Source organism: Lactuca sativa, chromosome 2, assembly GCF_002870075.4.
Source record: "Lactuca sativa cultivar Salinas chromosome 2, Lsat_Salinas_v11, whole genome shotgun sequence".
Lineage (NCBI taxonomy): Eukaryota > Viridiplantae > Streptophyta > Magnoliopsida > Asterales > Asteraceae > Lactuca > Lactuca sativa.
Window position 1 is genome coordinate 186,479,067 of NC_056624.2, and position 72,089 is coordinate 186,551,155.

At 38.0% G+C, this 72,089-nt stretch overlaps 4 protein-coding genes across 8 annotated transcripts; 3 read left to right on the plus strand and 1 right to left on the minus strand.

Moving 5' to 3' along the window:
- The first annotated feature begins 20,176 nt into the window (after positions 1-20,176).
- LOC128132437 (uncharacterized) lies at positions 20,177-22,319 on the plus strand. Its single transcript, XM_052769009.1, has 2 exons — positions 20,177-21,758; positions 21,850-22,319. Exons 1-2 carry the CDS (start codon positions 20,177-20,179, stop codon positions 22,317-22,319), a joined length of 2,052 nt encoding a protein of 683 aa, XP_052624969.1.
- A 3,998-nt stretch (positions 22,320-26,317) lies between these two features.
- On the minus strand, positions 26,318-27,656 carry LOC111876400 (uncharacterized). The gene is made up of 2 exons (XM_023872917.3): positions 27,136-27,656; positions 26,318-26,817 (listed from the first exon to the last, which is right to left on the minus strand). Exons 1-2 carry the CDS (start codon positions 27,487-27,489, stop codon positions 26,656-26,658), a joined length of 516 nt encoding a protein of 171 aa, XP_023728685.1. The 5' UTR covers positions 27,490-27,656; the 3' UTR covers positions 26,318-26,655.
- A 2,723-nt stretch (positions 27,657-30,379) lies between these two features.
- LOC111876399 (uncharacterized) lies at positions 30,380-31,939 on the plus strand. Of its 2 annotated transcripts, none has more exons than XM_023872916.2 (5): positions 30,380-30,754; positions 30,873-30,970; positions 31,090-31,425; positions 31,538-31,577; positions 31,673-31,939. In XM_023872916.2, exons 1-5 carry the CDS (start codon positions 30,486-30,488, stop codon positions 31,749-31,751), a joined length of 822 nt encoding a protein of 273 aa, XP_023728684.1. In that variant the 5' UTR covers positions 30,380-30,485; the 3' UTR covers positions 31,752-31,939. The 2 variants fall into 2 exon arrangements, with proteins under 2 accessions (XP_023728684.1, XP_023728683.1); XM_023872915.3 differs by having other exon boundaries at positions 30,381-30,754; positions 31,523-31,577.
- A 15,973-nt stretch (positions 31,940-47,912) lies between these two features.
- LOC111876397 (E3 ubiquitin-protein ligase RGLG2) lies at positions 47,913-51,393 on the plus strand. 4 transcript variants are annotated; one of them, XM_023872913.3, is made up of 12 exons: positions 47,913-48,089; positions 48,596-49,027; positions 49,235-49,319; positions 49,399-49,539; positions 49,629-49,742; positions 49,839-49,936; positions 50,005-50,084; positions 50,173-50,278; positions 50,358-50,485; positions 50,564-50,759; positions 50,998-51,054; positions 51,146-51,393. In XM_023872913.3, the coding sequence occupies exons 2-12, from the start codon at positions 48,671-48,673 to the stop codon at positions 51,224-51,226; spliced, it is 1,443 nt and encodes a 480-aa protein (XP_023728681.1). In that variant the 5' UTR covers positions 47,913-48,089; positions 48,596-48,670; the 3' UTR covers positions 51,227-51,393. The 4 variants fall into 4 exon arrangements, with proteins under 4 accessions (XP_023728681.1, XP_023728679.1, XP_023728682.1 ...); XM_023872911.3 differs by having other exon boundaries at positions 48,610-49,027; XM_023872914.3 differs by having other exon boundaries at positions 48,613-49,027.
- The last annotated feature ends 20,696 nt before the right edge of the window (positions 51,394-72,089 follow it).

Here is a 72,089-nt window from a genome sequence, read left to right on the forward strand (position 1 = left end):
CATGGGCTGCTTAGGGCTTAAGCAGTCAGATTAGGGTTTCCTAGTTGAAAAACCCTAATAGCCTACATGTATATATAGTACCCTTAAGCCCCAAAAACGTGGCTAAGAGTTCCTCTAGGGTTTTGGACGTTCTTGGGCAGCCTCCTCTCTCCTTATTCTTCATCCTCTTGCTCTTGGTGTTTGTGAACCATTAGAGGAGTGACAATTGTGACTCTAAGCTTTCTAAAGTCATTACAAGGAGGATTTGAGATTGTTATTGCTACATAACAATCAAGGTAAGATCTAAACCCCATTCTTATGTTAATATGATTAATTGTATGCTAGAACTAGGGTTTAAAGCCTTGGATGAATTGCATGTACAATAGAGAAACCTAGATCCAAGCATTAGGGTTTGCATGAGCACATAGGATGTTCTTATGGCTAAAACCCATCAGTGGTATTAGAGCCTTGATTGGTTTCTATTGTCTTGATGCCTAGTACATTCATTCATGTTGCAAGATCGAGTTTTTGGCCATCTGCCTGACAAACTCGTCGAGTTCCAACGTGGACTCGTCGAGTAAGGTGAACTCGGCGAGTTTAGCTGTCAGACAGGCGGATTTTCAGGATTTTTACCTATTTTGACTTAGGATAATTGTCATAATTGTTCAAAATTAATAAAATTCGAATTTTATTGATTCCTTATGATTATCTTTGTCAAAATAAAAGATTTTGGTCATCTAATTAGATAATTGTTACCTTATTTGATAAATGTTAAATTATATGAATTATTTGATCATTATCTTGCAAGAATTTGAACTAGATCTAATTAGATAACCACCAATTAATTGTTAATTGCCTTATTTGAATTATGTGATCTAGAATATTCTTGACAAAGTTTGGAAAAGTTTCAAATTAATCCCTTTAGGTTTTATAGTTTAAATTAGAACTTAAAAGTTTTGGTTTTGAAATTTAAATAAGTTAAACCCTAATGTTTTGAAATGTTTCAATATTTTCCCTCAAGTTCTGAAATTTAAAAGTTGATTAAAAGTTTAATTTAGAAATGTTAAATTCTAAAACCCTAGTATTGTTTTGAAAAGTTCAATTCACACCCTTATGGTTTTATTAATTAATTAAGGTGTGTAATTAAAAGAGATTTAATAAACCCATAAGTTTTTGGATTACAATTTAATTAAATTAAAAGTATAAATATTAAATTTGACCACCTAGTATTTTAAAAGTGTAAAATACACCCTATACTATATATAACAAAAAAAGTCTAATATATATATGTAAGAGTAAAAGTTACTTTTACCGTTAGTAGGCCTCATTCACGAAGTTGGTCTATAAGGGGTGTTTAAGGAAATTGCCTATAAAATGACGATTGAATGGGTATCCACTCTTACCCACCGCACTCTTGACTAGTGGAGGGTCGTTAGCCGAACGGGTAGGACAGGACATAAACCTTCCATTATAAGTATAATGAAGTACAAAAGTAACTAAATGCTTTTATAAATTCCTAATCATAGTTACTTTAGGCAAAAGTGAATTGATGTAATTCCATGAAATTACACTTTGTGCCCTTGCGAAGACGTTAGTGAAGCGTGCGTGGTTAACCGACACACAAAATGGTTCTAAGCAAAGGTAACAAAGGGTGACTCAATGTTTGTCATAGTTTGGTGGAGCGTGTGTGGTTAACCGACACATTGAATAGATGACTATAACATGTGGGGGCACCTGTTGGAATAGTGTCTAAGCCCGTAACTATATTTGGTATGTACTTAACCCGGTTATGCATGGTCCTTTTGGGTTGCCTTCTCCAAAGCAACTTGACAAGGTAATTTAAGGAGAAAGAGAGAGTATTATAATTTATTAATATATTATAAGAATAATATATTAAAGGAGAAATCATATTTATTTAATTAGTATTGGTCATGAATTAATTAGAAATTAATTTCGTGGTCAAAAGAGATTAATTGAATAAAGGGGTATAAACTGTCAAATGTATGATAGTTGAGTTTTAGGTTAAGGAAACCTAATGGGCTTAAGGGGGAACGAAATTATGATGGGTATCCATCATATTTTCGTCCAAGGGCCTTATTCCAGAAGGTTCCATGGGCTTCTTGGTGGCTAAGCTGTCCATTAGGGTTTAGAGTGAAACCCTAGTAACCTGTAAGTATAAATATGACCCTTAGGGAATGAATTCGGCTATCACTTGATTCTAAGAGTACCCTAGGCCGATTTCTAGCCTCTCTCTCCCTCTTTCATATTGCCTTCTTGCTTGTGGGGTTTATGAACCATTAGAGGAGTTGCATTTGTAACTCTAGGCTCAAAAAAAGAAGATATACAAGATCTAAGCCAACTTTTGAAGAGGTAAACATCTATATCTGATTCTATATGTTAATTCTGTTGTTTATATGCTAGATTAGGGTTTGTAAGTCTTGGAATCAAAGCATGTTCAATAGTGAAACCTAGATCCAAGCATTAGGGTTTGCATGAGCACATAGGAATGTTTTTTATGCTTAAACTCCATCAGTGGTATCAGAGCTTTGATTGGTTTCAGTTCTATGTGATGCTTAACTGCTTTAATTGCTGAAAAACGATTTTTGGTCCCTGCCCGACTTAACTCGGCGAGTCAGTACCTGGACTCGGCGAGTCCAGGCCTGACTCGGCGAGTCACTTCGTCAGAATTAGGGTTTTTCGGGTTTTGGCTGCTGTTTTGACTTGGACTTGATGCTTAATTTGTTTTATGAAGTTAAAATCCGAATTTTATCTATATTAAGTGTTTATCATTGCCAAAAGAATATATAATTTCAAATCTTTTTAAATATTAGTTATTTATGTGATAAATATGGATTATTTAAAAATTATTTGGTAATTATCTAAGGACTAAAATTAAGATTAGGTCAAATATAGATAATTATGAACTTAATTGGCTAATTTGAATTATTTGTTATTTGATCCCTTATGTTTTGAAAAGTTCAAAACTTGCCTCAAGTTTTGAAATTTGAATTTTGTAATTAAAAGTTTAATTTTGAATAATTTAAATTTCAAACCCTTAGAATTTTACAAGTTTAAAATTCAACCCTATACTATTATATATTATTACAAGCTTAATTAATATATATATATATATATATATATATATATATATATATATATATGTATGTATAACTTTAAATGCTAGTCTTACCGTTAGTAGGCCTCATTCACGAAGCCGGTCTATAAGGTGGGTATAAGGTTGTTGCCTATAAAATGGCTCTTAATGGGTGTACACTCACACCTACCGCTTGCTTGACTGGTGGAGGGTCGTTAGCCGAACGGGTAGGATAGGGCAACCTTCTCCTCATTAAAAGTATAATGTTGAACATAAAGTAACTACATGTTTTACAAATTCCCATTCCTAGTTACTTTAGGGTAAAATGTGAAAATGATGCTAATCCATGGAATTACACTTCGTACCCTTGTCAAACGTTGATGGAGCGTGTGTGGTTAACCGGCACATCAATTTGGGGATGACATTGGTAGCAAAGGGTGACTCGATGTTTGTCATAGATCAATGGAGCGTGTGTGGTTTACCGGCACATTGATTAGGTGATAGAGACATTGAGTGCACCACGTTGATTCGCATGGTTATTCACAAATTTGTTTGTGATCCTCGGCATCCGAGTCGCAAATTTGAAATGCATATCGAGATTTAAACATGCCATTGAAAAGTTCAATGAATCTCAAAGATCTAGGAGTTTTCAATACATTTAAAACCTAAATTGCCTTTTTCGTTTTTCATGGTGAGAATTAGTGAATCGTCATTCACTTACCTTCAAATTATTTACTTTTAGAGTACGGCATCCTTTTCTAAGTTGTAAATAATGTTGTTGGGTCCTAGCCCTAATTTCTCATTTGGGTGGTTAATTAGGGATTCATTTCTAATCAAACTTTGTTCCCTTCTTTTTCAGATGTCTGCAAACAACAACAACAACAACAACAACACTTCTGGGTCATTCTCGTTGATGAACTTGTGTCAGAAAGTGACATTTGATGGTTCAAACTTCAACGAGTGGATGAGGTATATCCGCATGATCACACGCTACGAGGACAAAGAATACGTCCTCGATGAAAAGCTTGAGAAGATCATCCCAGATGTTGCTACTCCTGAGGAATTGGCCGCCTTTGAGGCCCATGAGCGTGATGCCACGAAAGTTCACTGCATCATGCTGGCCATCATGAACCTCGAACTCCAAAAGTCCTATGAGGACATGTATCCATATGAAATGCATCAGGATTTGTTTGACAGGTATCACCAGAGCGCGAGGCAAGAGCGCTATGAGATCATTACTAACATGATCACCGCTAAGATGGGGAGTGGAGAATCCCTAACCTCTCATTTGCAGAAAATGCAGAGGTATGTTGATCGTCTTCTCAAACTTAATGTTAAGTTTGATGAGGATTTGGCCATCGACATAATCCTCCACTCCTTGCCCTCCTGCTACAATCAGTTCAGGATGACCTACCATATGAACAAAGAAGAGGTCTCCTTGAGCAAGCTCCAAGGGCTCTTGAGGACTGCTGAGAGCAACCTCAAAGACAAATCCGTTGCACCGTCCCCTGCTGTGGCCGCTCCTGTGATGGAAATAGGTCAAGGAAAGGGAAAAAAGAGGAAGGCTCCATGTAAGAACCACCATAAGGGGAAACCCCGTGATGGTTCGTCCTCAAGTGGGACCAAAGCTGGCTCCGTTAAACCCTCTTCCGATCCTAAAGAAGCAGAGTGCTTCTATTGCCACCAAAAGGGCCACTGGAAGCGAAGCTGCCCTCAATATCTGCAGGACATAAGAGATGGGAAGATCAAGCCCACATTTGCATGTATGTATTCTATTAAATCTAATAACTCATCATTTGCTACTTCATGGGTTCTTGATACAGGATGTGGTTATCACATTTGTTCTGATTTGCAGGGCCTAAAAAGAAGTAGGGAGATGGAGCATGGGAAGATGAACCTGATTATGGGAAACAGAAGATCGTCGCCTGTGACCAAAGTCGGTGTTTATTCTTTAGTGTTGAGTAATGGGTTAGGAATAGATTTAGAGAATTGCTGTTATTCGCCAGATATGGCAAGAAACATTATTTCTTTTCACGGGCTGTTTAGACAAGGTTTCAGATATTCTTTTGATAATAGTAATGGTTCTATTAATGTTTATTTGAATGGTGTCTTTTATTTCAATGCATTACCTTGTAATGGGATTTATGAATCTGTGATGATTGTTGATAATTTTGGAAATAATGTTTTGAATATTGATTCGTCTACTAGCCTAGACAAAGCATGCTTGTGGCATTGTCGCCTTGGCCATGTCAACAAGAAACGCATAGCCCAACTCCAAAAGGATGGAGTGTTGGAGTCATTCGACCTTAGGGACGATGACACGTGTGAATCTTGTTTACTTGGGAAGATGACCAAGTCACCCTTTACTGGCACTTGTGAAAGGGGTGAGGGTTTATTGGATCTCATACACACCGATGTATGCGGGCCCTTTAGATCCACCACAAGGGATGCTTGCCGCTTCTACGTGACTTTTACAGATGATTATAGCAGATATGGATATATCTACTTAATCAAGCAAAAGTCGGAAACCTTTGAAAAGTTCAAAGAGTTTAAGAATGAAGTGGAGAATCAGATGGGCAGGAAAATCAAGATGCTTCGGTCAGACCGAGGAGGAGAGTACCTAAGTCTTGAGTTTCACGACTATCTAAAAGAATGCGGAATTGTTTCGCAATTGACGCCTCCGAGGATGCCACAATTGAATGGTGTGGCTGAGAGACGTAATCGGACCTTGTTGGACATGGTTCGTTCTATGATGAGCCGGACTTCGTTACCAATAGCTTTATGGGGGTATGCCTTAGAGACTGCCGCCCACATACTTAACTTAGTTCCCACCAAGAAGGTTTCCAAGACTCCTCACGAGATGTGGACAGGGAAGGCTCCCTCGTTGGCACATATCAAGGTCTGGGGTTGCGAGGCTTTTGTAAGACGAGAGACTCACGACAAACTAGAACCTCGTAGTGAAAAGTGTTATTTCATCGGTTATCCAAAAAAGTCTTTTGGCTACCTTTTCTATAGACCGAGTGACAATGTTGTCTTCGTTGCTAGAAGAAGAGTTTTCCGAGAAAGGGAATTGATAGGCCAAGAAGACAGTGGGAGGCAAATTGAACTTGAAGAGATTCAAGATCAAAGCGATGAAGGAACCTCTGACACTGGCATTCAACTTGAGGAGGAAACTCCTGTTGAACCTGTTGACGAGTCCCTACCTCTTCGACATTCCGCTAGGGCTAGTGTTCCACCCCAGTTTTATGGTTTTCATATTACTACTGAAGGGGATACATTTATTAGTGATAGTACACTAGTAAATTTGGATGAACCTAGCAGCTATAAGGAAGCCATGGCAGGCCCGGAGTCTGCAAAATGGAAAGAGGCTATGGACAGCGAGATTCAGTCCATGTACGACAACCAAGTTTGGAATTTGGTTGATAATGTACCGGGTCGTAAGACAGTCGGGTGCAAGTGGATCTTCAAGAAGAAGACGGACATGGATGGGAAAGTGCATACTTATAAAGCGCGATTGGTTGCGAAGGGCTTTACTCAAACTCCCGGAGTTGACTATGATGAGACCTTCTCACCAGTTGCGAAGATAAAGTCTATTAGGGTGATGCTTGCCATAGCTGCGTTTCATGATTATGAAATATGGCAGATGGACGTGAAAACCGCTTTCCTTAATGGAAAGTTGGCTGAGGATGTCTACATGAATCAGCCAGAGGGTTTTGTCGATGCGAAGCATCCAAATAGAGTATGCAAGCTTGAGAAATCCATTTATGGATTGAAACAAGCATCTCGCAGATGGAATCTTTGTTTTGACGAGAAGGTTAAAGAGTTTGGTTTTCTGCGAAGCGAAGATGAATCTTGTGTGTATGTCAAGGCCAGTGGGAGTATAGTAAGCTTCCTCGTATTGTATGTCGATGACATACTACTCATAGGAAACGATGTCCCAACCTTGCAGGAGGTTAAGTCCTGGCTTGGGAAATGTTTCGCCATGAAGGACCTCGGAGAGGCTGCTTATATTCTGGGAATAAGAATAGTAAGAAACAGGGAAAAGAGACTGATAGGACTCAGTCAGGATACATACTTGGAAAAGGTACTAAAGCGTTTTAGTATGGAAAATTCCAAGAAAGGGGAGTTGCCAATCCAAAGTAATACCAAGCTGAGTAAGACTCAGAGCCCGAGTACAGAGACAGAGATAGCTGATATGAGCCGAGTACCTTACGCTTCCGCAGTAGGCTCTATCATGTACGCTATGACCTGCACTCGCCCTGATGTGGCCTTCGCCTTGAGCATGGTCAGCAGATATCAAGGGAATCCTGGTAGAGCTCATTGCGTTGCAGTTAAGAATATTCTTAAGTACCTTTGGAGGACCAAGGAATGGTTTCTAGTCCTCAGTGGGAGTGATGACTTAAGGGTACGAGGGTACAGTGAGATAGTTTTCAGACAGATCGGGATAACTTCATATCGCAGTCGGGCTGGGTATTTACCCTAAATGGAGGAGCAGTGACTTGGAAAAGTTCCAAGCAAGAGACCGTAGCTGATTCAACGTGCGAATCAGAGTATATTGCGGCGAGCGAAGCGTCAAAGGAGGCTATATGGTTGAAGAACTTCATTGGAGACCTTGGAGTTGTACCATCCATAAAGGAGCCGATGGAAATTTTCTGTGATAATGAAGGAGCGGTTGCCTTGACCAAGGAACCGAGAGATCATGGCAGATCTTGACATGTTGATAGAAAATACCATTTCATTAGACATCGGGTAGAAGAGGGACTCCTCGTTGTGAAGAGGGTATCATCAGAAGAGAACCCAGCAGATCCCCTTACGAAGGGACTGAGTAGGTTTAAACACTTGCAGCATGCTAGGAGCATTGGGCTGAAGGATGATATAAGTTTGGATTAGATAGGAAACGTGTAATAGATAGTTTGTACTTGACATTTGATGAATAAATAAAATGTATTATTTATGAGTAAAGCTACTATCTTGTGTTGGTTATTTATCTATTGTTTCCATTTTGCATGTTTTGACTTCCTGAATGATATGATTATTCAAAAGGTCCACAGTCGGTCATATTTTGGAAGTAGATATGAATGAAGACTGTCATGAATTGTTTGTAGACTGTCTGAAAGGTTTTAGACATAGCTAAGGTTTGCTGCAAAGTTCATGAGTGCTTATGAATATGAATTGAGCATTGGATTAAACCCGAGGTTGCTGTATCACTTAGTGGTGTTTTATCTTAAGTGATCGCAAAACGATAACATCATATAGTCTTAAAACTTAGAGATATGGTTGTTGTTTGCTGGTTGGTTGTACATTGATAATGTGTAAACGCATCAATAACTTGATGTTATAAAACACATTATTGTGTATGATCCATTAGTAAATAATAGATGCATATGAGTCGAAGTTGATCTGTTCCTTTTATTCTCTGAGGATAAAAGTGATATATTGGCCACTTGATGATTTGGTTTGACTTATGTGTCGGGCCCGGTCAGAATGAGGTTGATGTGTTCCACTAAATTCTATGTCGAACAAATCGGAAATCAAGGAAATACTGCTGGACAATAAGCATTGTCAGCATGATATCCAGAACAGAGGATTATACGATCCCTTATCTAAAGGACAAGTTGATCAGAGTTGACAGCGAAGTATAAGAGCTACGATTGCTAATCGGATTCTGAATTCATATGTGAGATATAGTTACTAGACTTATCCAAGTGGGAGACTGTTGGAATAATGTCTAAGCCCGTAACTATATTTGGTATGTACTTGACCCGGTTATGCATGGTCCTTTTGGGTTGCCTTCTCCAAAGCAACTTGACAAGGTAATTTAAGGAGAAAGAGAGAGTATTATAATTTATTAATATATTATAAGAATAATATATTAAAGGAGAAATCATATTTATTTAATTAGTATTGGTCATGAATTAATTAGAAATTAATTTCGTGGTCAAAAGAGATTAATTGAATAAAGGGGTATAAACTGTCAAATGTATGATAGTTGAGTTTTAGGTTAAGGAAACCTAATGGGCTTAAGGGGGAACGAAATTATGATGGGTATCCATCATATTTTCGTCCAAGGGCCTTATTCCAGAAGGTTCCATGGGCTGCTTGGTGGCTAAGCTGTCCATTAGGGTTTAGAGTGAAACCCTAGTAACCTGTAAGTATAAATATGACCCTTAGGGCATGAATTCGGCTACCACTTGATTCTAAGAGTACCCTAGGCCGATTTCTAGCCTCTCTATCCCTCTTTCATATTGCCTTCTTGCTTGTGGGGTTTGTGAACCATTAGAGGAGTTGCATTTGTGACTTTAGGCTCAAAAAAAGAAGATATACAAGATCTAAGCCAGCTTTTGAAGAGGTAAACATCTAGATCTGATTCTATATGTTAATTCTATTGTTTATATGATAGATTAGGGTTTGTAAGTCTTGGAATCAAAGCATGTTCAATAGTGAAACCTAGATCCAAGCATTAGGGTTTGCATGAGCACATAGGAATGTTTCTTATGCTTAAACTCCATCAGCACCATGTAAGTTTGCATGGTTATTCAAAGTCGCTTTGTGATCCTCGGTATCCCAGTCACAGACTAGAGGGCATATCGAGATTTAAACATGCCATTGAAAATTTCAATGAATCTCAAAAGATCTAGTAATTTTCAATAGATTTAGAACTTAAATTTCTTTTTCGTTTTTCATGGTGGAAATTAGTGAATCGTCATTCACTTACCTTAAAATATTCTGCAACTAGATTACGGCATCCATTTTCTAGGTTGTAGAGTATTGTGTTGGGTCCTAGCCTTAATATCTCATTTGGGTGATTTATTAAGGACTCAATCAATCAACTAACTTGAGTTTAATTTTTTCTCCCGTTTTGTAGATGTTAAAGTATGACAACTATGGTCTTCACAAATCCCGTGGAACAAGCTTTTCACATGAAGATGATATTCCACGATTCGATCGAGGAACACGAGATCATGCTTCACTTCCTCCACCTCCTCCTATTATTCTCCCTAACCCACAAGTTCAAAAGATTGAAAAGTTCAAACTCACTCAAGCCCTTTTGGCAAGTAAACATAAAGAAGGAAAGTCGGTGTGTGCATACGTCCTAGGGATGAAGTCACACATTGATAGGTTAAGAATGTTGGGATCTGTTGTCTGTGAGGAGCTGGCTGTTGAATGGGTTCTTCAGTCACTTCTTGACTCATATAGTAAGTTCATAAGAGAGTACTGTATGATGAACCACGGCGTAACCCTCATTGATCTCACCTATATGTTTATTGCTGCTGAATCAGCAATGATTTGGCACACTTGAAAAAACAAGTTGATTGGTGGATCGGCCTTCCAGACCTCTATGGATATAGGCAATGGCAACGAAAGGCATGCCATGATCGAAAAGTTTGATCATAAGAGAAAGGCAAAGTCAGAAGTAGTTCCGTGTGCTGTTCCAAAAGAGTCAATTTGCTTTTATTGCCAAGAGAAGGGGCATTGGAGACGAAGCTGCCCTATTTACCTAAGAGATCTAAGAGATGGGAGAGTCAAAACGTATGGCTCTGCTTTAGGTAAAATCCATTAACTAACTCTTTTAAGTTCCTATTCTAGATTCTTAATACATGATGTGATAAGATTACATTTCGATGTCTTGTAGGATCGAAGAAAAGAGAGGAAGCTTGAGGGAAGAAGTGAGTGGAATCTAATCGTGAAGAAATGGATTTCGATCGCATTACTTGAAGATTAGAATCTTGAGCTACTACTTGGAGTTAGAATAAGATTGCTAAGAAATATGTATTAACATAGTTTTTCAATTGAATTGCATTGTAAGGACAATTTTTTTCCGCAGTAAAATAAATTTTGATTTTTATATTATTTATTTATCCTTGCAATGGCGTGTATGAAAAATTAATGTTTGAAAGTTTCTATTATTAGCAATAATAGATTTGATTCTTAATTATGTTATTTGTGGAAAGGTCAAGAATATACCAAATAGGGAAAGTTTCTCATCGCCCAAGTTTCAATTGGATAGAAACTTGAAATCATACAACAAGTATTGCATGATGAATGAGAAATTTCATATTTGGAAATTAGACTAATTCGTTGACAAAGTGTCAAGTGAAGGACTAGGAGATCAAGTACACAAGGTTGTGTGTTGATCAAGTCCACCACAAGAGTGACAAAGATATTCGTCATGATTTACTAAAGGTTTAGTGGATATGATTATACTTATAAGATTAAGTGTAATTCCGAGTTGATTTGAAAGAGTTTAAATCAATAGCAGAACGAATAAGAAGAATCAAGTAGGCAGAAAGATAAAAGTTTCTCTATTCTAAGAAGAAGGGAGAGTACCTTTATTATGTTTTATGATAAGTCTTAATGATTAAGAACCATATCTCAATTGATCCTCTAAGTGAGTCTTAGTGCAATTGTATGTATGAGAAAAGGAATCAAGAATTGAAGGAATGGTTAAATCAAGAAGTCAATCATACTTTGTTCCAAAACCAAGTCTTAGAGTTAAGATTGTGACAATGAGTGACAAGTCTTAAGAAGGTTTATAACATCCATCAAATGTGGAATTTGAAAAAAGGTTTTCTTATTACTGCACATTTGAAATTGGAAAGTTGTGATGTCTTAGGTAAGACAAAGACCAACTAGGACCAATTTTGTGAAATGTTTAGTCTTGATAAAAGCTACACTAACTCTTGAATATTTGTTTGTCGAGAAATGTTTATTGACAAGAGAATCTTATATGTCAAGGAGCCAGTGAGAGTCTTAATGGTCTTGAAAAGTTTCAAGAACTAATAAAGAATAAACCTTATCGATCATCACTAGCACACGACTTGAGGTTTACAACCTATCGTGTTGACACTATCTTGTTTCTGTGTCGTTCCAATTGAGTTAATTATGCATGTAAGTTCAATGAGTTCTCATTTGAATGCATTAAAGGCAAGCACCTTGATCAATGAAAAGTACATTGATAAGAAAGGGTGAGCTGCTTAACTACTTGGAAGACATGGTGGGCAGCTGTGTTACCATAAGGCAAGAGATCAAGATTGAGAAGGTTCGGTCCATATGAATTTGGATTTGTCACAACTTTGGTTTTGACGAATTCGCATGGATAGGAACACATACACCATTAAAATCTAAGTGTCATAAGATTTTCTCCTTCATGAAGATGACTGTGAGAAAATGCTTTCACTAAGAGAGATTTTAAGAAGATAGTGATTATGAAATTGTATTCTCAAATTCGATTATGGTTACGGTATCCCTTTCCATGATTCGAATTGTGAGATTTGGCAATTAGTCTAAATTGTTTAGACACACATATGAGCTATCTAAGGCAAAGGTGTATAAGTTTGAGAAACTTAGATAAAGGATTATCAAAGCATTAGGTATTAGAAATATGAACTTAAGAAATTCACTAAGCATTGTTTTCTGAAAGTTAAGCTATTTTCTAAATACATGTCAAAGCTAGTGGGAGCATAAGTGTTATGCTTATATGATAATAATCATCATGATAGTGGGAGCATAAATGGTGTGCTTGTATGATTATTAAGGCAAGTATTGCAAGTTAGCAATATTAATTATAGAAAACAAGATTTATACTTTGCAAAGTCGTAAGGGTTGAATAGTTGTTTTGCTATAATTAAGGGAGAGAATATTATACTTCATTTCAAATCTAAAGGCTTAGGTTGTGGAATGTTAATAAATTTAGTCAAGAGTACATAGTGCGTTCTTAAAATTTCGATTATGATTGTGGCATCCCTCTTCATAGTTCGAATTGTGAGAATGTGACACATAAAATATTATGGCAAAAGATTGATAAAGTATCGTATATTTATGTAAGACATTATGTATCGTATCCCATACGCTTCGGGTAAAGGATCAATTGCAGATGCTATAATATTTGACCATTCTAAAATTTTCCAAATGTCTAGCGCATTTAGAGGGAAAAAGGACAAGAATCGGTTTTAACTATGATAATTAAACAATTATCAAAGGACGATCGAAAGTTCGCAGAGGATTGGTCGCTTGTGAGTAGTTGGAAGTATGGTATTGGATGGACCATATTAACATTATTATGAATAGATAAGATTCTATTAAGAATGAGTTGTCATATGGCAAATATGGAAATGTTTCCATATTGGGAGTTGGATAATGAGAATCTATATCTAGATTAGAAACTTTTATGCAAGAAGGATGTTCAAAGGAATGTACTGTGAGTGAAAGACATCATATCTATAGAATTGTTTCTGATAGAGATTAGCCAAGTCTTGATGATTTTGAGCTATGACTTTACGAAAGAATCATTGCATAAAATGTTAGAATCTAGCATAAGTAATAAGAATTTGATATTCTTATACTTATGATAAGGATTGGGAGTTGTGAAATGAGTATGATTGGAAATGTGTTCATTTGATCTATTTCATAAAGTAAGGACCATAGGTAAACATTGTGTGCATGCTGAGAGCATGGGACAAGTGTAGTAATAATTCAAGTAAGAAGTTGATTACCCGAAACAACAAATAATGAGTAATCAATATGGTGATTAAATAAAATGTTTATTTATACCCAGAGTTTGTGGCCATATGGAATTAGTATTATTCTTGTGTTTCACTTTGCATGTTTTGACTTCCTGAATAATTAAATTGGTTCAGAACAATCAAATTATTCGAACGGACCACAGTCGTTCACATGTTGGAAGTAGGTATGAATGAAGACTATCGTGAATTGGTGTGTGTGGATTGTCTAAAGTGTATTAGACATAAGCAAATGTTTGCTGCAACGTTCATGAGTGCTTATGAATATGATATGAGCATTGGATTAAACCCACGCTCACTTGGATCACTTCATGGATTTTATCACGAGTGATGGGTGAGACGATAACATCTTATATTCTTGAAACCGAGATGTGCGAGTTGTATCTTGCGAGTCGGTTACACATTGATAATATGTAAACGCACCAGTAACTTGGTGTCATAAAACATATTGTTGTGTGTGATTCGGTGAGTGAGTGCAAGCAAGCATTGAATCAAAGTTTATCCGTTCCTTTTATCCAGAGTAGGGTGAAAGCGATATCTGTGGGCCCCTCGATGATTTAGTGGTGACACCTAAGCGCTTGGCCAAGCCGGGACTAATTTGATGTGTTCAATTGTAGTCTGTTTTCAGTCGTCATAAATCGGAAATCGAGAAACAACACATAGACAGAGAGAATGATTTAAATCCATGTCTCAGTCTATACGATATCTAGAATGGAGGAATATATGATCCCTTATCTAAAGGACGCGTATCTGATAAGATCAAAGTTGACAGCGACTTTTGAAAGCTACGATTGCAGATTAGGATCTGAAGTCATACGCAGAATAGTTATTAGACTTATCCAAGTAGGAGACTGTTGGATTAGTGTCTAAGTCCATAACTATTTTTGGTATGTACTTAACCCGATGGTGCATGGTCCTTTTGGGTTGCCTTCACCAAAGCAACTTGATAGTATGAATTATGGAGAGAAATGATTAATTATGATTTATTAAAATATTATGAGAATAATATATTAAAGTAGAAATCATATTGTTTAATTAATATTAGTCAAGAATTAATTGATAATTAGTTTTGTGGCTAAAATAGATTAATTAAACTTAAGGGAATGGAACTGTAATTATAAGATAATTGCATTTGGGCTATAGATCACCTTGGAATAATAGGTTGGACGAATTCTATGGGGAAACCCATTAGAAATCGTCCAAGGGATATTCTAAAAGGGTCCATGGGCTGCTTAGGGCTTAAGCAGTCAGATTAGGGTTTCCTAGTTGAAAAACCCTAATAGCCTACATGTATATATAGTACCCTTAAGCCCCAAAAACGTGGCTAAGAGTTCCTCTAGGGTTTTGGACGTTCTTGGGCAGCCTCCTCTCTCCTTATTCTTCATCCTCTTGCTCTTGGTGTTTGTGAACCATTAGAGGAGTGACAATTGTGACTCTAAGCTTTCTAAAGTCATTACAAGGAGGATTTGAGGTTGTTATTGCTACATAAAAATCAAGGTAAGATCTAAACCCCATTCTTATGTTAATATGATTAATTGTATGCTAGAACTACGGTTTAAAGTCTTGGATGAATTGCATGTACAATAGAGAAACCTAGATCGAAGCATTAGGGTTTGCATGAGCACATAGGATGTTCTTATGGCTAAAACCCATCATATAGTTGCGAGCGAAGCGTCAAAGGAGGCTATATGGTTGAATAACTTCATTGGAGACCTTGGAGTTGTGCCAACCATTAAGGAGCCGATGGATATTTTGTGCGATAATGAAGGAGTGGTTGCCTTGAACAAGGAACCAAAAGATCATGGGAGATCTAGACATATCGATATAAAATACCACTTTATCATACATCGAGTAGAAGAATGACACCTCGTCGTAAAGAGGGTATCATCTGAAGAGAATCCAACAGATCCCCTCACAAAGGGTCTGAGTAGGGTTAAGCACGTTCAAAATGCGATGAGCATTGTTCTGAAGGATGATATTAGTTTTAGTGATTAGATAGATATTTAGAAACTTGTAACAAATAAATGTAATTGACATTTGATGATTAAATAAATGGAGATTTGTTTATCAGTATTGTTTACTATCTTTTGTCAATTGTTTATCATTGTGTTTCACTTTTGCATGTTTTACTTCTCGAATAATTGGATTATTCAAATATCCACAGTCGATCATACTTTGGAAGTATGTAGTGAATTAAGACTGTCATGAATTGGGTTGTAGATTGTCTAAGTGTTTAGACATAGCAATGGTTCGCTGCAACATTCATGAATACTTTTGAAATGGGGATTTAAGTATTGGATTAAACCCAAGCTCAGTGAATTACTTCATGGACTTTCTCACGAGTAATTCTGAGACGATAATATCGTATAATCTTTAAACGAACATATATGAGTTGTTGTTTATGAGTTGGTTGTGCATTGATAATGTGTAAACGCATCAGTAACCTGATGTTATAAAACATATTGTCATGCATGATTTGATAAGTAAATAGTGCAAGCATATAAGTCAAAGTTTATCTGTTCCTTTTTCCCTAACAGGAAAAGCGATATCTTGGGCCCCTCGATGATTTGGTGTTGACTTATGTGTCGGGCCCGGTCAAGACTGAATTGATGTGTTCAATTAAGTTATTTGTCATTACAAATCAGAAACTAGGAAACAAATTGTTGGACGATGAGAATGATTCTGTTCCATGTCATTTGTCCACATGATATCTTGCAGAATGATCACTTATCTTAGGACACATTACTGACTGGGTCAGAGTTCGACAACGGCTTTTGAGAGCTACAATTTGCTAGTCAATTTTGAAGTTATACTTGCAATTATAGTTATTAGACTTATCCAAGTAGGAGACTGTTGGATTAGGTGTCTAACCCATAACTATAATTGGTATGTACTTGAATTGATAGTAGCACAGTCCTTTTGGGTTTATTTCATACTAGCAACCAGACAAGATGACTTTTAGAAAGAGAGATTGAATTTATTATTTGGAATAATAATTTGGCATAAATGATTTATGAATGTATTATGAAAATAATATAATAATTATAAATCATGTTGTTTAATTAATATTTAATCAGAAATTAATTTGGAATTAATTTTGGGATTAAAGGAATTAATTAAAAGTATAGGGGATGTTTTGTAATTAATTAATAGTTGTGGTTTGGGATCTTGGATCACCCTAAAGAGGGTTTGTAACACTGAAAATTTTCAAACAACATTTTTAATTTTAAAAATCATAATCACATATAATAATTCTCAAAATCTCAAGTGTCGATGTCATAACATATTTTCAAAATAGTTTTTATTCAAATCTAGGATCCTTGTTCATGACTCTTTTCTCTTGTGTGTACAATCAAGTCGCCGCCTTCTCGCGATCCTGATAAGAACCTGAAACACATAACACATAACACGGTAAGCACGAAGCTTAGTGAGTTCCCCAAAATACCACACACATATATTAACCATTCGAGGCTATAACTCTGTAGGACTCTCCGGTCCGATGTGTCTCAGTGGGACCCTCCAGTCCCGTAGCTTGTTGGACCCTCTAGTCCGATCTAGCTCGTTTGACCCTCTGGTCCGGTTTAGTTGAGCCTTCCGTCCTCATATATCGTTGGACCTTCCGGTCCGATCTAAATATCTCATAGCATAATATCACATAGACAAGATGCATAACTCAAGTAAGCACATAAGACCTTCCGGTCACACCTAAATACCACTATAGGTAACGTATAGTGAGAAGACTCACCGTGGATGATGTACAACCCTTGAAAATGTTGTTGCTACGCACCGGCCACTAACTCTGTGCCAAACCCACAATTACTCAATTAGATCTAAGTCCAAACTATCACTCATTGGGTCTAGAGGTTGATCAATAACCAACCCATCAATGTCCTAAACCTATTGGGCCCACCAAGGCCCAATAATAAATGGGCCCTCTCAAGGCCCAATTCTCAAACTAAATGGAAAGCCCAACCCAAGGGCCCAAAGCATAAATATATAATTCCCTGGTCCAAGACTTTATTACATCAAGCCCAAAATCCAGGCCCAACACGATCCTTAGCCCAAAAGCCCACAGTGGGTTACGCGGGGCGTACCCCCTTTGGTACACGCAACGTACACACTCATGCCTAAGAATGATCGGGGAACCAACCCAGTACGCGGGGCGTACTAGGATTTACGTTGGGCGTACGCCTAGTTTTGCTTTAGTCCTTTTTCTTGGTCTTAACCCGTTAAGATCTTAACTCATCTCTTGGATCTAGACTTATTAATAGCTTTTATTCCATAAATTCAGGGACTTTAAGCCTTTGCATGGTTGATGTGGTCTCAAACACACAAAACACTCATTCTCTTTTCTCATTAAGCCCTTATTTCATGCATGACTTGATTCTCACATCTAAGATCTCATTTTTATGGAACCACTCCATCAAAAACACTCAAAAGGACAAATAATGGGCTCTGGAGTTTAACAACTCATAAAGCTTCAAGCTTTGGGACCAAAAACCCTAAAATGGACCATACTATGCACAAATCAAAAAGGAACACGAAAGCTTTGAGCTGTATACCTTCAATTGATGCTCCATCCTCATAAAAGCTTAGATCCAAAGCCTGGACTCCAACTCCTTCCCCTTTTATGCTCCTTCTTCACTCCAAGGATGCACAAAGTCACCCCAAAGGCTCTCAGGCACTCACAAGCTCATATGGACGAAGACTTAGGATTTTTAGAGGGTCTGTTCTATGAGAAGGTGGCCAGGAATGAGGCCATCTTATTCTTTATATAGGGTCACTTAAAATGTTAGGGTTTTCATTCACAGCCTAGTACGCCCAGCATACTAGGTGGTCCTCGCGTCCATTCCACGCTCATAGATACGCTAAGCGTTCCCATACTTATGCCCAGCGTACCCGCTTTCCACCCATTTCTTAATAAGGACCAAATTTGCCATATCTTCCAAACTAGCATAGCTTCTTTGTTACAAGTTCGGTTCCAGCGATTCTTACTTCCACGGAAAGGTGACGAGAAGCTCTACGCTTCAATAAACTTGTCACAAACTTAAGGCTCTACGAACCAAAGCTTAGAACTCATATATGATTAAACAGGATGTTACACGGTTGGCCGAAAATTCTAGGGAGGCCCTAAGAATTTTCGTCCAAGGCCTTAAGGATCAGGAGTACATGGGCTGCTTAGGCCTTAAGCTGGAAATTAGGGTTTCCACCAGCAAACCCTAGCTTTGGCTCTAAGCAACCAACAACTGTATAAAGAGCCCCGACCCCTTGATATTTCGGTGATATGCTTCCAAAAACCCTAGAAGAGCCGAATTCTAGTGCTTCCTCCTCATCTATCCTCTCATCCTCTTGCTTGGTGTGTTTGTAAGCCATTAGAGGTGTTACACTTGTGACACTTGCTCTCAAGAGTTCAAGATCTTTAAGGAAACCATTGTTATTACTACATAACAATTAAGGTATTTATCTTAACCCTATTTTAGTTAATTTCAAAAATTATACATGCCTCCTAGGGTTTCTAGTTTTTGTGTTCAATGCTTGTATGTCTAATCGAGAAAACATAGATCCAACAATTAGGGTTGCATGCACACATAGGATTGTTTGCTATGCTCAAAACCCATCACATTGTATGTTTAATATGTATGGTATGAGGTATTTTGGGGAAGTCACTAAGCTTCATGCTTACGGTTTTTAGTTTATGTTTCATGTACTTCCATATCAAAGGGGAAGAACTCGGGATGATCGCATCACACACACCATGATTTTTGTCTTATTTGACTCGAATGTATTTGAGATGTTTGATTGATGTACTCTGATTTTCCGTTATAGCTTTATCAAGGTTTTAAAAATCGGTCGAGGCGTACGCCTCGAGGCGCGCCTCGAGGCGAGGCGGTCCAAAACCGATTATGAGGCTACGCTTCTTAGGGGGAGAATGAGGCGCACGCCTCAGTCGTTTGAGGCGGTGAAAAGCGGTCCGAGGCGGGGCGTTTTGAGGCGAGGCGTAAGAGGCGTTATAGGGGTTTTTTTTTTTTTTGACTTTTTGACCAAAGAAATCACGTGATATAACCTAATTTTCTCCAGCCGTCACTCCTTATTCTCTCGTTTCTTCTTTCTTTTCTGTGTTTCTCTTCTCGTTTCTTCTTTCTTTTCTCTTCTCGTTTCTTCTGTTGCTAGCCAAATCGAACATGGTCATCAACTTGTGAGTTAAAATCGAAGTTGCTCCCCACTTCTGCATCAAAATCCGAAGGTACTGAGTTGTAATTGAAGTTGGACTTCTTGAAGGTTGCTTGACTCTTGACTACTTCAAATCAAAGGTTAGAAAAAAAATTGGAAATTCTATCCACTTTACTGTGTTTTCATGAGTTTGTATCTTCTTTTCTTTTGGCAATTACACTCTCCTTTTGGTAATTGCAGAATATTTATTTAGTTTTGGACTTAAAATGGCTTCTAAAGGAGCACGAAATGATCCAGCTTGGGATCATAGTGAAGAGGTACAAGTACCTGGAGAGGGTGCCAAAAAAGGTTACAAATATCTCAAGTGTAACTATTGTAGCAAGGTCATCAAAGGGGGGGGGGGGTAAAACGAATGAAGGAACATCTTGCTGGATCACGAAAAGATGCTGCACCTTGTGTAAACGTGCCCGACATAGTAAAGGAAGAAATGAAACAATATCTAAAAGCATATCAAGATCAGAAATTCACTAAGCAACTTAATTTTGAGGAAAATGTGGGTTGTGGATCATACCATATGAGCAATAGCAATAACAATGTTATGGGTGCAAATTCTAGTCCTAGTGTTAGCACCAAGGGGGTTAGAGGCCCGATAGACCATTATATGGAGATTCCACTTGATGATGACCAAGGGACAGTAGCGGTTGAGAAGATGACACCAGCGAAGGCTAAAGAACACCGCAATAGAGTTTGCTTGGATATTGGGCGATGCTTTTATGAGAATGGGATGCCATTTAATATTGCATCGAGTCCGGCTTTTGTAAATATGGTGCGTTCAATTGGTGATTATGGTCGTGACTTAAAACCTCCTTCGGCACACGAGTTGGGCACTTGGATTTTAAAAGAAGAAGTCAAGACAACCACTACATTTGTTGATGACATAAAAGCTACATGGAAGCAAACAGGAGTTTCATTGTTATCAGATGGCTGGTCCGATATTAGAAACAGAAGCTTGATTAACTTTCTTGTGAACAATCAATATGGGACAGTCTTTTTGAAAACTGTTGATGCGTCAGATTGCATAAAAAATGCACAAAAGTTGTTCGAGCTACTTGATGGTGTTATTGAGGAAATCGGTGAAGATATTGTCATTCAAGTGATCACAGATAATGCAAGCGCGTACAAAGCTGCTGGTACTTTGTTGATGGAGAAGCGAAAACATTTATATTGGACTCCGTGTGCTGCTCATTGCATAGATTTGATGCTTGAGAAGATTGGAGGTTTGCCACAAAACAAAAATGCTTTACTTAAGGCGAAAAAAGTAAGCAATTTTATTCATAACCATCAATGGGTTTTGAGCTTAGCAAGAAAGTTTGCAAAGAAAGATCTTCTTCGCCCTGCTGCCACCCGATTTGCCACTGCATTTTTGACACTACAAAGCATGTACGAGTTGAAACAACCATTACAACAGATGTTTGTTTCAACTGAGTGGTCAAATTGTGCTTGGGCTAAGAAGTCGGATGGAATAGCTGTCAAGAAGATTGTCATGGATGAAGTTTATTTTTGGCCAAGTGTGGTTTATTCAATGAAAACCACAAAGCCTCTGGTTCATGTTTTGAGACTTGTTGATGGTGAAAAAGAACCAGCAATGGCTTATATTTATGGTGCTATGGATGAATGCAAGGAAAAGATTGCCAAAAATTTTGATGGGGATGTGGGTTCTTATAAGGAAATATGGGACATTATTGATGAAAAATGGGAGAATCAAATGCACCGTGACTTGCATGCAGCGGCTTATTTCTTGAACCCGCGCTATAGGTGGAGTCCCGATGTTTCCCGACATCCCGAGATAAAAATGGGTTTGTATAGGTGCATGGAAAGACTCTTGGATCAAGAAACTAATGAAAAGGTTGATTCACAGCTCGATGAGTTTAAGTACAAGAAAGGGTTGTTTGGATATAATGCGGCTTTAACATCATACCTTAAACGGCCTCCGGGTATAAACTAGAAGTATAATTATATATACATTTTTCAATTATTATTAAATATTATACTAATATGAATTTGGTTTTTTGTTTATTTATGTAGTTGAATGGTGGGATAACTTTGGAGAGAGTGTGCCCGAGCTCATGATGTTTGCAACAAAAATATTGGGTCTAACTTGTTCCGCTTCAGCTTGCGAAAGGAATTGGAGTACATTTAATCAAGTACACACAAAGAGAAGGAACCGGTTGACTACGAGTAAAATGAATAGCTTGGTGCACATTATGTACAACAAGAAGTTGAAGAGAAAGTTTGTCTCAAAGAAGAAGCTAGGAGAGGATGATGATCCTTTGATTGTTGAGGAATTGCCATCTGATGATGAATGGTTAGCCGACCCAAGTATTGAAGATGATGAGAATAGTGAAGAAGTTGGAATGGATGAAGTTGCAACAGAAGTTGGAACAAGTGCAAGTTCTAGTTCAAAAAGGAGGAAAGGTGTTCAACTAAATCTGGTTGATGAAGATGATGAGCTCGATGGTCAAACGGAAGATGATGATGACCTTGGTTTATGTTGATTTGGCTTGATTTAAAGACTATTATGCGTTTGTTTTTACTAATTTGGCATGATTTGAAGACTATTATGAATTTTAGTATCTTTTTATTTTTGGGATGATGACATTAAGTAAGAATTTTATGTTTGAAATTGGAATTTAGTATGTTTTTTATGATTAATATAATATATTATTATTATTATTTTATTCCGCCTTGAGGCTTACGCCTCGTTTCGCCTCGAGGCTTACGCCTCGTGAGGCGAGGGGTAAACGCCTTGAGGCCCGATTCCGTATTTTAAAACCTTGAGCTTTATAAACATGTTTGGTTGATGGCTTTATTATTAAGAAAACGGAATTTTTGGTTTTAAATTTTGGGACGTTACACTAAGGGTCCTTTATATAGTTGTGGTATTTCCCAGATAACACTTATTTGAATTAATTAAATATTAAGATTTAATCCAGATTCAAATCTTTTCCTTATCTATTATTTGGAAACATTTTGGAAGCCTTCTAGAAGCTCCAGAAACTGTGCACCCCTAACGGAGCTCCACGATATTCCTTTTTTTCAACTATTGAACAATTAACATTCAATCCATATACATTCAAATAAATTCCAATTAATCCAAAATTAATTCTAAATTAATTATAATTAATTTATTAACATGTAATGAATTAATAAACCATTTCCTTAATCTCCTAAAACTGTTTCTAGTTATTCTTGCTCTTGAGGGCAACCCAAAAAGAACTTTGTCATGATTCCCAAAATCTCAAAGGATCATCAGTTAGTTATGATATTGGATACATGTTTCCAACATCAACCCCCATACAACATTCGATTGGTTCCTAGGAAGCTAAAAGTTCTAATGTAGCACAAGATAAACGGTATGCGCGCATCAATGAATATACATTGATATGTATAATATGGATGGAAAAATATACTATTTCATGAAACATTTTCCTAATTACCATATCTTTCTCCCGACAACACCAATCGATCTTGTGTAATGTCACGACCTGCAAAACTATATCCTTTTAGAATAAAGAGAAAGATAGAAACAAAGATGGGAGATAGGTACATATATCATTTTTTTTCTTCAAATTATCTATTGTATTAGCTGCCAAACGGATTGTAACGTCCCAAAAATACCGAGTGAAATTTTCATTTTAAATAAGTCAAACCATTTATACATTATCCCAAAATACGATCAGAATAAAAGTATTCTCAAAACATCAGAATAAAATCATAAACAATCATTGCAGAATAAATCTTCATGGGATGCAGCTCGATCAAGTCGTGCTCTTCTTTTTAAAACTGGAAGTACTTGAAAATGTTTAAACCACAAAGTCGTAAGCACAAAACTTAGTGAGTTCTCCCCAAAATACTACATATCATACAAATTTGCCCCCCCCCCCTCCGCCTTGGGGTATATTTCAACCCAATACATATCAATGGGCCCCGCCCTAGGGTATATTTCAACCTAATAAATATCTATGGGCCCCGCCCTGTTGTATATTTCAACCCAATACATATCGATGAGCCCCGCCTTGAGGTATATTTCAACCCAATACATATCGATGGCCCCCGTCGTGGGGTATATTTCAACCTAAGCATACAATATTGGGCCCAACCCTGGGTATATTTCAACCCAATCAATCATGCAAGAGTCACAAAGACAACTAGCACTCTACATAACATAATCCAGTAGGCCGACATTGGTGCCTTCGACCCACAAGTACCATGAGAAGACTTACATAAACTACTCAACAGAAGACCAACAACCACCTCAACATCAGAACAGCCAACCCAAACTCCCTAAAACCAAACCGAGACCAATCCTTAGTCAAATACTCAATTCTACCCAAGTTTGACCAAAAGTCAAATTTGTCAAAAAGTCAATGGTCAGCTTAGTCAAAGTCAACGTCACGCCATAACTATTCCTGGTCACGTCTTGAGAATGCAACGACAAAACAATCACGATTCTGGACATCGTCACGTCGTGACACATCCTATGCCACGCCGTGACTTTTGGTTAGAGGGTCAAAATCTTCATTAAGTGCTTAATCTCTTCAGAACAAAGCCCATAACCTCAAATCTAGATCCTAAATAGCTTCATAATGGATAAAGTTTCCAACTTTATCCATTAGGATGGTCCAAACAACCAAGATCTAGTCTTTAAGTCTCAAAGGGACCAAGAATGCATCTTTTTCAGCTAAATCCATTAAGTCCAAGACTCTAACCTTCAGATATGAATCAACATGATGTTTAGGTGGATAAAGTTTCCAACTTTATCCATAATAATGTCTCAAGCTTTCAAGATCTAAACTTTAATACACTAAAATGGCCTAAATGACCAAAATAACTTGCATGCTTAAAGGGACGACAAAAGATCAGAACTTTCCTAGTCCATGAGGTCCAAGAAAACATTATAAACTGATCAAAAGGTGTTGAAGTCTAGATTTGAAACATACAATGTTCTTGGGACCTTGGAAAGTAATAAAGTTGCAAACTTTATTCCCAACTCTCACTTAAAACTCATTGAATGAACCAAAACACCAAATACACTTAGATCCAAAGATGAAATGCAATAAAAGTTGGGACTATATAACTTACAAAGATCTAAAAGGTAGATAAAAGTTGAGATATTTAATTTTCAAGCTTTAAGGATCAATCTTGCATGAAAACATTGCTCCAAAACCACCAAAAACTCCAAAAAAAAAGGATGAGAGAGGAGAGGGGAGGCTCAAATCTTGAAAATGAAGGCTAGGGTTCTACCAAGAGGATCTAGATATGATGGAGGCTAAGAAAATACCCTAAAACATGAATACTTATCTTTAAATACTTTGAAAACCCTAAAAATTTCGTGGACTTTGGGCTGCATAGTTATCATGTCGTGAGAATATATTCTCACCTCGTGAAAATTACTTCTCACCTCGTGAGAACGAGTTTTCACCCAATTTCACTACAACGTCAAACAATCATAACTTTTTTGTTTCAACTCTATTTTCAACGTTCTTTATATGCACGGAAATGTATTTATGAACCCCATAACTCTATCTAATTACTTTTGACTTAAAACACATCAAAATAAAATCCTTAATTCATAAAAAAAGTCTGAAACATCACTTTTCCTACTTTACCCTTTGACTCCAAGACACAAACCAAGACTTTAATCACTTATTCTACATTATCATCATCCAATAAGGTCTAAACCTCATTTCCTTGAAGCCCAAGGCTTTTACTTGATTTATTTATTATCCACAATCCCGGAATAAAAAACTTCTCGAAACAAAATGTTACACGGATTGCTATTGATTCAAGAAAAAGAAATCCAACTAATGTTGTAATTATTTGTATTTAATTAATTTCTTTACTTTTTAAGTGACTACGTTTTATAACAATGTCAATATAGAGGATACATAGCACCACAAAGCATAGATTGAGTTGGCTAACGTTTATTGGTTTGCCTTATGCCATATCAAGGTTTCTTGCGAGTTCACGTTCATACTTTTGTAGTATTTGTGGATTTTTTGGTTAAAGTTTGAAAATTGGTTTCATATTAATATATGTTACCTCAAAATATGATCACTTTAGTGAATAAGTCATTAATATCAAATCATCAAATACTTATTAGGCATAAATCCTAATATCAAACCTCATTTCTCTTATTTTCAAACTCGTACGATTGTCCTTGCGAGAGCCAAACAGTTGAGGTGCGTAATTCTATACATAAGATCTAATGTTCAAACCCAACACATCCAAAATATTATTAACGTTATTTGACTAACCTCCCACATGGACCGGGCCGCTGCTAGTGTTCGGTGATTAAAAAAACCATGTGGGCCCTGAGACGGGTTTACAGGGGCAGTTGTCAGTTGAGACACTGCTATTTACCATTTTTTTTAAACTCATAGGATCACATGCCTACTCGTAATAATACTCATTATAATGATACCCTCGTCTTTTTGAGAGTAGGGGAATAATAAACATTTCCAAATTACAGCCACTGTAAACCAAGAAAATAGACCTTCCAAAACCCTAAAACTTGATTCATTAGAAACAATATCTAAATCGACATTTGTACAATATCTCAAATACATTCAAACGCTTGTACAAGATCAACCAATAGTCCTAACCTAGCTTCTTACATCTAATCAGCCCAATATTTGCTCAAGGATGGTTGATATATTGGACATTTGCAGAATCTATCAATCACTGGTAAACAAAAATAAATTACAGAAATGATTCTTGGTTAAGAGAGGTTTACCCACTTTTTACACTATGATCAAGGGTTTCTTCTATGTAAATGAATCCGAAACCTTTCTTCTAGCTCAAAGTTAGACTACAGCTACCGAGGAAACCTCATTCTTCCAATAGTGATGTAACTAGCTCTCCTGGTGATGGATCCCAGATTGGCAAATCAAAAAACGGTTGTTTCAACCGTTGTTCTTCAGCATTGCAGAGGGCTTCAGCAACATCACATAGTCTTGAAACCTCACGGATAGTGGCTTCCTGAGCTTCAACCTACAAAATTATTAAATTCCCTCAAATTATATCCAAAACCCTCAAGAAATAGATTGAATCTCTAATTCAGTGCCCTAAGAATTAAGATATTCCCAAAAAGCGCTATAATCATGACGCTGGATGTTAAAGTGAGAACTTCTCAACTTAGAATTGAAATGAACTTTTGAATGTTGATGAAAATTTTGACAACTAGGGCTAGAAATAGAAGATTATTGGTGGAAATTGGGCAAATAATCCGTTGTAGTTTTGAGTTTTACAAGTAACGACATCAACAATCCAACATCCAAATACGGTAATTATTGAATGGTGGGCCAATACCTGAGCAAGGAGTGTGTCTGTAAGATCCTGGAAAGGAGAATCTGACGAATTTTCCAGCAAAACGGAGACCGTCTGATCTGACAGTACTGTGGACGATGGTTGATTTTGCATACGGTCTTGCAATGCTTTCAAGGTGTTCGACAAATGTTCCCAATGGTGGATCTCTTGCTGATACTTGGTTTTGAGCTTTAATAGCACCTTCTTCTTTCTTTCTGTGCGTGCTTTCGCTTCAGCTGCAGGATCCGGAGGCGGAACAGCCGATGCGCTGGTGGAATCAAGACGGGGGCGTTTGAGACGCTTGTAGACGAAACCATCGTCGTTGACAAGCTCCCAGTCTTCTTCGTTTATTTCCATGGAAGAGAGGGAAATTCAGAAATTTTAACCGGCAGAGGGTTTTATTTATGACTGCTGGAGCTTTGGATTTTGGAGACTGCGGCAATCTGTTGTTGTTTATTCTTAAATGCAAGAACACATTATCAAAGACGTCAAATGGCATAAACCTTCATTTTTGCATATTTTGGGTATTAGGCTTGTAAAAATAAATATTTTCCATGGTTTGCACGGAATTATTGTCGATACTTTTAGTGCGACTGTTATTTAGTGTACTTAGAATTAAACGAATTGACAATAAAGTTATAAGCTATAATTTAATACTAGATTATGACCCGCGTTAAGTGTGAGGAATATAAATTAAATACATGTTACATTAATACGTGACATTGTCTTAGGTGAAATTTTAATAAAAAATGTTAGTTAGATTCATTTTTAGACTTTTTGAATCAAACTTATTAAATAAAAAGATTTAATATTTATATTAAAGCGATTTAGTTTTTTAATACAGTAATTTTTAATATAAATGATCCACATGATCTTTGTTTTATCACAACATGATGCGACTTCTTAATTAAAACATGTTATGTAGTAGCTTTATGAATTGACTTTTTTCGGTGTACCAACCTCCATGGAGGCTCATATGACTATTTTCATATTGGCCTTGTAAAACCAAAAGCATTAATAAGTTGTTATATATACCAACAACATTAAATTCTGCAAAGAAATTCGATAAACATTACATTTTAAGTGCATTGTTATAACCATAAACATCAAATTCAGATATTTCAATTTGGTAAATTTATAAAGTATTTTTTCCATATAAGAATTAAAATATGATTTTTCAGGCTACACCCAATTACATATACATATCTTCTTATCAAAGAAATTATTACAAGAAAGAAAAAACATATTATGAACAAAAATATAATATTAGTTTCATATTTTGCCAATGGTTAACACTAACAAATAATAATGAATTTTCACAAATCTTGCATTTTGGTCATTGCATCCAATTAACAAATGAAATTCAGTTTAGATGATTGATTCAAGAAGTGCATCCATGACTTTTTGTAGCCAAATTTGGGGAAGTGTTAACACCTACCAAGATATGAAGGACAACTTCAATGTAATCGTATATATAGGTTGTTTTTCAATAAGAAAATCATTATCTTCCAAAAAAAAATGGGATCCTAAAATATTATCTTAAGGATTTTCGGTTATTTATCTGGAAAAAATGATATCATTTATATTGAATCAAAATTTCAAATTAATTGACTTGCTTAATTAATGAGTTTTAAATTCAAAACCATTATATATAAATTGATTTATTTTACGTGGGATATACCGGGAGATAAATTATAAATAATATTGACTTTTTTTTTTACTCTTAAATATTTTGCTAATTTAATATGATTAGATTAGATTTTATAGGTTAATGACCAAATTATTGATATGCTTCTTTAATATAGGACTCAATCCAAAATCGTAAGAAGAACAACTTTCAATATAATCGTATATATAGATTGAATTTCAACATTGACTAAATCTCTAATGTCCGTTTTTTTGGTTGCTTGTGTGTTTTGTGCATCCACAATATCGACTTCATCTTTTTTTTTTTTTTTTTTTTTTTTTTTTTTTTTTTTTTTTGATGCATCTTCAACATTGTCTCTATCTCTTTTGAACACAACCGTTTGATAATATCCCAAATAGTGATTATCAATTTATAGCGTTTTGTAATATATATAAAATAATCCAGACGATTTTTTATTTATTTTCTTTCAACTAATCCAAACATTTTTTTATTTTCTTTCAACGTTGTTTAGTACATAATAAACTACTAAACATTTTATTAAAAAATGAAATTTGTTTTAAAATCAAATTCAAAGACCTCTTAAATCCACATAGATTATGCACCTAATGTCCTCATTCACTTAAATTTACCCCGTTAAAAACTATGACTTTAACCAAAAACATAAAATATACTAATTTCAATTTTCAACCTACCCAAGAGTAATATGATTGTTTTTGATATAGACATATAATAAATAACCCTTTAAAAAAAGTCATATGAAATGTCTTCTTTAACCTTTTTCTTTTCTTTTACATTTTTCTTTATTAAAACTATTTAAAAAAAAGTCAAACCTACCTACCCACCCCTTTGTCCCGTCGAAACCCTACAAGTGCTAGATGATCGGAGTTCAGAATACAACGCCATCAGAACCTTGGATCTGCAAAACATTGTTGTTAACTTTAAGGTTTTCAGACTAGATAATGCCACCGTCGAAAACTAAAGTGGAAGAAGGAAAGAGAGTAAGAGACGTTTGAGTGGCAAGTGCTCCGACAACGGAGGTCTGGTGGCGGTGAAGGTCTGGTGAAGTCGAAGTTCTGGTGACGTGGCGTTGATCAGTGGTAGTGGTCTCTTATAGATGAATATTATAGGAAAGAGAGGGGTTTGGGTAGGGTAAGGGTAGGGCAACATTTTATTTATTTATTTTTAATTACTCCAATGAAAAATGGAAAAAGAATATAAAAAGGGTAAAAAAAAAGTCATTTCATATGAGTTATGGTCCAACCAATAGAAATTAAAACTATAAGAATATTTTAAATAGAGACTAAACTTGATACTCTTGAAAATTATAAGGACCATTTATGAATACTTTTTTTTTTCTTTATTTAAAACTTAATGAACGGTCCCTTAATTTGTAAAAGATGATTTTTCCTTCGTATGTTTGAACTTAACGGACCAAAAACGACAGTATTGACCATAAAGACTATCTATCAAAAAAATTTAAACAACCACCATTCTTAAATACAAAAATAATAATAATAATTTAGAAAAAAAATACCAAAATTGATATTCTAAGAAACTATGGGGACCGTTTATTAAGATATGTCTTTATAGATTTTTGAAAGGTGACACTGGTGTGCCCTAGAAGAGACTCTCTTCTACAATCAAGAACGGGTAGTCCACAGGAGGACACTGTAGGAATCGAGAAGTGAGGTTTGTGAATTGATTAATGGGGAAGAAGAACAGTGAAAGTAAACAACTGCCACACAAGGAAAAACCACAGGAAGAAGAGATCGAAGGTAAATTCCTGCTAGGCAAACCCAAATTCAAAAAGCTCGAAAACGGCAGGTACAAATGCGTGGAAACCGGCCACGAATTGCCGGCTGATGCCAGGGAATCCTACGCACTTACCAAGCACTGCCGTCTCGGACTCATCGATTCCGCCTTGGCGCGTAATAAGCCTCCTCTCAATATGTTCAACCAAGACCCTCTTTGCCGGTATCATTACTCCCCTTTTTTTGTTAAATAAAATTAGGGTTTACAGTTTTACTCAATGAACTTGATACAACCCTTTCTTTAATTTTTTCTGATTACGTCCTTTTTCGCTGTATGACAGTTCTAAGCTAATTTGCAAGCTAACAGGGCATACTGTGAATAAAATTGAGGAACATATATGGAAGCATATCAATGGGAAACGTTTCCTCAACATGTTAGGTTTGTGCTCTGCTTGGTTCTGAAATGACCTTTTGCAAATTTTTCATGGATTGTTTGATTTGATTGTATCCTGAGTGTGTGTGAAATTTCGAATATTAAGTATGATCAATGTTGAACAGAAAAAGAGGAAGCTGAAGCTGGTAAAGAAGCATCAAACGATATGGTGGAAGATGAAAACAAGGAGAAACCAGAAAAGGCTTCAGATAGCAAAGAAGATGGTCTGAAGAAGAAAAAGAAAAAGAAGAAGAAGAAGAAGAAGAAAATGGAGGAGGAAGATGTTAGTAAGATCATCTCTGAAGTGAGGGATCCAGAAGAAAAAGATAGTGAATCAGAGGAAATGGAGTTCTGGATGCCTCCAGTAGGAGACCGTTGGGACTTTGATGATGGAAAAGATCGATGGGCTTCTGGTTCAGAATCAGAAAATGATCCAGAAAGTGATGATGCAAACGAAGCAGGTATATTATATACATAATTCTTTGTTTTTCAAGATTTGGATTAAGATAATGTATCAGTATAACCAAATGTAACTTTGCCTAAATTGTGTTTGGGTAGTTGAACATGTTTCAGATGCTAAAGAGAGCAATGAGACACATGAGCTTTCTAATAGGTATTATGTTTGCTTCCTTTTGACTGTTTTGGTACCATTTGAAGTTTGGCCTTTCTTTCTTTCTGACATGAGAAGTGTGATTTCATTATGTTTAGGACAAAGAGAATGTCAATTGAAATTGGAGCAAGTGATATTGCTTCAAGTAAGAAGAAGAAAAAGATCCAATCCATATGATGATTTAGCCCCATGGTAATCGGTATGATATAATCTTGAAGTTGCAGTTTTGTGTTGTTTGTTTGTGTTTTTGAACTCTTAATTATTATTTTCCTTAATGAATTTGTTTGTAAGCATTTGGTCAATACGTTCCATTAGGAAATGCACGAGTTTTTGGCACTCTTTGGTGAATGAAGAAATTTTGCTAATGATGATTTTATGATTCTGCATTAGGTTTGAAGTTTGCATTTTCCATGTATAAGAAATAGATTCGAATCTTTGGAGCCCAATCTTAGGCTTTAGAACACATCCAAGAAATTTAGTATGTTTTGTGGTTATGCAGTCCAAATTCTAGATATAAAGTTAACCTCAAGATTAACAAAAAGGCCCAGCGTAGGTATTAAATAAAATGTTTTCATAAAATCAAGATTCTTTTAAACAATAGCATAATATTTTAACTTTATTTATTTATAACTGTCTTTATGACTAAATAATTGTTTTTATTTAGTTTGAAACGGAAAGGTAAAATGGTAATTTTTTTTTGTTAGGATGATCAATTTAAGTCCAAAATAGTAATAGCTTTTTTCTATGCATCGTTTGCCTGAGACAGACATCATTTATCTTTATATCACTTTAGCCATACAAAGATGAAAGTGTAATGTGTTAATTTATACATCCCTGCATATTTGTAGATTGTTTGTTAAAACTGATTATATAATAAGGAATGAGAATATATGGATATCATTGCAAAATAAAAAAATAAAATAAAATTTGGGTGATGATGTGGTGTTAGAGGTGCAGATATACCGGTTTAATATCGGTTTTAGTTTTTTTGATTTTTTTTTTTTTTTTTTGGTTTTGGTTATTGCTCGATTTGGTTTTTTTTTTTTTTTTTTTTTTTGGTTCTTTGTGGAAGTGAAATTGCGTTAAATGAGATTAGTTAGTAATTTTTAAAATGTGCTAAAAGAGATGGGCCATTTTTGTGTGATGATTAAATGGGATTGTTCATTTGTTTGTCAACTCATAAATAAGTTTGGACTAATATGTTGACCAATGTGTTTGTAACTGGGCCCGTAGTGATGTTGCCAAGACTAAAAATAGCCAACAAAAAGAATGTGTCTATTGCCCTCCCTCTACGTGGGTGAAAGTTTAAGTCTCGTCCGAAATATAATTGATTGACCATTTTGAGAATAAAGAGAAAGCAGTCAATATATTAGAGTATATGATGACACGAATTTTAGAATGGGGCCTTTGGAGAATTATACATCATTATGTATCCTTGTATTTTGTTTGAAGTGCAAAAAGATTCAATAAAATAAAAATAGCCGATGGGAAACTGGACAAATATAGAGTTTAGATTACAACACGAAAACAGGAAATATATAGACAACTCAAAGTTAGCACAAAGACAAGGAATAAAACAACACCAATTTCGTTTGAACCAAATACAACCCATGAAGAGAGTGATGAAAGAGTGACACTAGCTTTGCAAACACCAAGTAGCAACCCAAGACCCAAAAAAGGCAATCAAAAAACGCATGAAGTGAAAGACACCTGAATTCCAGAATTACCAGCCAACTTTGTTTCGAGGTAGAAAATAGCAATCAAATTTGAGCTTATGACTCCATGATAAAATACCACCCCATCATATAGCCTTATATGATGTATGGATAATGTCACGATTCTCGAGTGGATTTAGTGTGTTCATCCAAGATTACTTTGGTGATTATGTGTTGGTGAGCTTTCCAAGAGCTTGAGACAATTTAGTGTGACAACTATTTTGCAAGATCTCAAGAAACGATTAAGTTGATTTATTAATCGATATCTGGATGAATATATATTCTTTTTCTGAGCGTATGTCTGTTATGTTAGGAATAATATGCAAAGAACAAAATTAAATTGTACTAGTATTGAAGAGCATTATTAATGAATAAATAAATAATAATATTTATAATGCATGGATTTATTACTTACCAAATGGAATAAATAATTAATACAAGTTGTGTATTATTTATTGTTGAAAAATGGAATAAAAAATAAAATAGTTTGTTTATAAAAAGATTAATAAATATTTTATTAAATTTGAAAAGCCAATTAATTAATAATATAATTAATTATGGGTTTGAGTTTTTAGTTGGTTGGAGTGAACATGAGTTTGACTTTTAGTTTGTAAATGAAAAGAAATTTCAAAAAGTCCACTGTCCAAATATTGAAGGGGGTTATTTAGGTCATGATTAGTCTAGCAACTTTTGTTTCGGTTTTGTAGGGATATCCATGATAAGGATGGAGGGTGTATGGTGAAAACCCTTCTCATTTTTTCTCTACCACCTCATTTTTTTTTCCGTAACCAAAAGTGTGTGGAAAACCGAAAACTTCATTTATTTTTTTTTTTAAATAAAAATAATTGATTTTGCTGGTTTCTAATTTTCTTTAAATGAATAATAAACTTAAAATTAAAAATAAAAACCACTTTATTAATTAAAATAAAAATTACATAAAAAAAACTAAGATTTAAATAGCTAGAAAAACACATACAAACAATTAAAAATAACTGACTAATTACATTGTAAAAAAAAACATAACAATCTACGGAAAATATTTTTTCATAATCTTCTCATTCTTTTTCAAAACGAGCTCGAGAGCCGGTCCCAATATATGATCGGTGTTTTCCAACAAGAACATCATATCCTCAATTTCTTATTTCTCCGCGCGCTCCTTCTTTTTCTTTGTCGAATGCCAAACGTTCAGTGAAATTAAGATTATATCGATCAAATGTCTCCGACAATTTCCGCATCTCGTCCGCATCCATGTTGAAATCCGATGCACCCGAAGAAGTCCCCTTTCCCTTCTTTTTTGCTTTGTCCCTACTCATCGGTCAGACAATTTCTTCTAGCTTGAGTTCGTCTTCCTCATTTAAAATCTAGACCGACCCGACATCGGAGGAATTTGTGTAACCACTAGAGTCATTTTCGTTCACTTTGATTGTTGTACTCCAGATACAAACCATTGCTCGTATTTTTTCCACCTAGGACTTTTAATCAATATTTTCCAACAATCGTGCCGCTTGAATGGATTTCCCGTTTCCTCTAGATAAAAATGCAAAGTTTATCGAAGTATTTCTTCATCTCCTTGGGCGCTTCTCTGTTGGGTTTTTAGATTGTTGTACCGCTCGTTCATTTTTGAAATGGCAATCGCTATATCTCAAAACTTTGAATTCAATTGATGATTGGTATGGTACTCGTCACCTTTGTCCATCTCTGTCCGAAACCTCTCTAGAATGCAAATCCAAAATGATCTGTCGGTTGTGCATTTCCAATTGTTGAATCATCTGAAATGTCAATCCAAGCTTTTACCACAATTATCTCTTCTTGTGGATGTCATGATATCGGTCTATATCTTCCCGGTTGTGTAACACCCCCTGCACTTTTTTTTTTCCTTTGCGGCGTTGGGGGGGTGGTATGAGTTGAGTTTCCTGTATAATTTCTTCATCCAACTCATCGATGTTTTCGTATTGTGGTTGAGATCGAGAGGGTTGTGTGTTGGGATTGGGGTTGGGTTTGGGTTTGATATTGAAAGAGTGTGATTTGAGTTTGTGGTTGATTAGACCAATGTTGATTGAGCAAAACAACAAAGTTTGAGAACATGTTAGGAGTTACATTTGGAACTTGGATTGGGTAATATTGCCTAACATTTTGGTATCGGGATTGTAGTGGATATTAAATGGGAGCATCGAGTTGGGGACGATAAACCCCTTGTGATGAATCGATAATGAAAATGTTTCGAGTTAAGGTGCTTAAAATCGAAACATTGGTATTTTTCCTTCTATCAGAGATTGGAGTTTAATTGTCGGAATTCATTTTTTGAAGAAATAGAGAGAAATTGAAGGAAGAAGGTGTGAGTTTGAAGGTTAAAAGGTATGGGTATTTATAGATGTTGTAGATGTTAATAAATAAATAAATTTGGCATATAGTCGTTGAAACTATATATATATATATATATATATATATATATATATATATATATATATATATATATATATATTTCCTACCGTTAAAAAACGGTCTCACAAAAAAAATCGGATTCTTACCAATTGGAGGAAGAGAGAGACTGCGGCAGCCCCTCCCCCACCTCCTTCCCGCGTACCCTTTCCCCCACCGACGATATGGTGTTCCGGTGAGCGGGAAGAGTCCCGCCCTTTCTCCCCGCACCCCTCTCCGTCCAGCCTAACTGTTATCCAATACCGAATGAAATCGATAGATAATGTAATAGTTTTTGAAACCTTTGTGGTTATATACCTAATTTTGTTGAAAATATTGCTAATAATCGGTGATGTTATAAGGTCACATTTTAAAAGATAAAAAATCCAAAATAAATAATACATTTTTACGATAAATATATTTTTTATCAACTAAAACAATAAAAAATAATATTGTTGTTTATTATTTATAAAATCAAATCAAGTCGTATATTTAATAATAAATAAATTAGTTTATTTAATAATCAATTATGAAAGTAATAAGTTTACTTTATTAGTTGATTCGCATAGACTTAAAAAACCTTACCCAACAATATAAATATTTAAGGGATGTTTGTGGTCATTAAGTAAAGAAGAAACATAATGACAAACCCTAATCTCTCCTTCCTATCTTTTAACAACTCCCTCATCCCTACGTCTCTTGTGGTCGACAATTTGTTGAGAGTCCATTGGATAGCTGGATTTGCTCATATGGATACATATTGTGGTAATCAATCTCGATTGTCATCTGCTACATCGAAGGATTCCTATACTTTAAAATATATGATCTGAAAATACCTTGTGTTGTGTTAGTTAATTAATATGGAGAGAGTGATGTTATTCTTACCACATTCCATCCACAACCATGTAAACCCCATGTTGGATTTTAATACAAAAGCGTGTTTCTTTGTTAGTGGTGCCATATTTTTTTTAATAGTTTAATTTAAATAAATACTTCATTTTTAATAAAAAAAAAATAGCATATCATTACTTAAAATAAAAAAAAAAAAAAACATTTCATTGTCTTACTTAAAAAAACATAACATTACAATAAAAAAAATCAAAAACGCTTAGAAAAAAACTAGAAATAAACTTACAAACTTAAAAAAAAAAAAAAAAAAAAAAAAAAAAAAACACATCAAATAAAGAAAAAAAAAATACTATAATTAAAATAAAACATACTACATGAAGTCTTCATTCGAGAGCTCATCTTCTGAGTCATCCGGGGGATCCAAATTGAGGTTAATGTGTTGAATCCCGTAGACGTGTTCCAATTAGTCCATGCGAAAATTGTGAAATGTTTCAGTGTTATGTATCTCTGCTCTCGTATCCATGTACTCTTCACTACTAATTTTTATTGATTGTGTCTCGGGGATGGTTTTATGTTCGTCATATGCATACATCGGTCTTCCTTCATATTCAATTATCAAATTATGCAATATGATACATGCGCACATGACTTCTTCAAGTTTTCACTCGCTGGAAATAATTGTTGGTTTTTTAGTATGTACCAACGTTTCTTAAGAGCTCCAAAGGCCCGCTCGCCATCATTCCTAGCTCTTTCTTGAGCTCTCTTGAATTTATTGTGTCTAGAATCATGTGGACATGAAAATGATTTAACAAACACAACATACTTAGGATAGATCTCATCAACAAGATAATAACGATACTTATATGGCGTTCCATGCATTTGAAATGAAGAATATGGTGCATAACCATCATATATGTTGTTAAATATAGGTGAAGGATTAAGAACGTCGATGTCGTTAAGCAAACCAAGGGAAGCAAAAAAAGCATACCAAATCCACGTATCATGTGAAGCCACCGCTTCAAGTATGACCGTTGGTTGACCATGATCACATCGGGTAAATGACCATGGTATGTGTAACAACGCAAATTTTCAAACAAATTTTTCATTTTAAAAATATATTTATTTCCATTCATAACAAGGCATAAATAGTTTAAGTATTCTGTCAAATACAAATAATCAAAATCCCAAGATCATAAAAGCATTCTTCAATGTGTATCGATCACGTCGGCGCCTTCCCACGGTCCTCGCTAGTACCTGAAATACATGCACAACAACTGTAAGCATAAATGCTTAGTGAGTTCCCCAATATACGACTTACGCACATACGCCTTTCCAGGCCCCGACCTTCCGGTCCATGTGTCTCAGGGGACTTCCGTCCCTGCTGGGTAAACCTTCCGGTCCTACCCACGCCGACCTTCCGGTCCATCACACAACATATCGCCTTCCGGCCCATAACATATTGCCTTCCGGCCCATAACATACATAACACATATAACAATTAACTTACCACATATAGCATACATATCACATATCATATCCGACCTTCCGGTCACACAGTCAAACCCTTCCGGGTACAGTATAGTGAGAAGACTCACCTCGTAAAAGCTGAAAGCTAGCAAATCCCGAAATGACTCGTGCACAATCCGACGAGCTACAACCTCCCTATAACATCACATATCTCATTAACACTTATATCTTCTAAGTGTGACTATCCCTAAGAAGTCAGATTTAGGTCAACTCTGGTCAACGGTCAACGGTCAACTCGACCGGACTCGGCGAGTGCCATGGCGACTCGGCGAGTCTAGACGTCCTCCAACTCTCTGAGATTCCCTATCTACTCGTCGAGTATCCTCCTCGACCCGACGAGTTACTCCTGGAAGAATCGCGGGGCCACCCCGACTCCACTCGCCGAGTCTGAAGAACAACTCGGCGAGTCCCAGTAAATCTTCAAGCTACTCGCCGAGTCTGAAGAACAACTCGGCGAGTCCATGCCATGCAGGCGAGCAACTGCTTCCTAAATTACGTATGGTCCCGAGATATACAATCATGGGACTTTCTGGACTTCTAAACATCTTATTACTGGGGTATAAACGTTTGGGTAATAACATAATAACCCATCTAATCACTAAGTGGGTTTCATAAACCCTAGATTCGTATACACATCAAAATAACAGAAATGGTCAGAGTATTACCTGAAAACACACTCTCTGTGTCCCCCAAACCTCAGGACTCGATCCTCTTTGATATTCCTTTGGCCAAATTCTTCTTCTTCTTGCCTAACAAGTTCCTCCAAGTTCCAATAGCTTTCTCTCCTGCTCTAGACGTCCACAACGATTAGGGTTCTTCTCAATCGACCAAAAGACGGACAATGACGGCCTAAGAGGCGTTATATACGATCCAAAACCGAACGGTTAGGGTTTCTGCTGAACAGCGTCGACTCGCCGAGTCCATATCTGGACTCGTCGAGTCCAGTCGCGAACCCGCGACCAAGTCTGCGATCCTACTCGGCGAGTCTAGGCTCCAACTCGCCGAGTCCCCTCTTAAATCACCCCCAAAAACATAATTTAATAATACCTGAGATTCCGGGCTGTTACAACTCTCCCCCGCTAAGATTAGACTTCGCCCTCGAAGTCTCATTCTGAAAATAGTTCCGGATGTTGCTCCCGCATCTCACGTTCCGGCTCCCAAGTCATTTCCGATCCCTTACGGTGTTGCCATTGAACCAACACCAGAGGTACCTCCTTGTTCCTCAGAACCTTGATCTTCCAATCCCTGATAGCCACTGGTCTCTCCGCATAATTCAGGCTCGCATCCACCTGAATATCCTCTAATGGAACCACCGCCGACTCATCGGCTATGCACTTCCTCAATTGCGACACATGAAAGGTGTCGTGGATCTGTCCCAACTCCGCTGGTAACTCCAACCGATAGGCTACCCGGCCTATCCTTGCACTCACACGAAATGGCCCAATATACCGGGGACCCAACTTGCCCCTCTTCCTGAATCGAATCACTCCTTTCCAAGGAGAGACCTTTAGGAGAACGAAGTCGCCGACCTGAAATTCAAGCTCGGATCGGCGCCTGTCTGCATAACTCTTCTGCCGGCTCTGGGCGGTCAATAACCTTTGTCTCACTTGCTGAATCTGCTCTGTCGTCTGGAGCACGATCTCCGTGCTGCCCATCACTCTCTGTCCCACCGCTCCCCAGCAAATGGGGGTCCGACACCTCCTACCATACAACAGCTCAAAAGGTGGCATACCAATGCTCGAATGATGGCTGTTGTTGTAGGAAAACTCTGCTAAGGGTAAATATGCATCCCAGCTACCCCCGAAGTCTAACATACACGCTCGAAGCATGTCCTCCAGTGTTTGAATCGTCCGCTCGCTCTGACCGTCTGTCTGGGGATGGTATGCGGTACTAAAATGCAATTTGGTACCCAGCTCCTCATGGAATTTCTTCCAGAACCTGGAAGTGAAACGCACATCACGGTCTGAAACAATCGAGATCGGCACCCCATGCCGAGATACCACCTCTCTCACATATATCTCCGCCAACTTCTCCGCTGAAGAACTCTCACTGATGGCAAGGAAGTGTGCACTCTTCGTCAACCTATCCACAATCACCCAAATTGCATCAACTCCCCTAGCAGTCCTCGACAATTTGGTGATAAAATCCATAGCGATTTGTTCCCACTTCCACTCGGGGATCTCCAATGGCTGTAACTTGCCATGCGGTCTCTGGTGCTCGGCCTTAAACCTACGACAGGTCAAGCACCTCTCAACGAACCATGCGACGTCCCTCTTCATACAGGGCCACCAATACTCTTTCCTCAAGTCCAAATACATCTTCGTAGCACCGGGATGGATCGAGAATTTCGATCTATGAGCCTCTCCCATCAAAGTAATACGTGTACCGCCCACGAACGGTACCCAAATCCGGCCCTGAAATGTCATAAGCCCTCGACCATCCTGAACGAACTCTGAAATTAGCCCCATAACCCGCTCTTTCTTCTGCATTTCTGGTCGCACCGCTTCGGCCTGTGCCCCACGAATAGCATCCAATACAGGAGTCATCACAGTCAGTCTCAAGCATACATCTCGCAATGGAGTGCTCTCCGCCTTGCGGCTCAACGCGTCGGCCACCACATTAGCCTTACCTGGGTGGTACAGGATCTCACAATCATAATCCTTGACCACATCCAGCCACCTCCTCTGACGCATATTTAGATTGGGCTGATCCATCAAATACTTCAAGCTCTTATGGTCCGTATATATCGTACATCGAACCCCATACAGGTAGTGACGCCAAATCTTGAGAGCGAACACTACTGCTCCCAACTCTAAATCATGCGTAGGGTGTCTCGCCTCATGAGGCTTCAGCTGCCTCGACGCATAAGCTATCACATGACCCCTCTGCATCAACACTACACCCAGTCCCGAAATCGATGCGTCGCAATATACCACAAAATCTTCCATCCCTTCTGGGAGAGCTAATACCGGGGCTTCGCATAACCTCTGGCGAAGTGTCTCAAAGGAGGTCTGCTGCTCGGGCCCCCATGAGAATGCAACACCCTTCCGGGTCAATCTGGTGAGTGGCACTGCGATCTTGGAGAAATCCTTGATGAATCTCCGATAATACCCTGCCAACCCAAGGAAGCTCCTGATCTCAGAAGGTGACTTCGGCACCTCCCAACTCATCACCGCCTCAACCTTGGCCGGATCGACCAATATCCCTTTCTGATTGACAACATGTCCTAGAAATTGGACCTCTCGCAGCCAGAAGTCACATTTGGAGAACTTTGCATAAAGCTTCTCCGACCACAATACCTCGAGGACCTCCCTCAAATGCTCCTCATGCTGCTTTCTAGATCTAGAATACACCAGAATGTCGTCGATAAATACAATCACTGACCGATCCAACATCGGTCTGCATACTCTATTCATGAGATCCATGAACACAGTCGGGGCATTGGTGAGCCCGAAAGGCATCACCACAAACTCATAATGCCCATATCGCGTCCTAAACGCTGTCTTCTGGACATCCCCCTCCCGTACTCTCACCTGATGGTACCCTGACCTCAGATCGATCTTGGAAAACCAAGACGCTCCCTGCAATTGATCGAATAAATCATCGATCCTCGGTAACGGGTAACGGTTCTTGACCGTCAACTTGTTCAACTCCCGGTAATCAATACACATCCGGTGTGAACCATCCTTCTTCTTGACGAACAGAATAGGTGCTCCCCACGGCGAGCTGCTCGGCCGAATGAATCCCTTCCCCAGCAACTCCTGGAGCTGCGAGGACAACTCTTGCATCTCTGGAGGTGCAAGACGATAAGGCACCTTAGCAATAGGCGCGGCCCCCGGAACCAGATCGATACCAAACTCTACTTGCCTCACAGGAGGTACTCCCGGCAGCTCCTCGGGAAAAACATCTGGAAACTCACGCACCACAGGGACCTCCTCAACTGATTTCGGTCTCTCGGAAACCTCCCGCGTATCCATCACATACGCCACAAAACCCTTACAGCCCTGCTGTAGACACTGCCTCGCCCTAGCGGCCGAACAAAAAGCTGATCCCGAACGGGTACCCTCACCGTACACCGAAAGAACTCCCCCACTATGGTCTCGTATAGTCACCAACTGACGCTCACAGTCGATGACAGCGCCAAATCGGCTCAACCAGTCCATGCCCACGATGACACAGACATCACCCATCGCAATAGGAATCAGGTCAATCGGGAATTCAACCCCGAAAATCTCTAGTACACATCCCCGAAGAACTTCCGTGGCACAAATCACTTTCTCGTCAGCTATAGAAACTCTCAAAGGTCGACTCAACGACTCACGACTAACGCTGATATGCTGACTAAAGGCTAAGGACACAAAGGACCTACTCGCACCCGAGTCAAATAACACTAAGGCAGGCACAGAGTTCACAAGGAAAGTACCTATGCATATAATAACATAAGCATAACGTCTCGACATTTAAAATAAATACATGAATTACAACATACCTGCCACGACATCGGGCGCAGCGCGGACCTCTTCCGCAGTCAGCTGAAAGGCTCTTCCCCGAGCCCTCGGGGCCTCGACCTTCACCGGTCGAGTCGCAGTAGCTCCGGCAGCAGGTGCAGATCCCTGAAGAAGCTGAGGGCATTCGGCCTTCCTATGGCCTGTCTGGTTGCAATGAAAGCAAACCGTAAATCCCTTGGGACACTCCCTAGCAATGTGCCCCTCCTTGCCACACTTGTAGCAAGCACCAGATCGACACGCCCCCTCATGACCCTTGCTGCACTTTCCGCAAGTGCGGCCCTTCGAACCTCCTTTGCTCGCATCGGCGGACTTTACCCGCTTGGCTGCCGGCTGGAACTGAGCCGGTCGCCGGTCCACCCGCTGAGACTTGGCCTCCTCCCTGGCCTGGGTCTCCAACTCGATCTCGCGCTTCCTGGCATTCGCCTGAAGCTCAGCAAAAGTATGGTAAGTGGAGTTTGACACAAACTCCCGGATATCCCTCCTCAACACTCCTAAGTACCGGCTCATCCGAGCCTGATCAGTGGACACCAGCTCGGGGCAGAACATCGCCCTCTCATGAAACTTCCGCGTGATCACCGCGACAGAATCAGTACCCTGCTTGAGGGTTAAGAACTCCTGAACCAATCGTTCCCTCTCCACCGGGGGAACGTACTCATCTCTGAACATGGCAGTAAACCCCTCCCATGTTACTGCTGTAGTCTCTGCCAAAGTGAAGTTCGCCGTCACGAACTTCCACCAGTCCTTCGCTCCCAGACGGAGCTGGTTCAATGCGAACCGTACCCTCAGGTGCTCCGGGCATGAACAAGTGTAGAAGCACCCCTCTATATCCGCGATCCACCTCATCGCAGCAATCGGATCCTGCGTCCCATCGAACTCTGGTGGCTTAGTGTTGCTGAACTCTCGGAACAGCAACGAATCACCCCCCTGTGGCCTAGCAGCGGCCACAGCTGCGGTAGCTGCAGCGGTTGCAGCCTCAGTCAATGCGGCGTACCGCTCATCGAACGTCTCCATCAGTGTGGTCTTAATAGACCCAAACATCTCCGGGATCTCAGCCCGGATCGCCGCCGCTACCTCCTCGTGAATCATCTGATGAATCTCCTCGTCACTCACACCGCTCGAACTCGCTCCGTGGCGCGGTCTAACCATGATGTCTCTGAAATACAACATAAAACTATCAGAGACTCCACCGAGTATAATCGTACTCGATACGCAACCCTACTCAGTCCCAGATATCCAGGGATTCTTACTTGGGTCTCCCACTGACCCGGTGTCCTCGGTAGTACAGGCCCAATACTACCGACCACACCGCATCAGCGTTCATCCCAAGTCCTCCTCCCCAAACTCCAGATAGTGAGTACTCTACTTCTGATATGCACTATCTACCCGCATACTAGCAACGCATCTCATATAGGCAAATTTCCCTAGACTAAGGCATCACAAATCAGGCCACTCTAGTCCTATCATGAATACCTAGTCTTCTAGCATGCATAACAATTCATATCATATAATATTGTAAGGTATTTTGGGGATCTTTACCGTTCGGGCGCTGACTGATCGTACACACTGCTTCTTTTCTGCTTACCACGAAACCATTTACAAAAGTTTATGCCTTTATTTAAAAAGTTTTCCTCAAATCCTCGGTTTGAGTTCAGCTACTCCCGAAGGTGCACCCGAATCCCTCAAACCAAGGCTCTGATACCAATTGTAACAACGCAAATTTTCAAACAAATTTTTCATTTTAAAAATATATTTATTTCCATTCATAACAAGGCATAAATAGTTTAAGTATTCTGTCAAATACAAATAATCAAAATCCCAAGATCATAAAAGCATTCTTCAGTGTGTATCGATCACGCCGGCGCCTTCCCACGGTCCTCGCTAGTACCTGAAATACATGCACAACAACTGTAAGCATAAATGCTTAGTGAGTTCCCCAATATACGACTTACGCACATACGCCTTTCCAGGCCCCGACCTTCCAGTCCATGTGTCTCAGGGGACTTCCGTCCTTGCTGGGTAAACCTTCCGGTCCTACCCACGCCGACCTTCCGGTCCATCACACAACATATCGCCTTCCGGCCCATAACATATTGCCTTCCGGCCCATAATATAATCGCCTTCCGGCCCATAACATACATAACACATATAACAATTAACTTACCACATATAGCATACATATCACATATCATATCCGACCTTCCGGTCACACAGTCAAACCCTTCCGGGTACAGTATAGTGAGAAGACTCACCTCGTAAAAGCTGAAAGCTAGCAAATCCCGAAATGACTCGTGCACAATCCGACGAGCTACAACCTCCCTATAACATCACATATCTCATTAACACTTATATCTTCTAAGTGTGACTATCCCTAAGAAGTCAGACTTAGGTCAACTCTGGTCAACGGTCAACTCGACCGGACTCGGCGAGTGCCATGGCGACTCGGCGAGTCTAGACGTCCTCCAACTCTCTGAGATTCCCTATCTACTCGTCGAGTATCCTCCTCGACCCGACGAGTTACTCCTGGAAGAATCGTGGGGCCACCCCGACTCCACTCGCCGAGTCTGAAGAACAACTCGGCGAGTCCCAGTAAATCTTCAAGCTACTCGCCGAGTCTGAAGAACAACTCGGCGAGTCCATGCCATGCAGGCGAGCAACTGCTTCCTAAATTACGTATGGTCCCGAGATATACAATCATGGGACTTTCTGGACTTCTAAACATCTTATTACTGGGGTATAAACGTTTGGGTAATAACATAATAACCCATCTAATCACTAAGTGGGTTTCATAAACCCTAGATTCGTATACACATCAAAATAACAGAAATGGTCAGAGTATTACCTGAAAACGCACTCTCTGTGTCCCCCAAACCTCAGGACTCGATCCTCTTTGATATTCCTTTGGCCAAATTCTTCTTCTTCTTGCCTAACAAGTTCCTCCAAGTTCCAATAGCTTTCTCTCCTGCTCTAGACGTCCACAACGATTAGGGTTCTTCTCAATCGACCAAAAGACGGACAATGACGGCCTAAGAGGCGTTATATACGATCCAAAACCGAACGGTTAGGGTTTCTGCTGAACAGCGTCGACTCGCCGAGTCCATATCTGGACTCGTCGAGTCCAGTCGCGAACCCGCGACCAAGTCTGCGATCCTACTCGGCGAGTCTAGGCTCCAACTCGCCGAGTCCCCTCTTAAATCACCCCCAAAAACATAATTTAATAATACCTGAGATTCCGGGCTGTTACAGTATGAGGTAGGGCAATTTTCCCATGGCTAATATAGACAATCTAAACTTTCTTTTATTCCAGGAAAGCTATCTACGTTAGCATGATGAACTTGCAATTGTAAGATGTCATTGTGTGTAGGCTTATGTAAATATTTTAGACCATAAATCCTAATCACATAATTACAAAAATAATGTAGACTATCTCGTGAGGTCCTGACGGATATCCTTAAACTCTCGTCCAACACATCAGGAGAGGTGTCATATGCTAATTGACGAAGTGCAAATGTGCATTTTTATATGAGAGTGAAATCGGGTGTACCTCTAGCATCGAGACGTTGTTGGAAAAAAATACATTCCCTCGTTAAATCTTCGATTATACGTTCGTATAAAGGTTTGAACATTCTGAAACGTCTTCGAAAGTAGTACCCTTGAAAAGTGGCATTATCGTCAACGTAGACTTGCTCCCAACGTTGTTGGGTTGCTTCACAGTTGCTCTGAATATATCTTTGTGTTCTCTGTTCCGCACTAGTGGCTTCATCGTTGTGTAAAGCGTTATACATTTACTCCACTATTTTAGCAGCACATACAACAACATCAAACATAAACTGAAATTCTTTGGAAGACGAAGATGACGACATTTTCTAGTGATTTAGAGAGAAATAGATATAGAAAGATATAAGAACTGAATTTATGTTTGGATAAATAAGGATTGTGAGGTTATTTTATTTGAGAAAAAAAAGACTGTTAAATGTTGGAAGAAAAGAAAGGAGGAGAGAGAGACCACGGCTTCCATGTATCACATGCGGTCAAACCGCACTCGAAACCGTGGTCAGATGGCAGTGTTCCTCCTTAAAAATATGGCTAATGTATGGTAAAACCGCGCCACTCCCCCGTAACCTTACTAATAGTCTAATTGATAGGGGGTTGCAAAATTTGAAGTCTAGTGGCTAGCTGAATTTGCACCAATCAATCTCAATTGTCATATCCTATATCGAAGGACTATGCTTTATATTCATCAAACCCCACTTTCATATTAGAACCAATTGTAGACTTAATAGTTACTAAAGTATTATATGTTGATTATTTTTGTTCTTCATGTTTTTGAAACAATGGTCAAAACACTATATATTATAATATTGAATTTTAACGATTTAATGAATTAGAATTACACAAAGTTTTACAAACCGGTTTTTTAGTTGAACCAGTATGATGATCGGTTCCCGGTTCGACCGCCGAGTGAACCAGTTTCTATATTTTTTATGTTTTTTCTATTTTCCTACACATACATACATATATAAATTATGAATTTGATGTTTACAAGTTCAAACATTAAAAATACATATAAAAATAAGTTGTAAATGAATCCAAATACATTAAAAAAACACATAACCATAAGTTTTAATGTTTTACATCAATCTATATATGCCGAAAAAGAAAATAAAATATAATATCGAAACCAAATATAATTTTAGATGAATATAACCACATCAAAAAACTTTATAACATTTACTATATATTTTTATTTAAAGAAAACTAAATAGATTTGGAAAAAAAATTCATCAAAGTTTATTATGTAAATGGTTCTTTTTCATATGTTTTTATTCAGTTTAGCCGGTTCAACCGATTTATTTTGACGGGTTCAACCGGGTTTTTCTAAAAACTGACCGGTTCAATCCGGTTCAGAATTAATGTAAAACCGGTGATAGTTGAACCGTTTCCTCCACCGGTTTCCGGTCCAACCGGTTCGACCGGCCGGTTCAAACCGGTTTTTAAAACATTGGAATTACATGCAATTTTATTTTTAAAAAATATAATTATTAATTTACATACATAGCAATAAACAAACCATTGAATTATTCGAAACACATAGAAGTCTTTTTAGTAAAACTTTATAACTCATTTTCAGACGATTTTTTAATTTAACTTTTAGAAATTTAAAAGCTACAATTCCTAAAAACTTTGAAAATACCTTATTATTTAATTTAAAACTACATTTTCGAACTATTCAAAAAGTAAAAAATGACAAAATAAACATCTACTTGCACATGCTTAATTTTTTCCCGCTGCATAATTTAAGGATGAAAGCACATATCTTTGCTGACGTGTATTCCCCCACGCATACTCAACATCCACCTAACTCATGTGATTCCGCACTCATCCCAAATCAAAATTATTAGAAAGACCATCCAGTAGACTTCATTCCTAATCGAAAAAGTTCGGAATCAGGTTCCTCCATTGAATCTCTTTAAGTATATACAACCACAAGATCTAATCAGGTTTGTCTCTTTGAATCATTAGTTCATCTGATCTTGTATTCTGAATAGGCTTAATTACAGATTACGTCCGTTTATGTGGGAATCAGAGATCAAAATTACGAATATAAGCCGCGCCGCCTCCGTTCTAGGCGGCGGTGCCAGATTTAAGCTGAATTACCGAATTTCGCTGATCTAGTTTGACCATGATTCCTGAATTCAATTTACTTTTTTGACTGTAGCAACAAGATATTAATAATTTATTTTCCGGTGCCGTGTGTTGACATACTTGTTTGGAAAGATTGTTTATCTAAAAGCTTTTGTATTTGCTACACGAAATACACAGGGATAAGTAACTCCACCGATAATCTAGCGTCGGAGAAGTTTCCTCTCTAACCGCCTTCTTAGTTCTTAGGTTCCTAGAAACAACGACGTTTATTATTTTTTTTCGTGTTATTCTGTATCCTGTTATCGAGTTGAATAGTTCTGTGATATATACAATTTTTAAGCTTTTGTGTCTAAATCATCAGAGTTTACCTTACAGAAGGTTGTTTTAGAAAAGATTAGCTTGGAACCTTGCGTATCAATTGGTTGAATTCGATTGGATGGGTGCCAACACGTCAAGGGAGGAGGACGCGAGTTACAATTCTGCATCTTATCGACCATCTTCATCTTTTTCTGGAAATCAACAGAGCAGTTATTCTCAACCGTCTTATTCGTATCCTACCCAATACGAACAAAATTACCCTGTTCAGGAGGCGTATCCAGCATATCCACCGGCTGCACCTGCACCTGCACCTGCAGCAGATCCAGCCCCAATCTATGCAGCTCCACCCCACAGACCTGCGGTTGCAACCCCGGCTCCAGCCCCTGCCTATGGAGGTCCACCACCCCATAGACCTCAAAATAAGTTTGACAGGAGGTATTCAACGATTGCTGATAGTTACCATTCGTTGGAACAGGTATCATCAAATACAGTATCTTATTGAATTCTGAACTTGTTGATCGTGACATATGTTTTATTAATACTATGATCCCTTTGTGTATGTCAATCTTTTTCTGGAACACGTCTTACAAAATTGATGTGAATTTCTTGTTAACTCCTTCCTTTTCCTGGTTCTTTTAGAAAGTCTGTTGTTAATTAAATGAGAGATTTAATTTCTGTTCAGGTGAGTGAGGCTCTTGCACGTGCAGGACTTGAATCTTCTAACCTCATTCTTGGTATTGACTTCACCAAGAGCAATGAGTGGACAGGTGATATTATCATCCTTGACACTTTTTTCAATGTTTTACTGAAGTTGTAGAACATGCTAACCATGGTTTGGTTAAACAGGTTCAAGATCCTTCCACAGAAAAAGCTTACATCACATCGGAGATGGTATGAATCCCTACGAACAGGCGATCACTATTATTGGAAAAACCCTAGCAGCTTTTGATGAGGATAATTTGATTCCCTGTTATGGATTTGGAGATGGTATAGTTTTTGAAAAGCTACTCTTTATACTTTATAATGATTAAAGACACTAAAATAAATATCTTAAGTCTTTTTTTTGTAACTTGCAGCATCCACGCATGATCAAGATGTTTTCAGTTTTTATCCGGAAGAGAGGTGTTGTAATGGATTCGAGGAAGTCTTGAGTAGGTACAGAGAGATTCTACCCCATCTAAAGCTTGCAGGTCTAGAAATCATTTTCTTACTAATTCAACTTTTTTATTCTTTTTTGGGTGCATATTAAATATATTAATATATGTCTTACTTTTACTTTTACACAGGCCCTACATCATTCGCCCCTGTCATTGAAAAGGCCATGACAACCGTTGAAGAAAGTGGAGGCCAATATCATGTTTTGGTTATCATTGCTGATGGCCAGGTAGGAATGTAAGGATAAAATGGTCATTTAGTATGTATATAAAATTAATATCGTGTAATTATATATAGGTGACAAGAAGTGTGGATACTGAACGTGGTCGATTGAGTCCACAAGAACAGAAAACTGTAGATGCTATAGTTGAAGCAAGGTAATTAATTTAATCATCTGAAAATATCTATAAATGATATGAAAACTGTATTATGGTCTCTAAAAAAGATTAATTTTGTCATCAACAGTAAGCTTCCACTCTCTATTGTATTAGTTGGGGTTGGAGATGGGCCTTGGGACACAATGAGGGAATTTGACGATAATATCCCTGCCCGCAGCTTTGACAATTTCCAGGTAAAATACACAAGGCTATTTCTCAACATTTTATTTGTGAGATACTTCTCCCTGTAATCATATTATGTGTTCTCATCAGTTTGTGAACTTCACGGAAATTATGACAAAAAATGTGGCTCCAATTCGTAAGGAGACAGAATTTGCTCTTGCTGCATTGATGGAAATTCCTACTCAATATAAAGCAACAATCGAACTCAATATACTCGGGTAATTTATAGTCCACCTACCTTTGACCCAACCATAGTTAAGTTTGACCTTGCATTGACCTTGTTTTCGAATTAACAGTAGCCGAAAAGGAATTTCTCCACGAAGGGTCGCCCTTCCTCCTCCGGTTCATGTTGCACCATCTTTTATCAGCTCAAAACCATCACAATCTTATTATGACGAAACTACCCCTGTTACTGCTGTTCCTTATTATCCTCCGACTAGTGGTGTACATCGCACGGCGCCACCTGTCCCAAATTCTACTTACGAAAATCAGGTCCGTTTATTTATTTATTTATTTTTTGATGCTACACAAATGCCCCATTTTTTTACACAGTACGAGACAAGGACAAGACAGGGCCCATTGGACCAAGACTTACACTGATGTGAAGTAGATGGGACATAATTTTAATTTTTTTCTGTCAAGTCCAGTACTTTCTAACAAAAGTATGGTTCGTGTTTTGTATTTATGAGAAGTTGGTGATGTTTATATTTTGTGTGTATTTTTTTTACAGTTATGCCCTATTTGCCTAACTAACCCAAAGGATATGGCCTTTGGCTGTGGACATCAGGTATGGTTATTGAATTTCTATTTGTGTGTTGTATTTATGAGTAGAGTTTAATAATAATAATAATAATGTGTTATGATATGATATGTTGCAGACATGTTGTGACTGTGGACAAACACTCAAGTTGTGTCCGATTTGTAGGAGTGAGATTCAAACAAGAATAAAGTTGTATTAACGTTGGGTTTTTTTATTGGATATAATTTGTTTTGGTTAGTGGCTCAAGTCTTACAGTTTCAGAGTGGTGATGTGTTATATTGTTATTAATTTATTTGTCTTTTATTTGGATTTTGGATATGTAAATTAAATTATAAAATGTAAATCAATTCATGTGTTTGTTATTTATTTATTTATTGATAAATTTTGGAGATGTTCTTATATTGGAGATGTTATATTGTGGAAAAGTGCTCTCTTAACTCCATTGGTTATACTGGACAAGAAAAGCTTTTTAGGCTATTTATGGTGATGAGCATGGGATAAGAAGGGTATTTATGTCTTTTAATAAAAATAAAGAATTGAGAGCAAGTTAATATGCCACCTTGAAGTTAGTTCTAGTGTGAGTGCAATGCATGTCAAATAAAATACAAATATGATAATGATTTCTATGACATGGGCCTTAGTGGGTTTGGAAAACATGCAAATATGATAATTCAACTTGAGATTAAGATGCTTGACATGAAGGTACGCTTATCTTGTTCAAAAATGTAAAACATGAAATACCATTATCGATGATGACAATTTTATAGAAGCAAGTGGCCATGAAAACAAATAAACAATAGTTGAAATAGCCAACAATTTGTAAAGTTCAAGTGTCCATATGCTTGTATTTTTCGATGTGGTCGTGATGGTGATAGTTGAAAAAAACATTCTTTATAATTTACGTGATAATATTGATATGTTTTTTTTGGGTAGAACAACATAAGAATTGAATTCACATCTGGTACATTTAAGTGATCCAAACGACGTTAAAAGTTGCAATATTCGTTCTTAGTTCCAACTACTTAGAAAGTCACTAAGTTTTAAATATATCACATGATTTTTTTTTCTTTTTTGTAACCATGCTATCATATATTTAACCAGACTACATAAACAAAATTGATTAATTTAAAACATTAAACAAAGAAAAAGTAAAACTTATTTAAAAACACATTTTATGTCATTTGTATTTTAAAGAATGTACATAAACGTTTAGGAGTTTATGTTTTAAGTTTATAGTCAAATACTATTAGCTTAAAAGATGTTAGTTTGATCATCTTGTATTTTGTCACACGGCTTTATAGCTGTATAAGTTGTTAAAAGCTGTTCAAGTTAGTTAGCATTGGTTAAGTCATGTATTCATTGTTATGTTCATTCTTTCCGCTAGTAATAGAAACAATCGGGGGTCGGTTTTGTATGGGTGTCTGTAGTGGCACCAACAACGTCTGCAAAAATTTTTGATTTTTTTTTTCTAATATTGTACCATTACTTAAATTTCCCTTATCACTCCTACTATGATTTTTAATCATGTATCCGTATTATTGAAAATTTCCCCCCACTCTCTATTGTCTTGAATCATAACAAAACACTCGTATAAAAACCTATTACCTATAAAATAACTAAAGATACTATAAGAATTAAGAAACCATGTTTTAATTAGGTTTCGTGTCTTGAATAAAAAGAAACAAACTTCTGGGAAGGAACCGTAAATAACATTAACAGCGTTTTCCTTACTATCCGCCATTGATGTATTGAATGCTCTACTCGCCAACAGCTGACAAACTCCATAAACCACCCAACCCTACCATCCACATCAACAAAGACGTCGGAATGGAAACAACACGAACACGTACGTATTATTTCTTCCTTATCTGATCCCACCAGAAATATTCTCTCCTTGCTTGTTCGATCGAAATCAAGATGGAGGCCACCGGATTTTCGTACCAGAGGCTGAGAAACGAAGGCGGCGGCGATAAGGAGAAGGAAATTGAGAGGGAGATTAAGGGGAGAATCCGATGGTCGTTGAGGTTGAAGAAGGTGCACATCAGGAAGAGGCTGAAGATGAAGATCCCAAGTTTGAGGAAGTTCATGAGGCGAAAAGCTCGGGTGGTAATGGCGTCATTGGAGAAGGTTTTGAAGAGGCTTAAGGAAAGTCAATCTCATTTCGGTGATCTGTTTGCTGGTAATTATCTGTTCATGCAGGTCACTCCTACACCTATGAAACATGTTCACGCTATTAATGCTTCTAAAAAGAGGATCGAAGATGCCTTTTTCTAGTTCTTCTGCTGCTAGGGTTTGTTGATTAATCAACTTATCTTTTTTCGTCAATCCGAATAAACACAAGCTCTCTCTCTCTCTCTCTCTCTCTCTCTCTCTCTCTCTCTCTCTAAGGTTCATCATAATTCAATCCGATCCGATCCTATCCGATCAGCAACACCTTCTGCATTTGAAAATTGTTCTAAAGAAGATACAGAAAGTCAGAAATCATGTTCCAAAAGGCCGGATGCAATCACTCCTTTCATTTTACCAAGTTTCATGCTCGATCGTCTTCACCATTTCCATGGAATTGAATGTTTCGGAATTATAAATTCTATTAAACAAAAATGTCATTGCTTTTGTCATGGGATGATGAACTCCATCGATTTGAATTCCATTATAATTATTTATTTTCCCCAAAAGACTGTTGTTATTAACATTAATATGATCAATTATATTATCATTTTGTGAATCAACTTCCAAGATTTCAACTTAATCTATCCGCTTAATTAAGTTAGACTATTAAACTGGATCAACATGAAATCATATTGTATGGTTTTAACTTCTGCAAGAAATTAAAACAAGCATTTTTTATTAGACTTTTTTTTATCAAAAACAATACGATAATCACAGTACTTTTAAGAAATTATTATTTCAATTATATACATGTATCTCAGTACCCAGTGTGTGTTACTACCGATAATTAAATATCCTTATGGTATGACAATCTGATGGCATCAGCACGTTATTAAATTACATATTTTTTTATTGGAATTCAGAGTCATTATCACAACACGACACATGCAGATGCAGTTGTGCTCCAAGGTCAAAAACGCTCTCTAATTTGAATCACTAAGTGGGCCATGTGAAGGGACACTTTATCATCAGTCTATCTTGACAAATGGGCTTCGCCGACTAATTGGGCTAAATGCAAAAGCAGCAAGTAGGAAGGACATAGATTGTGTGTCAACTTATAGTGTGCCATGTCCATTAAATAGAAGAACCAAACAAAGTGCCAACATGAGAGAAAAATATCACTTGAACTTGAAAACATATCGCAAACGAGAAAAACTCCAAAGATCAATCAATACGACTCAACATCACCTCATTATTTAATTTATCAAAATCAACAGGAGTGTTAGAAAGAATTCCATATATTAATGACTATTATTACACCCTTCGTTCTCTAATAATTGTTACAAGCTAATTAGGCTATCTTTGACATCGGACAACTACTTGTAAGCAAACTTATACTTTTTGAGTTTTGGAATTGATAAACCAAAAAATAGTTTATAAGCTAACCTTCTAAAAGTTATTCAGACTAGCTTTTCAACAAGCTTTTTAATTTTATTTTTTTTTAATTCTTTCAAATATACTTTTTATTAATTATAAAAAACTACTTTTTTAATATTTTTTATGACATTTTACTTATTTCAACCGGTCTTAACAAACATTTTTTTTTCTTTTGATCCAAAAATTTAATATAAATATTGTTCAAATTGAACCGAGACTACAATAAATAAGATTAAAAATATATAAATAAATAAATACTAATGACAACTTTCTATAGTTATATAACTCTTAGATTAACAAAGTATGAAAAATAACTTTCTAAGTTTACTTTATAATATATTGTGCCAATGTTTAAAGATGATTCAAGTTTGTCTTGCTAGTTTAGCGTGTTAACTCTAAACTTGAGGTGGGGAGTACGACTCCTAGTCCTAGTCCTAGTCCTAGCCCATGTCTTCTTTTTATCTTATGCCAGCAGGCAATACTCTCCTTGCCTCAGATTCGACCTTGACCCGACCCAACGAACATAAAACCTAGACAAAATTGCAAATTTGGTCCCTGTGGTATGTTCAAACTAGCATGTTTGGTCCAAAATGGGTTTGGCTTACAAAGATGGTCCAATAGTTTCTATTTGTTGCGAGTTTAGTCCAATGGCTTAACAGCCGTTACCAAGCTCCCGTTAATTTACCCATGCCCCTCTCACTTAAGGGTATTCTAGTCCATTCATCTAGCCCCTTTATTATTTTATTATTATTTAGTCCATAAAGAGACTACAACGTCTCTATTCTCGTCTCCAGCAACAAGCCCTAACTGTTACTCCCTCTCTAATTTCATCTTCTCCATCGATCACCCCCCTGTGATTTCATCTTCTCCATCGACAATGGTGATGTGCGTCTGCAGAAAGTGGGCGATAGTTCGGACATCGTGGACAGATAACAACCCAGGGCGCCGATTTTGGGGATGTCCTGACCTGGTAAGTGTGTTAAACTTTATTTTGAAGACTACTCCCTGATGATCTAATGTTTCTTTCTTCTTTTTTTCAAGAATTCATCATGTGGGTTTATTGGGTGGTATGATGAACCCATGTGTGCTCGTTCCAAAGTTATAATACCAGGGTTGCTTAGGACAATCAATAAGCTACGAAAAGCAATGGATGATATAAAAGAACAAGCAAGCAAGCATGAAAAAGCACTGGAGAAGATCAAAGAACAAGCAACTATGTTGAAGTATTACCTAGTCTATAGTTGGATTTTTTTTGTTGTTGTGTTGCTGTTCTTGTTGTAAGTCCACAGGTTGATTGTGGTTATCTTTTGTAATAGGATAGGGGTATATGTGTCTGGTTTAAGTATTTTTTTGCTAATGTGGAACATTGTTGTAATGCAAAGTAATGGTTAATGAAAATTTGGTATCTATTGACCAATTATGGATTTGTTCTATTGTTCATACATAACCTTCTAAAGATAACATATAATGCATCCATATGTAGTTAACACAAAAGCATACTAAAGACATAATACATATTACCATCTTCAAAATACATGTCATAAGTTAATTGAAAACAAAGTTATTGCAACAAACGACATCCTGCATCTAGGAATCAAACCAAAGTTGTTCAATACAGTCAAACCAAAAGATAAAACCAACATAGACCATCAAGTCCCTCCCTGACCTTTGCATGTCCTGGAGTTGTGCCCTTTGTTTCCACACTTACTACAAGTCACACTAACAAACTTTCTTGTTAGTTTCCCACCACCATGTGGACCATGACCATGAATCTCACTGGGACCAACATCTGACCTTTGACTCTGACTTTGACTCTTGCTTTGACTTTTCTCCTCCATGGATTGCCTTCTCTTCCTCTTGGGTCTCCCAGGTTGATTACGGTGTGGGGGAGGTGTGATCTGCATTGGACACTCACTTCTAGGCCACATTGCCCGACCTTTAATTGGTTCCACCTTGTACCCATATGCAGTTTTCCAAGTTTGTAGCCAGTGCACCTTGTGGACATAAGTATGGAGCTCTTGTACACACTCACCATGATCTGCTTTGTTATACAACACAGAAATCACATGTCTGCAAGGGATACCTGTTAATTCCCATTTCCTGCAGTTGCATACCCTTTCATGCATATCAACAACATGTTGATCATTCCATGGGCCTTTGACTTGGTATTTTTCATCACCACACCATTCTACAATGTACTGAGTAGCAGCTGCTTCATTCTTCTCCATGATCTTTGTTGCTGTTGGGGTGAGTGGGCCTAAACACTTTTGTTGCACCCTGAGGACATTGCATATCCTCTTCATCATATATTCCCTAATAAACTCCAAGCAGCTAATAATTGGTTTGTCTCTCCCATCAACTAGCTTGCCATTAAACACCTCACAAAGGTTGTTTAACAGCATGTCTGTGGTTGCTCTCCCTATATAGAAAAGGGTAAAAGTGTCATAATGTTATGTGAAGGGTAAAATGGTAAAAGGGTCATAATAGCTTACCTGTGAAATGGCTTTTTGCCCAATGTTGTGGTGGTATTGACTTCAACCATTCATATGCTGATTTGTCAAATAAACTGAATTGGTGCATGAAATGGTTAAACTCTGGCACTGTTGTAGCTGTGGCACAATCCCAAAGGTGATCTTTATATTCCTTAGTTCTCCACTGTTTCTTCATGTTCTCATGTATATGTCTGAGACAGAACCTATGCTCAGCACATGGGAACAGTTGACTAACTGCTTGTAGCAAACCCTGGCAACAAATTACACATGATTAACAAAATAAACATTAAAAATAATAAATAAACAACCATTACCTTTTGTCTGTCACTAACAAAAGTGAAATTATACATAGCATGTAGATCCAAGTCATCACCAAGACATTCAAGGAACCACTTCCAAGATTCGCAGTTTTCAATCTCTACAATGGCATATGCAAGTGGGTATATGCCATTGTTTGAATCTAATCCAACTGTAGTTAAGATCTGGCCTGGATAAGGGCCTTTCATATGAGCCCCATCTAGCCCCAAGAAATCTCTTAAACAAGCTTTGAATCCCTTCTTCATCCCCCCTAGACAAACATAAATTCTTTTGAAACATCTTGAAGTGCAATTCACCAAATTAGATTCTGAAACATCTCCAAGTTCTAATTTGACTGTGGTATCAGGATTGGTTGACTGCAACTCAAGGATATAGTCTCTCAGAACTTCATACTGTTTTTTTGTAATCACCCACTACAATCTTTTTTGCATCTGCTTTAGCTCTAAAAACTTTATGGATTGAGAAGCCCACTCCATACTTCTTCTGTAATTGTTCTTGGAGAGCTTTAACTGGGATAGTAGGGTTGGATTCTACTTGATCCATGATTTGTTTGGACATAAACTTCGTTGTTGCAGCTCTCACCTTCCTTGTATTCATCACTCCATCCTTGCTCATACCCCTTCTCCTATTATATCCAGGTGATAAGGATACGACTTGAACTATTTCATTAACTTGGATTTTAGGTTGGTTTGCTTGAGTGGGCACCACATCAACTAAATTATCAGTAGGTGTAGTCATCACAGGTGTTTCCTTTGATTGGTCTTCAGGAGCTTCATCAATGTGTTGCACATCCTCATGTGGTTCATCTAACTGTACAAGGGTAACCTTGGTAACAGGCTTAGGATTCAAGAAATAGGTGAGTAGTCTTGTTTCACCATGCTCTATGTATACCTTCATCACTTTGTGCTCACTGACATATTGAGAAAAGTTTGCAACATCTTGATCATTTCCTAAAGGGCGAAGACCAAAGTGGAAGTCTCCACCAGGCACAAGAAAATGGTAGTATATAACAGGAGGAACCCCATATCTAAAACCCTTCATGATTGCATCGAGCTCATGAACTGAAAACTCATCTATGTCTACCATGTCAACATAGTTTACAGTTCCATCAATGTAACGAACATCAGGGTACTTGGTGAACTCACCTCCATGGTACAACTTAATGGTAAACAATGTTGGGTGTCCATCTTCAAAACAAGAAAAAAAACACCTCAGTTGGACTTACTTAAAAAAAATCAAGAAATCAAAAGATGAAAAAGGCCAAATTACGTACCATAAACAACCTTGGGGTTGAAGGGTGTGTTTAACAACCTTACGTTCCACATTGTTATGTTCATCCACCGATAATCTCTACAAATCGCAGCTTAACTAACAGAACTGATTTTGTGTCTAGGGCTTTTATTGATCTTGGTAAAGAACGACGGTCTACTTTATTGAGGAGGAGACGAACTGCTTTTATTGAGCTTTAGCGGGAACGGTTATAGGGATTAATGGACTAAAATACCCTTAAGTGAGATGGGCATGGGTAAATTAACGGGAGCTTGGTAACGGCTGTTAAGCCATTGGACTAAACTCGCAACAAATAGAAACTATTGGACCATCTTTGCAAGCCAAACCCATTTTGGACCAAACATGCTAGTTTGGACATACCACAGGGACCAAATTTGCAATTTTGTCTAAAACCTAACCCGCCAAAAATTCTGGCTCAACTAGCCCCCCCCCCCCCCCCCCCCTTTTTTTTTTTTTTTTTTTGAATTTTGTCCGAACTCTTTTAACACAAAATTTACAAGGTTTTTTCAACTTTATTTTTATATATTTTTCTAATTTCTTTTACATATTACTCTATAATTTACTTTTTCACGAATTCGGTTTTACAAAATTACTTTTCTACAACTTTTTTAAATATTCGTTTTAACAGTATTTTTTTTCTGTAGTTTTTTAAACTTTTTTTTTGTACATATTCATTTTTATGCATACAGGTTTGTAAAAGCATACATAAATTTAATTATTTTTTAAATATTCGTTTTTTTACAAACTAGAAATGTCGTGTTATCAAATATTTTTCAATGCATGATGTATTTATTAGTACATGATTGTACTTTCCAATTTATGAATGTAATTCACATCATTTCCCATTTGTAATTAAATCTTTTTTAAAGTTTTCTATAAGTTATATATAAGACAAAACTGTAAGATTGGTCAATGTGGTATTCAAAAAACTTTGGATAGGGTCCAAAAAGTTTCTCACTTGCATAGAAGGTCCAAAGGTTTTTCTGTGTTTTTGGTCTAAAAAAACTTAAAATGACGGTTATACCCTTTTAATTTCTTTTTTTTATATTTTTTTAATTTTCAAATACTATTTTAATTTAAAAATAAATAGAAAAGGAAATAGTTCTCTCTCTCTCTCTCTCTCTCTCTCTCTCTCTCTCTCTCTCTCTCGTTTCTACATCATCGGTGAGAAAAAGGGGGAATCGGCAACCCTCCTCCACCCTCTCTCTCTCTCTCTCTCGTTTTTACACCATCGGTGAGAAAAAGAGGGAACCGGCAACCCTCCTCCACCCCTCCTTCCTGTCAATCGGAAATAACCAAACACCCCTGAGTATTGTCACTTCCCTCGGCTGCTACTTCAGTGTTTCTTTCCCCTTACCCCTCGTGTTTTGCCAACGGAACAGAAGGAGAACAACCAAGGAGGCCACCGGAGCAGCCCCCTCGTTGTAATAGTCACCTAACAGCGTAAGCCACCTTCGTTTTCTTCTTTTATTTTGGCGATAGACAAAATTGAACCACCCATTTTTTGCTTTTGCTCTTCTTCTTTCTCCATTCGATCCAGTCGGTTCCCTTTCCCCCTCGATTTGGGGCCGCCGACGACAAGTGAAGAACCTTGGGGAGTTCATCGGATATCGACTCCTTCTCGCGGTCTGTTTGACCAACAGATCACCACTTTGACTGCTTCTATTTGTGTTCCTTCTTACTTCTCCCAATCAGTGAAGACGAAGAGTAAACCCACAAAGGGTCGTCGGTCTTGACAGACCCCCTTACCCCTCCTTGCGATTTCCCATTTACACCTCAGCTCCCGTCAATTAGCCTTTCGTTTGTCTGTTCTTTGTCCAATATGATGGAGACGATAATTATTCAAGGTCAAAGTGGGTTTGGCTTTTTGGGGAAGATGAAGTTATAAGAATATGTATTGTAAAAGTCTCAAACCAATGGAGGGAGAGAGAGAGAGAGAGAGAGAGAGAGTGAGAGAGAGAGAGAATTATTTCCTTTTCTATTTATTTTTAAATTAAAATAGTATTTGAAAACTTAAAATATATATATATATATATATATATATATATATATATATATATATATATATATATATATATATATATATATATAAAAGAAAATAAAGGGTATAATCGTCATTTTAAGTTTTTTTGGACAAAAAACATAGAAAATCCTTGATTTTGGACCTTCTATGCAAGTAAGAAACTTTTTGGATCCTATCCAAAGTTTTTTGAATACCACAGGGACCAATCTTGCAGTTTTGTCTATATATAAATATAATACTATGTGTTATGTTTGATAATTTTTCTTTATTCTTTTATACTTAATATCTTGAACATTGACTAATATATTTGATTCTAAGGAAACCAACATCTTGGAATTATTATTGTATCTTTATATTTTGTGATGCAAGAATAAAATATTATTTCATAATGTGCAGAATGATATATTCATTTTTTTTTACAAACTAGAAATATCGTGTAATCTAATATTTTCAATGCGCAATGTATTTCGCAACACATGAATGTACTTTCAAATTTATGAATGTATTTCATATCATTTCCCTTTTGTAATTAAATCATTTTTATAGGGGAACTGATTTGTACACAATAGTTTTTATCCATACATAACAATCGGTGCTTTAAAATGTGTATTGTACAACTATATAATGCATAAGTTATTGTGTATGACAAAAAACTGTTGTGTACGAATTATTTTTATTTTTTTTTATTTTTTTTTTATAGTTTTCTATATGTTATATATAAATACAATGTTATGTTTATGTGTGATATTTTCTGTTTATTCTTTTATACTTAACATCTTAAACATTGACTAGTATATTAAATGATCCAAGATACTAAGGAAACCAACATCTTGGAATTGTTATTGTATATTTATATTTTGTGATGCAAGATTAAAAGATTATTTCACAAGGTATAAACCAGGTCAATCAAACACGAGGTCAATGAGAATAAACGTCGAGTCTCCCCAAAATACATTGTTAAGAAAGAATAAATGATGATCCCGAATATTTAGTATAATTAGTTAGGTTATACATGTATAAAAAAAGTCAAGTTAATTTATCTTCACACAGGATTACCCACTTACGTACACTTGAACACTCTCAATAGCTCGTACTCATATTACTCTCGATCAGTATGTACCTGTAATTTTTCTATTTATTCTAATAAAAGTCATAAAGGCAAAGTAACATTAGTTACCTTCCGAAGTTTTACATTGTAGATCCCAAAAAATTAAAGGTTTTCATTGTATATCTGTTGGGTTTTATTCAAAATTGTAGTTTCAAAAACAATAAATATAACAACGAAAGCATTTAAAACTTGAATAATATAGAACTATTTTATAGTCATCAATGATTAAATTCCATATATAGAAAGATTAACACAACCATATGAAAAAATTATATGTAACACCCAGGATTTTGATAGCCAAGAAAGTAAAGGAAACCCTAAATTTAAGAGGGACTCGACGAGTCAAAGGAAGGACTCGGCGAGTCGGAGCGGGATCCGGGTCGATAAGAAAGTGACCAACTCGACGAGTCGGCCAAGTGGACTCGGCGAGTCTGGTCTGTGCGAGGAAAACCCTAAATCCGGGGCTTGGAGCCTATTTAAGCATCTTAATCTTCTTCCTAGGGCTCCTTTACAGCCTCTTACACCCAGAACGCCGCACCTTAAGCCCCCATTGTGTTCATTCAAGCTTCTAGCCATTTTTGAGTGGGTTTAAGGAAGAAGAAGGAGTGGGAATCCTTGAAGCATCAGGGAGTGGCTTTGGATCTGAAGTTTGGGAAGCATTTCAGAGCATTGGAAGGTATCAATTCGTTTCTCTCCTCCATATTTTTCCTTGGTTATGAGTTTTGGGGCTTTTAAGCCATGTTTAAGACCAATCTTGAGCTTGAGGTCCAGATCTGAGGTTGCTACCTCAGATCCATGTTTATTTTGGTATGTAATCCCATAAAGTATCAGCTATTGGGTGGAAATTGGAGTCTCTTGGTCCTAAACCCTAGCTATGGGTGTATTTTGCCTAGATCTCACTCTCTACACGTAAAGTTTGCAACTTTACGTGGGAAATAGGCTTGGGGAGGGTAGATCTATAGTTTGGAGCTCATGCATGACTCGGAAGTCCTCTGCATGTAAGTGGATCTTAGTGGACTCGACGAGTCCTTCGAGTGGACTCGGCGAGTAGCTTGAAGATGAGGAGGAACTCGACGAGTGGGATGAACAGCTCGTCGAGTCGGATGAAGATGGGCATGAACTCGGCGAGTTGGATGAACAACTCGTCGAGTTGGATGAAGTTTGTCGTGTGCTCGGCGAGTCTGTTCTTAGACTCGGCGAGTCAGGTCGAGTGGTCCCAAATCCTTCGAGTTAAGACTCGAGTCAGCGAGTCGAGCCAGGACTCAGTGAGTTGGTCAGGACAGGAATCGGGAATCAGTAAACTCGGCGAGTCAGGGGCTGACTCGGCGAGTAGAGTCGCGAGTGGAAGGACTCTGGATTTATGCACTCGGCGAGTCAGTAGGGTGACTCGGCGAGTAGGGTTGACCTGGAGGGTTGACTTTGACCAGGACATCGACTTTGACAAGAGTTGACTTGGTTAACCTTTGGAGGTCAGTTAGACTAAGTGTTGGGTTGTTATTGGTAGCTCGGGGAGCTAGCAGAGCAGCAGTTCAGAGTTAGCGGTCAGGTAGCGGTCAAAGGGGTTAGCAGCAGCAGTTCAGCAGTATCAGGTGAGTTTCCCTTAGTATGAATGGGTCTACGGCCACAATGCCGGCCCATGTAGTTATGAGTAGAAGACCCGGGGGTTAGCCCTAGGCATAGTATGCTAGTATGATATTCGGACGAGGTCCAATGATAGAGGGCGGGTGCCCAAGGAGTAGTTTATGTGATAGTTTATACTTGTCGTCTGTGTGATACTTGTATGTGCCTGGTAGGGAGGTGAGTGTGGGCGAGGTCCCGTATCTCACCAATAGCAGAGTGTGGATGGTGTTCCACATCTCAGTAGCAGCAGAGCAGGGGCGAGGCCCAAGTTAGAAAAGGAGTGAGGGTGGGCTGGGCCCGTACCTCACTATCAGCAGGAGTATGGACGAGGTTCCATGACTCATCAGTAGCAGGACACGGGCGGGGCCCAGAGATAGGCGAGGCCTTAGAGCAAGAGTTGTTAGTATATGTTTAGTTTATGTAATGTTATATGATATGATTATGTGCTATTATATGTTAGAGGGCGAGGCCCTGTGACAGGCGAGGCCTAAGTGAAACAGATCTGTATCCGAGCGGGGCTCGAAGCCAGGCGGGGCCTGGAGCGGCGGGGCCGTTGTAGCGGGCGAGGCCCGAAGTAGAGGGCGAGGCCCAGGATAGCGGGCGTGGCCCAGTATGTGCAGTATGTGGTTTTGCATGGTATGTGGTAAGGTGGGGAACTCACTAAGCTTCGTGCTTACGGTTTTCAGTTTTGTTTTCAGGTACTTCCGGTAGCGGAGGGAGGAGCTCGGGGTGATCGCATGGCACACACCATAGATTAGTCAACCTGGGAATGTTTACTCTGATAATAAACATGTGTTTTGAAAACCTATACTCAGATTATGTTTTGGAATGATGTCTTTGGTTAAAGTAATGTTTTATTAAAAAGAAATTTTTGGTCTTAAATTTTGGGATGTTACATTATAACATTTGAAGTTTTTGATTCCTTAATGGGTGGTTGGAAGTTGATAGAGTGATGACATGAAAAACACAAAATAGAACTCCTCTATAGCTTCACATCAATAATAACCACTTAAATTAGAATGCTAGTTCTTCATGCAATAATAAAACTCTTAAACCTTTAACAACAAAACACTATATATATATATATACAATCTTATTAATTTGGTTACAAAGTTATTAAAGTTATTTTGATCAAAACACTATGTAAATTATATTTTTGGGTATTCTATATATACAAACTTTATGTAACACTTGAATCCTGGTATGTTTCATTTTTTCCCTTTGTGTATTTATAAGTTGAATTTGGTCCTTGTGTAGTACGTGGGGCGTACCACATGGTACACTTGGCGTACAAGCTGCAAAGCGAGTACGCGGGAGATACAAGCTGTAAAGCGAGTACGCGAGGTGTACTACATGGTATGCTTAGCGTACTCATGCGAGGCCATGACGGGATTTCGGATACGTATACGTGGCGTACATCCATGTACGTGAGGTGTACATCCATGTACGTGAGGCGTACATGTACTTTAATGAAAACCCTAATTTCGGGGTTAGAAACTATATAAACACATTTATGGCTCATGGAACCCTCATTTCTCAGCCTCCACAATCCTTATAGCCACATACACGAAACCCTAAACCTTTCCTTTGTGTTTTGAGCTCATTGTGTCCATTTTGGTGTGTGAGTCCAACCATTGTTGTGTGAGACCTCTCATTCGAAGAATTATCTGGTTTTAGTTATATGTAATTGTATTCATGAGCTAGTTAAAGGGAGTTAGTGGGAGTTCCTTCTGTAACTGATGTCGGAGAGTGGTGTGGAGTTTGCCCTAGGAAAACCTAGGATGAGATCTAATGTTGGGAGCCTTGTCCTTCAGGGAGTTTCGGGCATGTGGAGCTCCGAACTATCACAGGGTGAAGGACCCCATAATGAGTAGACGGTATTTAGAAGATGTTGCTAACACCTTCCTCAATATCCATTGTCACGAGGGGGACAAGGTAAAACTAGCTTTCTGCCTTTTGATGGACAAGGCATGAGACTGGTGGGAGGAGGTAGGACGTGCAGTGGGTGATGATGATGTTGATGTGATGTCATGGGATGATTTCTCGGCCAGGTTCCAAGCTGAGTTTGCACCAGTGATTGAGGTGCACCAGTTGGTGCGAGAGTTTCAGGATCTCCGCCAGACTACAGAGACGGTGATTGAGATCACTACGATTTTTCGGTAGAGGGCACTTCTGGTTCCATTGTATGTGGTGGATGAGGGTGATGAAGAAGGCCTGATATCATGAGATGTTGAGGAGTGACATTCAGCAGTTTGTGAGCCGGTCCAGCTACAAGACGCTGGAGGATATGATAGCGTGAGCTTGGGAGAAGGAGATTGATCTGGAGACGGAGAAGAAGAGAAAACCAAATTATGTGTCGAGTGTTGAGGGTTTGGCAAGTGGACCAAGGTATCTAAGTCTAGACCGTGGGGCCATCAGGGTCGGAGCCACTGCGGGAAGTGCACCAGATCGCACGAGGGACCATGTAGGGTTGGTGGTTCTAGCTGCTTCAAGTGCGTCCGGACGGGTCATTATAGCAGGGATTGTACTGCTACCACCACCCAGGGATCTGATCTAATTTGCTTTGATTGCAATCATATGGGCTACAGGAAGGCCCATTGTCTAAGTTTGGCTGCAGCAGGACCGGTGTCAGCACCCGCTCCTGCAACTCTCCGGATTACCGACGGCCACCAGAGCTAGGTAGACGCGCCTGTGGCGATGAACATGGCTTTCCGGTTAATGGCCAAGGAGGTGTGTACAACTCTCGATGTGGTGACGGGTATGTATATTCTCTTCACCTTTTTAATTATATTGAATTGTTTGCTTATGTTTATGTGTTTTATTTTAGGGTCGTGCCTTGTGAACGGTATTTCTGCTTTGGTATTGTTTGATTTGGGGGCTACCCAATCTTTTGTATCATTTATGCTTAGCAAGAGATTTGATGGGGCTCCGTGGGAGCTGAATTGTCCTCTTGATGTAGAGATTGATGATAGGTCTGTTCAAGTTGCGAGAGTTTATCAGGGTTGCACTCTTCAGTTGTTCAGTGAGCAGTATCTGCTGGATTTGGTTCCTATTTCGTTATGTGGGAACAAGATTATTATGGGCATGGATTGGTTGAGCCATAATAGGGCAATGATCAATTGTGAGCATCAGTTGGTACGGGTTCAGACTCCGAGTGGGGGAGAGTTAGTGGTTCATAGGGAGAGATCTCAGCATGGGCCGGTTTTGTGTTTAACAACGAGGGCCATACACTATTTTCAGCAGGTTTGTTACAGATATGTCGCCTATGTTATGGATACGCGAGATAAAGGTAAGGTGACCGTGGATGATGTGCCGATTATGCGGGATTACTTGGATGTATTCCCGGAGGATTTTACTGGGGTGCCTCTGGATAGGCAGGTAAAGTTCAGGATTGATCTGGTTCCAGGTGCAACTCCGATATCCAAAGCACCATATTAGTTGGCTCCTCCCGAGATGCAGGAGTTGTCTACACAGCTGCAAGAGCTGTTAGATAAAGGATTTATTCGACCGAGCAATTCGCCTTAGGGAGCATCGATTATGTTTGTAAAGAAGAAGGATGGGTCTCATCGTATGTGTATCTACTACTGGGAGCTGAATAAGGTAAGGGTGAAGAACCGTTATCCACTCCCGAGGATTGATGATCTTTTTGACCAGCTTCAGGATACATCTTGGTTCTACAAGATTGATTTCCGATCAAGTTATTATCAGATGCGGGTAAGGGATGAGGATGTGCAAAAGACAACTTTTCGGACTCGTTATGGTCATTGCGAGTTCGTGGTGATGCATTTTGGGCTCACCAATGCTCCATCCACGTTCATGGATCTCATGAACCACGTGTGCAGACCGATGTTGAATCGGTTTGTGATAGTATTCATTGATGCTATCTTGGTTTATTCCAAGAATCAAGAGCAACATGAGGAGCACTTGAGTGAAATTCTAGATACGTTGAGGAGGAGAAAATATTCGCAAAGTTCTCAAAGTGTGAGTTTTGGTTGCGTGAGGTGCAGTTTTTGAGGCACCTTGTCAACCATAATGGTATTCTGGTCGATTACGCCAAGGTTGAGGCCATGATGCAGTGGTAGGTTCCGAAGTCTCCATCCGAGATTCGAAGTTTTCTTGGGCTTGTGGGTTATTATCAAAGATTCATCCAGGATTTCTCCAAGATAGCAGTTCCTTTGACCCGACTGACAAAGAAGACGATTACTTTTCGTTGGGGGTCTGGGCTGCAGGCAAATTTTGAGACTTTGAGACAACGGTTATGTGAGGCGCCGATTCTGACCCTGACGGAGGGTGTTGATGATTTTGTGGTTTATTGTGATGCTTCGATCATAGGTTTTGGGGTAGTCTTGATGCAGAGGGGTTGCGTGATCGCTTACGCTTTGAGGAAACTGAAGCCACATGAGGCGAATTATCTGATACATGATTTGGAGTTGGGGGCCGTGGTTTTCGCCCTCAAGATTTGGTGGCATTACCTCTATGAGGTCCGTTATATTATTTACACAGATCACAAGAGCCTGAGGTACTTGATGGATCAGTCGAATTTGAATATGAGGCAGTGACTGTTGTTGGATGTGGTGAAAGATTATGATTGCGAGATCCTTTATCACCCATGGAAGCCTAATGTGGTGGCCGATGCTCTCAGCTGCAAGACGGTCGCAACTCTGATTAGAGATATATGTTTGAGGATGACCGTGATTACTCTATTATTGGAGCGGATTCGTGAGGCTCAGGTCGAGGCTATGAAGGAAGAGCACCAAAAGAGCGATCTTATTGTGGGTCAGGTGGCTTCCTTTGATTATGATAGTTGTGGATTGTTGACTCTGCATCGAAGAGTTTGGGTTCCGTATTGGGGCAGCGTGCACCAGATTCTAATGGAGGAGGCTCACAAGTCAAGCTTCTCCATCCATCCCAGGGCGACGAAGATGTATAGTGATCTTCGTCCTGATTATTGGTGGACCTGCATGAAGCGGGATGTGGCATGGTATGTAGAGCGGTGCTTGACCTGCAGGAAGGTCAAGGCCGAACATCGACGACCTCATGACAAGATGCAACCGTTGGAGATTCCGTTATGGAAATGGGAGGATACTGTTGGAATAGTGTCTAAGGCTGCAACTATATTAGGCAAGTATTTGACCCGGTTGTGCATGGTCCTTTTAGGTTGCCTTCACCATAGCAACTTGATAGGATGGTTTATTAAGAGAGAATAAATATTATTAATATATTATGAGAATAATATAAAGAATAATAATATTGTTATAATATAAGTCATAAATTAATTGGTATTAATTTGGTGACTTAAAGAGATTAATTAAATAAGAGGGTATAAACTGTCAATTGTTTGATAGTTAAACTTTAGACTGTAAATCCATATTGGATATGGGTTGGACGAATTCTAGAAGCTAAGGATAGCTTAAAATTGTCCAAGGCTATCTAAGGAATGGATTTGGATTGCTTTAAGAGAAGATTATCCAATTAGGGTTTAAGTTGTAACCCTTAAGGAGTCTACAAGTATAAATAGACCCTATGGCAAAGGGAAATCGGCACTTGATCTAAAGTAGAGAATGATGGGTTTTGGTCATAAGACATCCTATGTGCTCATACAAACCCTAATGCTTGGATCTAGGTTTCTCTATTGTACATGCTTTGAATCCAAGACTATAAACCTTAATTCTAGCATATGGACATCGATATTAACATATAATTAGGTTTAAGGTATTACCTTGATTGTTATGTAGCAATAACAATCCCAATTCCTCCTTGAATTGACTTTGGAAGGCTTAGAGTCACAAGTGTCACTCCTCTAATGGCTTACAAACACCAAGAGCAAATGGAGAAGGTATAAAGAGAGAGGGGAGGTATTGAATTCGTTCCTAAGAAGCCTTAGGGAAGGTCTGGCCGAATTCATGAGTTAAGGGGTGTTTATATAGGTGTAGAGATAGGGTTTCAGTCATTATCCTTATCTAGTTGCTTGTCCACCAAGCAACCCATAAGATAATCCTTGAATCCTTATCATAGTTGAATTCTAAGGCCTTATCACCTTAAATTCGTCCAACCTATTAATAAGATAATCCTTACCTTATTTTGTAACTATCACATAATTACAATTCAGCCCCTCTAGTTTAATTAATTACACTTGATCACAAAATTAATTCTTAATTAATTATTGACCAATATTAATTAAACAAATCTGATTTCTCCTTTAATATATTATTCTTATAACATATTAATAAATCATAATAACCTCTCTCTTAATTTATTTCTCCAATCAAGTTGCTTTGGTGAAGGCAACCCAAAAAGACCATGCACCATCGGGTCAAGTACATACCAAAATAGTTATGGACTTAGACACTAATCCAACAGAGAACCCCTGGCCGAATTCCTCCTCTCTCCTCTCTCTCAAATCATCCTCCTTGCTATTTGGTGTTTGTAAGCCATTAGAGGAGTGACAATTGTGACTCTAGAGCTCCAAGACAACAAGATCAAACAAGAGATTCAAAGGTATGATTCTGGATCTGATTTAGTATTGTTCTTATACCTGATTAGTCATTAGAAGTCTTGGATTCAAAGCATGTTTAATTAGAAAGCCTAAATCCAAGCATTAGGGTTTTGCATGCGCACATAGGAAAGTTCTTATGGCTAAAACCCATCAGTGATATCAGAGACTAGCTTGGTTTTCATTAAATTGTTGCTTATTTGTTTGAAACTTAACTGCAAAATTCGATTTTTGTGTTTTTGAGTCATGGACTCGGCGAGTTGGCCGGACTCGGCGAGTCACTTGCTGCACTCGGCGAGTCCAAGCGTCAGGAATGGCCAGATTCGGGATTTCTTCATGATTATCTTAAGGAAAGTTACCTTAATCATATTAGATCAACCCTAATCCGATTTTTTGATATATATGACTATAATCTTGATCTAATTAAAGATATTTATCAACTAATAAAATATTTAATTTCCTTATATGATAATTGATTAATTATTTTGATTTATTTGGTAATTATCTTACAAGAAATCTTGAATAAATCAAATATAGATAATTAGGAAATTAATTGTTAATTAAAATTATTTGTTATTTGATCCTCCATGTTTTAAATGTTTAAAACTTGTCCTCAAGTTTTGAAATTTATGTTTTGTGATTAAAAGTTTTAGTTTTGACAATTTAAATTTCAAACCCTAGATTTTTAAAAGTTTAAAATACAACCCTATACTAATATAATATTACAAGATTAATATATATATATATATATATATATATATATATATGTATGTATGTATAACTAAAATGCTAGTCTTACCATTAGTAGGCCTCATTCACGAAGCCGATCTATAAGGTGGGTATAAGGTTGCGGCCTATAAAATGGCGCTTAATGGGTGTACACTCACACCCACCGCTTGCTTGATCGGTGGAGGGTCGTTAGCCGAACGGGTAGGATAGGGCAACCTCATCCTCTCATTAAAAGTATAATAAGTAATACAAAGTTACTACACTTTTTTTAAATTTCTCAATCTTAGTTACTTTAGGAAAAGTGAATTGATGCGGTCCCATGAAATTACACTTTGCACCCTTGCTAAGAAGTTAGTGGTGCGTGTGTGGTTTACCGGCACACTAATTGGTTCTAAGAAAAGGTGGCAAAGGGTGATTCATTGTTTATCATAGTTCGATGGAGCGTGTATGGTTTACCGGCACATCGAATAGGTGATCGTTACAATGAAGGCACCATGTGAATTTGCATGGTAATTCACACCCGCTTTGTGATCCTCGGTATCCCAGTCACAAACAAGAGGGGCATATCAAGATTTAAACATGCCATTGAATTGTTTCAATGAATCTCATCCGAACCTAGGAATTTTCAATACATTTAGGACTTATAGTTAGGTTTTATGGTGGAGAATTAGTGAATCGTCATTCACTTACCTTCATATTATTTGCATGTTAGATTACGGCATCCCTTTTCTAATATGTAAATATTGTTGCTGGATCCTAGCCCTAATTTTTCTTATTGGGTGATAATTAGGGATTCATATTCTAACCTATCTTTGTCCCTTTCTATTTGTAGATGTCAAACACAAACAACGCTGCTGCTAGTTCTTTCACATTGATGAGCCTTTGCCAAAAGGTCACTTTCGATGGAACGAACTTTAGCGAATGGATAAGATACATTCGCACCATTGCTCGCTATGAGAATAAGGAGTATGTCCTCGATGAGAAGCTCGAGAAAATCAACCCTAAAATCTCTACCCCGGCTGAAATTACCGCTTTTGAAACTCATGAGCGCGATGCAACGAAAGTACATTGCATCATGATAGCCACCATGAACTCCGAATTCCAAAAGTCCTACGAGGACATGTATCCGTACGAGATGAATCAAGACTTATTGGAGAGATACCACCAAAACGCGAGACAAGAGCGTTATGAGATTTTCACTAACATGATTTCTGCTAAGATGGGTCATGGAGAGTCTCTTACCGTGCACCTGCAAAAGATGCAAAGGTATGTCGACCGCCTTCACAAGTTAAATGTTGACTTTGGGGAAGACTTGGCGATCGACATGGTGCTTTACTCTTTGCCTCTGATGTACAATCAATTTAGGATGACCTACCACATGAACAAAGAGGAGGTCACCTTAAGCAAACTCCAAGGTCTCTTGAGGGTCGCTGAGAGCAACTT

What these genes read in the sequence shown, in the direction of transcription:
- LOC111876397 (XM_023872913.3), top strand. Translation starts at nt 48,671, where the DNA reads ATGGGTGCCAACACGTCAAGGGAGGAGGACGCGAGTTACAATTCTGCA. An exon ending in CTGTTATGGATTTGGAGATG is followed by an intron (nt 49,540 to 49,628) that starts GTATAGTTTTTG and finishes TGTAACTTGCAG; the next exon opens with CATCCACGCATGATCAAGAT. An exon ending in GATGCTATAGTTGAAGCAAG is followed by an intron (nt 50,085 to 50,172) that starts GTAATTAATTTA and finishes TGTCATCAACAG; the next exon opens with TAAGCTTCCACTCTCTATTG.
- LOC111876399 (XM_023872915.3), top strand. Translation starts at nt 30,486, where the DNA reads ATGGGGAAGAAGAACAGTGAAAGTAAACAACTGCCACACAAGGAAAAA. An exon ending in AACCAAGACCCTCTTTGCCG is followed by an intron (nt 30,755 to 30,872) that starts GTATCATTACTC and finishes GCTGTATGACAG; the next exon opens with TTCTAAGCTAATTTGCAAGC. An exon ending in ACACATGAGCTTTCTAATAG is followed by an intron (nt 31,578 to 31,672) that starts GTATTATGTTTG and finishes CATTATGTTTAG; the next exon opens with GACAAAGAGAATGTCAATTG.
- LOC111876400 (XM_023872917.3), bottom strand. Translation starts at nt 27,489, where the DNA reads ATGGAAATAAACGAAGAAGACTGGGAGCTTGTCAACGACGATGGTTTC. An exon ending in CAGACACACTCCTTGCTCAG is followed by an intron (nt 26,818 to 27,135) that starts GTATTGGCCCAC and finishes ATAATTTTGTAG; the next exon opens with GTTGAAGCTCAGGAAGCCAC.
- LOC128132437 (XM_052769009.1), top strand. Translation starts at nt 20,177, where the DNA reads ATGAAGGAACATCTTGCTGGATCACGAAAAGATGCTGCACCTTGTGTA. An exon ending in ATACCTTAAACGGCCTCCGG is followed by an intron (nt 21,759 to 21,849) that starts GTATAAACTAGA and finishes TTATTTATGTAG; the next exon opens with TTGAATGGTGGGATAACTTT.